General features: G+C 44.2%; 1 protein-coding gene and 1 pseudogene across 2 annotated transcripts; both read left to right on the forward strand.

Annotated features, from left to right (window-relative positions):
* Positions 1-5879: 5879 nt before the first annotated feature.
* Positions 5880-13316, forward strand: LOC123137518 (inositol phosphorylceramide glucuronosyltransferase 1-like; annotated as a pseudogene). Its single transcript, XR_006468331.1, has 10 exons — positions 5880-6333; positions 8623-8743; positions 8904-9089; positions 9530-9678; positions 10986-11093; positions 11205-11342; positions 11434-11574; positions 12059-12338; positions 12584-12707; positions 13054-13316. The product of XR_006468331.1 is annotated as an inositol phosphorylceramide glucuronosyltransferase 1-like (transcript).
* A 3203-nt stretch (positions 13317-16519) lies between these two features.
* On the forward strand, positions 16520-18316 carry LOC606396 (probable inorganic phosphate transporter 1-8). Its single transcript, XM_044553525.1, has one exon. The coding sequence runs from the start codon at positions 16542-16544 to the stop codon at positions 18141-18143; it is 1602 nt and encodes a 533-aa protein (XP_044409460.1). The 5' UTR covers positions 16520-16541; the 3' UTR covers positions 18144-18316.
* Positions 18317-72089: the final 53773 nt, after the last annotated feature.

Here is a 72089-nt window from a genome sequence, read left to right on the forward strand (position 1 = left end):
CTTGCATCGTTCTCTTGCTTGTGAGCGTCGAGCTTATTGTCGAAGTAGTCCCTTGTACGTTGCTCGGAGAGTCACAAGTCGGTGGCGAGGTTGTCGATGCGGTCGGTCATCGCTTGTTGCTCTTGATGCAACGCTCGTTGTGCACCGAAGAGGTGTCTCTTGGTGATGAATGATGACATGTCGTCGTCTTGCTCGATGAAGAGTGGGTTGGTAGAAGAACTTGGCCTATCCATCATTCCAAGCAAAATGTGAGTGGGAGAAGGAGAAGAACTTATACCAAATGTACCTTGACCGATGTTGGATATGGATCAAGATCACTCAAATGCAGACAATTGAATAGCACAACTGGTACCAATTCTTGTCGGTTCTCACACCTACACAAGTAAAAGCTTATGGTGGAGCTTGGTTAGGATGGTGGCACAAAATTTGATGCAATTGTAAGTGAGCGTCAATAATGTTGGAAAAGATTCACAAATTTGCAAATGCAACAAGTAGACCAAGCAAGTAGAGGTACACGGAAACACACACGCAAATAGATAAGTGGGATTGTGCAAACCAAAAATGAGCCAAAATGTGGAGTCCACGAAAATGCTCTTGTTGCACAATACTAGAGAGACGCTAGCACGATTGCACAATAGGCGGATACGTGCTTGTGCACAACCTACTAGGAAAAATGCAACGACCTCTATCCCACGTATTCTATATGTATGGTATTTCGGTGATATGATCCAAGATGATCGGATATGACAATCTTAATGTAGTATGATGCTATGGTTCTTGCTTATAAGCTCTTTGCTTATCTTTCCCTCTTTGCTTAAAAGCTTGTTTGGCTCTTTCACTTTTGAGCTCTTTTCTCATGCAAAACTTCACGAGCCAAGATAGCTATTGTGTATGCGATGACAACTTTGTGACACAAAAGATGATGCCAAGATATGCACCACTATGGTATGGTATGTATGCTATGGAGTATGATCACTAATGTGCACAAGTCACGTTGCCAGCAATACTCAAAGGCTAGTCTCGATGGGTAAGCAACGCAAAAGTAAGGCTATGTGGTTATCAATGCAATGGCATGGGATGACAAAGATGTCATTGAAGTTACCATCCTTGGCGATGATGAGTCCTTTGCGAAGATGAGCGGTGGTGATGTTGATCTTGAACCGTACCTATATAGCCGAAACACAATAGGACAAGGGAACCACAACCCAAAATCTCAAAGACCAAAACGTGTCAAAATCGTCATAGGTGGAAACGGTAAGCGATGGTGGTGCTTGCGGAAAGTGGTGGTGGTATGCGGAAGTATGCGTGGGCACCGGGGCAGAATTGGGTGAAAAGTAGGCGGAAAACGGGGCGGTGGATGGAGTTGCTGCAGTCAGGGGCCGGATGTCCGGGCCAGGGGCTGGATGTCCGGGACACCGGATGTCTGGGGGACACAGCCGGATGTCCGGGCGCCTGGATCGTGGCCGAACGAGATGAACTCCACGGGAAAAGGGCAACTCCGGGGCAAAATTCGAATGATTTAGTGGATGAAAATTGCGGAGAAGATGGGGGAAAGCTAGATCCACACGTGGGAAAGCAGATTCGTGGATCAAATCCAAGAAAACTTCATCACAAAAAAATTGGGGCTATTTTTGGTTGGGATTTTCGGATATAGGACAAAAACAACAAAATCAAGCTAGAAAACACGTGGTAGGGGCTCCAAAAACGTGATCAACGTGACTCTTGATACCAAGATGATGTAGGGTATAACCCTAGAGGCCGATCTTTCACGTTTGGAGAGGATCCCTACGAGGAACACGAAGAACACGAGGAGGGGAACGAGAGAAAAACACGAGAAATCACTCAACCAACAAGAACAAACTCATACATGTGCTAGATCATCGAAACACAAGAGAGGTACAAGATCCAAATCCAACAAGAGACGATACAAAGGGTAACCGGTTCTTCTCCGTGAGGAGGTCTTGATGAGGGTCTTCTCCGGATGGAGGTCTTGAATCCAGGTGGATCTTCTCCGAAGAGGTGTCGGTCCCTCATGAGGAGTAGATCCGGATGGATGAGCAAGGCTCTATCTCACAAATAAGCTAAATCAACGCTAACCCTAAAATGTAGGTGGAGATGGAGTATATATAGTCTAAGGGGCGAAGGGGTACATGGACCTCGGCCCGGATGCGCTGCACGCAGGCAGGGGGGCCGGATGTCCGGGCCTTCCCGAGACGCCGGATGTCCGAGCTAGGGGGCCGGATGTCCGGCATGGGTGAGTCGGCCTCGGTGCTCTCTGGATAGGAGGGGCCGGATGTCCGGGTGAAGGGGCCGGATGTCTGGGGCTTCAGGAGGAGCCGGATATCCGGGGTGATGGCCGGATGTCCGGGATATCGAGGCAGCCTTCTGTGCTCCCTGGATGGTTTGTCCGGATGTCTGGGCTAGGAGCCGGATTTCCGGGGCGACGGGCCGGATGTCCGGGCTGGACGCCGGATGTCTGGGCCATGTAGCTTCGGCTGCAGATCCTTGGCTGCGGGGTAGATCTCCAGGGGCCAGATGTCCGGGGCCATGACCGGATGTCCGGGGCCTGGAAGCTGTTCTCGCCTTCTTCCGTTGGTTCTCTTCTTCCGTGGACTTGGGGGCTTGAACATCTTCATGTGCATCTTCGGGAGGGTCCTCTTGGTACCTAATCATGCACAACATTCCGGACTTAGGCAGTAGCCATGTCTCGAGAGGATCGAATGAGATATCACTAAGGAAAGAAGTCACCTCGGTCTCAAGGGCTCTAGCTCGTGCTCTTGTCATGGGTCCTCTTGGTGCTTGGTGAGACGATGGTAGGTCCATGGGGATGACCGTAGGATGCTCCACCTCACCAAGTGTGCATGGGAGCGAAGAGAGGAGAAGGAAAAAGAGCCAGCTAGTACAGCAGCCGGACATCCGACCATGTTCCGGACATCCGACCACCTCCGGACATCTGGCCCCTTCACTAGACATCCGGCTACATCTACTCAGAGAGCTCCGGAAGTGACCCCGACAGCCCGGACATCAGGCCCCATGCCCCGGACATCCGGCCTCTTCGCCTGGACATCATGCCCCGCCTATCCAAATAGCACAGGAAACGAACTAGTCTAGCCCAGACATCCGGCTCCTTGCGAGCCGCCGGACATCCGACCCCCAGCCCGGACATCTAGCGCCTGTCTGCGCATAGTGAACGGGCCAAGGGCCCATGTACCCCTCCAACTCGTCCCACTTTGCACTACGACTATATATAGACTCCTACCCCCTCCTAGCTAGGGTTAGCATTGGTTTAGCTCATTTTAGAGATAGATTTTTGCTCATCCTTGTGCTTCTCCTCCATCGAGAGACCGCGGCCTCTACGGAGAAGATCCACGCTTGGATTCAAGACCCCTCACTGAAAGATCGCTCGCGGACTCAAGACCTCCTCACGGAGAAGAACTAGTTACCGTCTGTATCGTCCTTTGTTGACTTTGGATCGTGTATCTCTTTGTGCTCATGGATCTAGCACATGTGTGATCGTTTCTCGTTGATTTGAGTGATTCCTCTCGTTTCCCCTCATGTTTTCCCACGTGTTCTTCATGTTCTTCGCGGGATCCCCTCCATTTCGTGAAAGATCAGCCACTAGGGTTCCACCCTACATCACAACTTCATAGTGTTTTGTAGACAACTTAGAGAATCCAATGATAAGCAACTTCACAATATTTGTAGCAACTAATTTGCAAAGTTATGCAATTGAGCAGTAATAATAGCCAACTAATTACCAATAATAGGGAATTGCATCAATGGTAGTCAATTTCATAGTTTCTATAGGCTTACAATTGTAGGCAACCGACCATCAACAATAAGCAATAGGCAACTAAGCCTCAATTGTAGGCAACTGGCCATCAACAATAAGCAACTAAGCATTCATGATAGGCAAGTCATTATAATGTTACCAAAATTCACAGGTATACATAGTGTAGTGAAGTTGCTTTTGTATGTAGCTATAAAGGTGCCTCATGTTTTGTGTGATTTTTCTTGTTTTTACACAAACTAACCTAATAGGAGTCCTATTAGGCCAGAAAGAAGAAGTTGCTTCTCCATAGCACTAAAATTGCCTCCATTGCACCCAAAGTTGCCCACAAAAGATGTTCAACGAAACCTATCAATATGAGATCTATTTTTGAAAGACTCCTCGTGAGAAACCAAACATTGAAAACGAAACTGGATTTCAACGCTTGAATTAAAAGTTATGTCTTTTTAAACTTTCTGAACGCCCAAACAAATGCAACGTGGGGACAAGATCTAGACTGATTTCTTGCTTAATGTTTCTGGATCACGTGGGTACGCAAGGAGGTGGTGGCAAGGGACTAAGATGCTTCCTTTTTTGAAAGCATGTGCGGAGGACCAATTGTACTTTTCATATTAGGAGGCATCTGCTCAATTTAACCAGGGAGCACATGTGCGCTAGCAAGCCACGTCCGAAAAAATGGAGAAAAAAGGGAAAATCCCAGGGAAGGAAACCGAGCGAAAGAAACCAAGGGAATTCGGTCGAAACCCAACGAACAAAAAAAATCGGACTAGGGTTTTCTTTCCTCCGGCTCTGGCTGAACTTATTCTGTGTTGGTCCACAGAAGCAGGGCATGTATAAGAGCATCTCTAGCAGACCCCTCAAAACACGTGGATCCGCAAAATTTCGGCGACTATACTGGCTCGGCCCATTTTTTGGCCAGAACAGAACCCGTATACTCGCTCGGCCCGTAAAATATTTTACGGTGGCCCGCAAACCGCCCCCCGACGTAGTATATCTACGGGTTCACGACGTCAATACGGGTCGAAACCCTATCTCATGCCCGCCGTGATTCCCCCAATCCTCCCCAATCCCCCTTTTATTTCTTGCTGCCGGTGAGTCCAATCCCGCCACCGAACGACATCATGTGGGGCGGAATGTGGAGCTGCAGCCGCAGCTCTGGCGGGAGGGACGACCCCGAGTGCCAGCGGTGTGTCCGAGCGGACAGTGCGAGGAAGCGCGCGGCGAAGAAGTACACCAAGCACAACCTCCAGCTGTCGGAGTCGCTCCTCCGCCGCGAGGCGGAGGAGTACGACCGCCGGCACGGGCCCCGCACGCCGCTCCTCACACCGGTGAAAAGGGAGCCGGTGGATCTCCCATCCCTCCGCGTGGTGAAGCGGGAGCTCGAGGCAGAGCCGATGCCGCCAGGCGGTGGCGTCATCGGGCCGAAGGATTTCCTCCCCCCGACCGAGGCGGACATCTTCAAGCGGGCAATCATGGCGCGCAACGTGCGGGAGAAGGAGGATGAGGAGCAGCACCGACGATCTCTTGCGAACCACGACGACGTCCTCCTCGAGCAGGGGCTCGCCAAGGAGAAGGAGTTCGCCGACAACCAAGACGCATGGCGCCCTGAGAAGAAGGCGCAGAACGACATCTACATCGACCTCGTCTCCGACAACGGCGACTAAGGAAGTAAGGATGTCCGCCGCCGCTGCGTCGCCGCCGCACCCGGATGGCTCCGGTGAGCCATTTTTTGGCTGTAGGGTTACGGTGGCCGCCTATCCCCTTAGCTATTAGTGTAATTTAGTGTATGTATGAACTATGTATGATGATCAAGAACTATGTATGACTCATTCTATTTCTCCTCCAAAGTCTTGAATTCAAAATCTACAGTTCGATTTGAGGTTTCTATTTTTTCGCGGAGGTTTTCAGCACGTATCCGAGACAACGAGCGAACCGTAAACTGTGTTAACTGATCCGCATTCCGAGAGATCTGTTAGAGATGCTCTAACCTCGTAACAAAAAAGCAGAACATGTGCCTTGAAGGTGCGCAGCCGTCCGACCTTTCCAGGTCGGCTCCATGTTCCTTCTCTCAAGCCAACGCGATCCACCTGTAGGCGCAGAGTTGTAGCCATCGCCGTTCGTCTTGGACTTGAACGGCCAACGAAAATTCCAAACTCCACACTCTCTTTGACGGAAAGGAAAACGGGCGCTGCGGGAAACCGTCGTTGCTCCTTCCGCCGCTTCCTCGGCTCTTCGCCGCGCTTTCCCCCCTCCACCGCCTCTCTCTCTCTCTCCTCCCCGCGGCAACCGATCCGGCCCGGCCCGGCTCGCGATGCGGTGGAGGCCGCGCAAGCTGGGGCTCTGGGCCGCCCTCCTCGCCGCGGTGGCCCTGCTGGCCGTCGGCGGCGGGGGCGGAGGAGGCCTACGTGACGCTGCTCTACGGGGACGAGTTCGTCCTGGGCGTGCGCGTCCTCGGGAAGTCCATCCGCGATATGGGCACCCGCCGGGACCTTGTCGTGCTCGTCTCCGACGGCGTCTCTGACTACTCTCGGAAGCTCCTCGAGGTATGCGCGCACATCTGTGCTTTCTTGAGTCATCTATTTTGGAACGGAGGGAGTATGTATTAGTTTAATGTTGGACCGCCCACCGGGGAATTTGGCATTAAAATGAATCATCTACAAGCTGGTAGATGGAGCTCGCAGCTTATGTTTCTAGTTTGAACTTAGGCTCGTCTCTCTCTCTCGTACTTCAGTAATTCAGTTGTGCAGTTGTGCTTCATCATGATGTAGTTTCAAATAACTGTGCGTGCACTGTGCAGTAATGTCTCATTGGTGCAAAAAGCTCACGGATAGAAATACAACCCATCTCAATTCTCAATTTTACTTGCATTTTTGAAGTGCATGCTTTGGCACTTAACTGCCGAATGCATCTATCTTTTCCTCCAATATGTGTAGTGTGGTGTGAAGATGAAGTGTTAGGGCTGGGAACAAACCCTGTGAATTGTGACTGCGCAATATTGGTGTAGTGAGTATGCTGATGAAGCAAACTCGTGTTACAGGAACACAAGTAAATATCTGACACATTTAGTAGGTCTAAGGAACTCTGTTAAAAGGAGATATGGTTCTATTTGTGTCAATCCCAGGATGAGTGTAGCAGTCATTAGTACCACTATTTAGAGGGAAGACTATGATGGTGCAAATCCATCCGCTCTGGTAGACTTTATGGGATTTTAGGTTCATTACTTCATTTGGTAGATTGCGGCTGTGAGGGCATTTTTATTTCTTTGTAATCCAATCTTTGACTACAGTAAGATTAAGGAGTACCTACGTGTTATCATAATAAATACTTCAGCAGATCCCCGTCTGATTGGCTTTAAATCATATTCCCCACCCACACAGTTTCTACACTTTGTGATCAGGGTCTTAAGTTCACCTGTGTCTATGGAATGCCCTTTTAAGTTATAATGAGGAAGCTTAGGTTATCTCCAAGGGGAAGTCACTTAATATGGGTCACCAAATATCCATGGACAGCCCAACCATCCAACTGTATTCATCAATTCCGGATGAGTAAATTGCAAGAAACCACCACAATTGGGTCCAAGTTATCAATGCTTCAGGAAAAAAACCACCAGAAAACATGCATTTTGGTGGGTGTTTGATGACTTCTGCACAATTGTGGTGTTTTTTTTTTTTTGCAATTTACTCAATCCGGACTGTAGGCTATGACTGACAGTGGGCCAGGCGGACCGAGAGGGAAAAGAGATGACTAGGACACATGGGCTGTAGGAATATGTGGTCCAACTGACAGTGAGCCAGGCGGACATCTGGACTCCCGCAAACCTCCCCTCGATTTGGTGCCAGTTTGTAGGATTTCGGACTTCCGGACCGGTCCAGACCAATCTGGTGACCCGGGTTGGATGGCTAAAAGTGTCTGGACTGTACGGTCTGGACAATTTGGTGACTCGCGTTGGAGTTGCCCTGAGAGCTTGAGAGGTTGTAGGGATAAGACACCGGAGGAGGGGTTGTACTGTACACTTTGGTGAGTGATCAGGTGGTGTGAATGGTGGCAGGGAATAGACAGAGAAACTAGGGGTATGGTAATGCTCTAGAAAGTGACTAGTCGTTCTTGTTCTTGTTTAAGACCTGGATTGTGCAACACTTGATACTTTATTGGTACTCTCCTTTGGTAATTTGAGAAAAATTCTAGAATCTACATCCCTCCTGTGTCTTCTTTGCTATACATATATACATGGGCTTCATGGGCGTAGCTCTAACACACAAAATTGATCTCTTATACCTCTTATCACACCAAAGCTTCAATAGTCCTCCCCTTGGTAGCCTTAACTCTGATAGCAGACCGCACGATCATATCATCTTACTCAAGCATAACATAGCTCATTACTCCCTTAAGCTGTTTACAGGGACACTGATGATTGTTTCTTGCTCCTCTAGGATACTAGATTTCCACCAACAAAACACAAAAAATATGTTTAATAACACGCATGCACGCACACACAATATCTTAGCTCTGAGGTTATATTATGTCAGTGGTTAGCGATTCAGAGTATGTATAAAAAATAAAAAAAATATCGAAAGGTTATACCTTAAATACTGTATCATTAGAGCTTTATGTGCCTAAAACCTCCACGGCCATCCACTAACTGGAAGCGGGTCCTAAGTGAGATACGACGTGGACCCTGTTATAGTTCTTTACTTTGGAATTTGACATGATTTTTGGAGGCAACTTCACTCAGCAGACCAAAGAGGCCCAGCATTCTCTTTATTTTTTGTGACATCAATTTTTTTCAAATTCTGTTGCAGATTAGTACCCACTTCATTTTTGATATATGACAGGCTGACGGTTTTATAGTGAAGCATATAACGTTGCTGGCTAATCCTAATCAAGTGAGGCCAACAAGGTTTTGGGGTGTGTATACCAAATTGAAAATATTCAACATGACTACCTACAGAAAAGGTATGCTTGGATAACATTTTTTCTACCCTTTCATGATTTTTTTTTCATTTTTTTTCATATCTTTTTGGTTTAATTAGATATATGCTATTCTGATTCAGTTTTACTTTGTTATTTTTATTATTGTGACACAACATTTTTCTCATAGTTTACTGTTTTCCAGTTGTTTATCTCGACGCAGACACCGTTGTGGTGAAAAGTATCGAGGATCTTTTCAACTGTGGAAAGTTCTGTGCAAACTTGAAACATTCTGAGAGAATGAATTCTGGAGTAATGGTTGTTGAGCCATCTGAAACTCTTTTCAAGGATATGATGAACAAAGTTGACAGCTTACCTTCTTACACGGGAGGTAAGTGCATTACCGTACTTATCGTGCATGTTTTTCTTGCTATTTTGTTTCCCTTTTTCTTTTTGAACTAGGCTTGAGTAACTCAGTGCTCTATATTCCTCCAACTGAAAATTACCCTGCACCTTCTGTCCTTTGGGACATGGTATGTCAAGGAAAACAGTAGTCCTTGTTTGAGTAATCGAGATGAACAATATGAAGAAAGTGCTTTTGCTACTCAATATTTGTATTACTTGCTTAGAGATTTCTGCATACTCTGGGAACATCTTTTCCCTCAATCACGTGATGGTTGGAGCTTTCAGTTAATTTAGAGGAGCTGTTGGTGCTGCATATGTACATATGTGAAATGTGTTTGTTGTTGTCCTTTCTGTTCTACCCCTATCATTTTTTTTCATGTTTTATATCTTATAACACTGAATTAGTATATTGACTTGATCATGCAGGAGATCAAGGTTTTCTCAATTCGTATTATGCTGAGTTCGCCAATTCCCGTGTTTATGATCCCAATAAACCTTTAACACCTGAACCTGAGACGCAACGCCTCTCCACATTATACAATGCTGATGTCGGCCTTTACTTGCTTGCGAATAAGGTTATACTCTATGCACTCACATATTGATCATATATTTGTTTTGCATTCTATGATACTGATGGTGTTGTTACTACCCTTCCCCGGACCCTGCGCAAGTGGGAGCTACATGCACCGGGCTGCCCCCTTACTATTACATTTTTTTAGGCAGCATGACATTAGGTGCCCTGTATACTCAATCCATCATTCAAGTTTTTTCTCTTCTTGTGTTAACAAAGAAAAAAAAATCTCCTAGAATTCTAGTAATACATATTAGATTATCTTTTATCCTGGAGTATATTCGAATATGTTAACAATACATTGAAAAGGTTTTTATTCGCTAAGCATTTGATGTTTTGTTTGAAGCCTTCTATCGTATCTTATTTGAACCTTCTATTATACTCCCTCTGTAAACTAATATAAGATCTTTCAGATCACTAAAGTAGTGATCTAAAAGATCTTATATTACTCCCTCCGTCCCATAATATAAGACATTTTTGCAAGCTATGTTAGCTTGCAAAAACATCTTATACTGTGGGACGGAGGGAGTAGTTTACAGAGGGAGTACTTGACTAGAGGTATTGGAATTATTATTTTCACTAAACATTAGAATTAGATAATGTTCCACTCCTTGAATGGAATCTTGTGTTAAAACTGAAAGAAGAGAGTTTGTATCAAGCTCTCGTGATGTAGCACACCAACACAGCTGGTGCTGAGTTTTGTTTGATTCCTTGAAAACTAGCTCTTTTTACTATATCTTCTACCGGTTCTCCCTTTCAAATTCAACTTGACCTGGGTTCGAATCCTCAGTTCCTCCTCTATGTATATGCCAAGGGGTTTCTTCCCCTTCAGCCTTCATTTTACGTGTCTTTGGAAAATTCAACTTAACCTAAAACTGATCGAACCTAATTTCTGACTTGGTTCAAAGGAAAACACGTATTATTTTGGGAAAAACATATGGAACCAAGTTTTGGTTTTCTGTTTTTATGTATAACAGTATGATTGGAAGCATCTCACCTGTTGATTTTCCAAATCCCGGCCCTTTCCTGTGGATCTGCCTACTAGCAGTAACTGGCTTCCTAGCAGCGGTTCTTCCATCCCTGTTTTTGAGATAGCCTTGTCTTATGTTTCTGTAGAGCTTGATTAATTTACCAATGTGGCATTAGTGCTCAAAGCACAAATATTTCAGTTTTGGACACAAACTTTTCAATATCGCACTAACACGATCACGAGATTTAGGACACAAAATCCTTTTGTGAATTTGTTGTCACATACCATCGACGCCCACCTGTTGATTATTTGTGAAACTTACCTTCTTACATTTGCTTCAGTGGATGGTCGATGAGAAAGAACTTAGGGTTATTCACTACACACTTGGACCTCTTAAGCCGTGGGACTGGTGGACAGCTTGGCTTGTTAAACCTGTAGCTGTATGGCAGGTAATAAGCTACTTCTTTTTGTCGGGCTAATAAGCTACTTCTCGTGTGGTTCAAAATGAAACGTTAAGTAGCAGCATGATACCAATGAACTTGTGTTATTTATGGTTGCAGGATGTTAGGCAAAATCTTGAAGAATCTCTTCCTGGAACTGGTGGAGGGAAAAACCCGCGTGACCAGTTGGTGGTCAAAATTCTCTTCATTCTTCCCTTTTGCATGCTGTTATGTGGTTATTATGGATCATGCTTTCAGGTTAAAGTCCTTTTCTTGCTGAAAGTATTTCCTTTAATTTCATAGATATTTGCACTCAAAAGCTGATGCTTGTTTTATGTTTTTTTGACAGACTAATAAGGAGCTGTTGAGTATGAGAACTCTATGTGCTTTTGCTAGACAAGCTCGTTACAAATACAAATCTGAAGAGGAACTTCCGTCTTATTCAACAGTTGGAGTGGCTTCATCTTCCTTTGGTATATCAAATCAAAAGGTTGGTTCCTTTTCAACTGTAAATGGTGGATTGTAATTCTTGCTACTAAATAAGAACACAATGGTGTCTTGCTATAGCTAATTGAGTAAAGTTAAAGAATATAAGATGGCCATTATTGTCCTATAAGAAAACATTTTTTTATCAATTTTCGCTAGCCACTTTTAAGTAGTAGCCCTTTATGCGCTGTTAGTAAATGGTAGCATGCTAAACAGCTGTGGCATCAATATACCATTCAAACTTCTTGTTTATGATAATAATTTCGTCTATTGAAAACCTGTAGATTCATATGAATGGCAAGGTTTCGTTTTCTTAAACAAACTATTCAAGTGTTCACATGGTCACAGACAGAGGAGCTATCTTTATACCACTTTCACTATTTCAATTTAGTCCTGACTGTGCTCGCACGTATTATATTTCATTCCATCTTTCTAGTAAATAAGGTTACATTCATGACCATATCTTGATGACTTCTTAACTCTCGCAGTTATCTACTGGAGCACATCTGAAGTTGCCTTCTTATTTTGGTGCAATCGCTGTGGTAGTCTGTTTCATTTGTGCATTGATATCTCTTGCATTTGCCTTCCTTGTTATTCCACGGCAAGTGATGCCATGGATGGGTTTGCTGCTGATGTTCGAGTGGACCTTTGTGACATTCTTTTTGTTGTTCGGGCGCTACCTTCGTTTTGTATACAAATGGGGAAGTTTTAGTGCAAATCAAGCTGGGTATGGCAGTTTGGATTTATCGGAGAATCATACTGGCACAGGTACGTTAGCTTCTACTCCCTCCGTTCCTAAATATTTGTCTTTCTAGACATCTCAAATGAACTACCACATACAGATGTATGTAGACATATTTTGAAGTGTAGATTCACTCATTTTGCTCCGTATGTAGTCATTTGTTGAAATGTCTAGAAAGACAAATATTTAGGAACGGAGGGAGTAGAAATTTCGTGTCAACTTATAGTTTCTTGTTCAAGCTGAGCTAACGGACGCTCTGGTCTGTTTGCAGGCCATCAGCGGAATACGTCTGATTGTGACACAGCTTCAGCTTTCTATTGGATGGGGATGGCTACCATCTCTACGATAGCACCATTATCACCAACCGTCCTTGGCATAACTGCCATTTTTGCAAAGTAAGATACTACTCCCTCCGTTCCAAAATAGATGACCCAACTTTTGTACTAACTTTAGTACAAAGTTTTTTTTTCTTCTTCTTGTCTATGTCTATGCTTCTTGATTTCAGGGTACGACAAAATAATTTGACTTTTAACTTGGAAATTCTTTTATTCCGCTTCGAACCCGTCCAAACTGTACTCAGTTGTGATTAAATTCAAAATGTGGAAGTTGCTCCTGAGCATGAGATATCTTAATTTGACACTTCGCCATAGGACTTTTTACATGGGCAATTGCAAGCTTGCAACCATGATGTTTTTGTCATGTGTTTGTACCGTCTTAACAAAATTCCGTTTCCTTTGGCAGACTTGGGTTGATGGTAGCGGGTGGTGTGGTGCTGGCGTCATTTATGACATACGCTTCGGAGCATCTGGCTATGTCCGCCTTTGTCAAGGGTCAAAGAGGTAGATCGAAAATCCCCGAGAGGTAGAAGCAATTTTTTTGTATTATGTGTTCCATGTGCCCATGTTGTATCATAAGTCTGTAAACACAATGTTCTATGATTCATTTATTAGTAGAAAAATGCCCAGGAAATTGGATAGTTGCACTTATGTGCAACTTTAGTTTTACAAGCTGTATTTCTTCTTTTAACTCTAGCTCTCGCAGCGAGTAAAGATAATGGCAAAGCGACGCAGAACACACGCTCGACAGGAAACAAACCAGAAGAAAGCCAAACAAAGGTAAAGCAAACCTAGTGAAAATCAAAACGAACGAACAAAATCGTCAACCCCCTCAAGGATTTCGTTTTTTCTCCGGCGGCGGTAACCTGGCTGAGAGTGGTTTCTCAGCTGATCTCGTCCGCAGTTTGCTTGGTCTCTCTTGGCAGATTGGAAAGGGTGACAGATTCGAGACGACATATGGCAGACGATGTAGAAGCTAGTGGCTATTGCCAAAGTACACACAAAGTAACTACTTTCTCTGTAAACTAATATAAAAGCGTTTAGATCACTAAAATAGTAATCTAAATGCTCTTATATTAGTTTACGGAGGGAGTAGGGTTTAGCCAGGAACGGGCATTGTTCAACGACATGTGATCTGCATGGAATCTGGCAAGGGACGCCACCCGGAAGAAAGTGGACGGCAGTTTGTTTACATTCCAATTCAATTGCTTGGCAGATTGGGGTAAGGTGTTGTACAGGGTCGTTGCTGTATATGACGGGCTCTCAAACCCTGGTTGATATAGCTCGATAAAACCACGGTCTGGACCCAAATTTTCAAGTTCCTTGACAACTTTTTGAAGGAGGCAGTAATTAGAGGTATGGCTAAAGGTATTGATGAGGTTAAGCCGTTAAGGATGTCCAGATCAAGCCGAGCTTTGTAGGGCAATTCGTGTTGAGTTAAGGTGAAGTTGGATTTTAACAGGAAGTTGAGTCGTTTTGTGTCAATAACGAAGGATCAACAGTAGGAATTTTTCAAGTACGAGAAGCTGTCGATTTTGTGGTAAATGTGGACCGATCGGACATTTGTATCAAGAGCGCGGACCGGGTGAGCATGATCCAAGAAAGCTTGAATGGGGAGATTTCATTATGGCTAGTGGAGATAGAGGCCATGGTCGAAGCAATGGCTATGGGCAAGGTGGCCGAGAACAAGGAGGGAGATGGAGTGATCAAACTGGATGGGGTTATGGCTGGCAGAGGGGATATTCAAACCCTACATATGATGAGGAGGACCCAAAAGTGGATACAAATGGGATTGAGATGGAACTTGATGCGTATGATCATTAGCGTGGAAGGGGGGAGGTTTGGGAATATATATGATATGAACCCAATTATATGCAAGAGGCTTGCGATTGTTTCTTTAGCTAAGGAGCTACCAAATAAACAGAACTAAGATTCAGAGAAGAACAAGAAGGTGTCTGCTATGGTGGGACTTTTTGAAGATGTCGACAACGTTGATAAAGAAGTTGATGGTGATGGTACACCCTAGAAGTCATTTCACAATAAGAAGTGAAAGATTGGTGGTGGGGACGATGATATAAGTCAAAACAATGAGATATCAGGCAGCAATAAAAAAAACTAAAATTGAAACTGTCAAAACAATGAGATATAAGGGTGCAACAAAAAAACTAAAATTAGAACTGTCATGAGTTGAGCTCAGCCCGAGCAGTTCGTGCGCTCCTAGAGGTACATAAGCAAATAAAGTCGGATGTAACTTTCCTGCCCGAGACACATATGTCGAATGCTAAGGCAGGAAAAATTCTGAGTCATACATGGTTCCATCACATGCTTATTGATGAGAGTGATGTGAAAAGTGGCGGTCCTTTGATGTTGTGGTAGAATCATGTGAAAATAACCGAGTTAAGTATGCCAAATCAACATATAGATGTTATCGTGGAAGAAAGAGAGAAATGGAGGCTCAGAATGTACACGCTGAGGCCCAATTGGGAATTCAAGGGAAGAACATAGAGAAATCATGTGGACCTACATGCGTTGTTAAACATCCCATGGATGGTCCTAGAGACTTCAACGAAATTTGATTAAATAGTGAAAAGGAAGGGGGGGGGGGGCAATTCAAGACATCCCAAGTTCATGGAAGCTCTTCAAGATTGCTTGGACTGGTGTGGCCTAATGGATATGGACTATATTGGTGATAGGCTTACTTAGATAAGGGGGAAGATAAGAGAGAGCCTTGATGTGGAATGTGTCGATGAATAATGCTCCATTGATCCTATGATCTAAAAGTAGTCATGGAATCTCGTAGATAGGAGGGTGGAATCCAAAGGGATCTCGTCGACGATGATGATGACACGGTGGTTTTATGCAAGTTTAGGCCCATTTATGTTGCTTTGCGATTCATGCTCATGGGTTGAGTACGTTGTTGACTGATGTTTCGTTCGTTTTCAATCGATTTTCTGACCGGGCTTTTTCTGTAGTTGGGCCATGGCCGAGTGCTAGCTAAACAACAACATTTACCTAATAAGAAAGACCACTTGATAAGAGTGGTAAGCTATATCAAAAACATTGAACAATCCTGCTTCAAAAAAAAAACCTAATAAGAAAGAAGTTTATCAAAAAATAAATAAAATAAAAAAGAAGCTAGCATATTTGCGGGATCGCGCGGGATTCCCATCAATCACGCTCCCGAGCGCTGTGAGCCAACCCATTTGGTCGGTTATATAATTCTAAAAAAAAGGTCGGTTATATTAATCGGGATACAAAGGGCTGGGTTGACCGAGTCTGTTTTTTTAGACCAGAGCTAAAAAAATGTTCTAGAATTTCAAAATAGTACGGAAGAATTTCCATGCAAAAAAAAAGTACGGAAGAACACCTGGCTAGAAAATCGACTGAAAACACATGCAACACCAGCCAACCAGGTGCTCTACCCATGAGCACGAATCACATAGTAATAAATGGACGGTAACAGATTTGACTGAAAGCTTAAAAAAATCAGTTGCCTGACAAATCAAACCGGTTAGTCACCCCTGCATTCAACAAGACACTATCATCCCCGTGCTGTATACCATTGCGCATTGCACCGGCCCTACGATGAACCCTTCGCCGCACACCGGCGCCTTGGAGTTTCCACCCACTTTGTTCCTTCTCCCAGCATTCAGCAAGTTCGTTGTCTTGTACATGCATATGCTACAAGATAGCCACATGCAGCTATACCACCCTCGTATCTTGCTATTGTTCCCATTTGGCACATCTAGACAAAGCAAAGCAATAAGCCGGCTTTTATACCCCCTTGCTCGCCTACGGTTATTTGGCTCACATTCCCTGTACACACACGATCGAGGGCCGTCTTGAATCTTGCTTTGCACCGGCCAAGAAGTGTGGACGGGGAGACGGCGGGCCATGGCACGGCAGCAGCTACAGGTGCTTCACGCGCTGGACGTGGCGAGGACGCAGAGGTACCACGCGTGGGCGGTGGTGATCGCCGGCATGGGCTTCTTCGCCGACGCCTACGACATCTTCTGCATCACCCTGGTCACCAAGCTCCTCGGACGCATCTATTACCACGTCCCGGGCCAGCAAGTGCCCGGGATGCTCCCCCGGCGGATCGAGGCGGCCATCAACGGCGTCACCTTCTGCGGCATGATCGTGGGCCAGCTCTTGTTTGGCTGGCTCGGCGACAAGGTCGGCCGGAAGATGTTCTACGGCAAGACCATCATGCTCATGATCATGGGCTCCTTCCTCTCCGGCTTGTCGTTCGGGAACACGGCCGACGGCGTCATGGCCACGCTATGCTTCTTCAGGTTCTGGCTCGGCGTCGGCATCGGCGGAGACTATCCGCTCTCCGCGACCATCATTTCCGAGTACTCCAACAAGAGGACGCGCGGGAGCCTCATCGCGGCCGTGTTTGCCATGGAAGGGTTTGGCATCCTTGCAGGTTGCATTGTCACCTTGGTCGTGTCGGCCACGTTCCAGGCGCGCTTCAACCCGCCGGCGTATGACGAAGACCACATGGCCTCGGTCCCGCCGCAGGCTGACTACGTGTGGCGCATCATCCTCATGGTGGGTGCCATCCCAGCCGTCTTCACCTATCGCTGGAGGGTGATGATGCCGGAGACGGCGCGCTATACGGCGCTGGTCGCGCGCGACGCCGAGAAGGCCGCGCGCGACATGTCCAAGGTGCTCAAGGTGGAACTCAGCGGCGAGCAGGACAAGATCGAGGGCTTCACCAAGGACAGGGACTACGGCGTCTTCTCCCGCCGTTTCGCCCGCCGCCACGGCTGGCATCTCGTCGGCGCCGTTGCATCCTGGTTCGTGCTCGACATCGTCTTCTACTCCCAGATCATTCTCCAGGAGGAGATCTTCAGGGACATCAAGTGGATCCCCGAGGCAAACAGCATGAGCGCGCTCGAGGAAGCGTACCGCGTTGCCCGTGCACAGGCGATTATCGCGCTATGCGGCACACTACCTGGCTACTGGTTCACCATCGCCTTTGTGGACGTCGTCGGGCGGAAGGCCATCCAGTTCCTCGGGTTCACCATGATGAAGGGACTCATGCTCGTCGTGGCCGGCTTGTACCACCAACTGACGCAGCCTGGCCGGCGAATCTGGCTGGTGGTCATGTACGCCTTCACCTTCTTCTTTGCCAACTTTGGGCCCAACAGCACCACCTTCATCATACCGGCCGAGGTTTTTCCGGCGCACGTCCGGACGACCTGCCACGGGATATCATCAGCGGCAGGCAAGGTCGGCGCCATTGTCGGGACGTTTGGCTTCCTGTACGCCTCGCAGAGGGCGGACGGCAGCAATGAGAGGGAGACCGGGTACCCGTCGGGCATCGGCGTGCGTGCCTCACTGTTCGTGCTGGCCGCGTGCAATGTGTTGGGAATAATTTTCACCTGTCTCCTGCCTGAGCCGAACGGGAGGTCGCTGGAGGAGGTGTCCGGCGAGCCCATCAACGGGGAGGACGCAGATCTGGGTGATTCCAAGGTTCTTCCCTTGTAGAACCTGCCTGAACGTAGGCTGTGCGCACCACTCGATGAAAAAGAAGCTATTTGAATGTGTGTTGTGCTGGGAACCCGGGATTAGATGCACTCCAAGGACCCTACGTACACGGCGTTCGGCAATTATCGCGGAGGGGAAATGTGAATTAAGAGGAAGGAATTGTCGAGATTAGACTTAGGATTTCTCATCTTACTAGTATGCGTGTGCGTGCAACCCACGTTTTGATGGATACACATATTTTTTTTAGGGTACATGGTCCAGAACCAATCCAATTGGATATAACACAAGTATGCAACCCAACACTACTAGGAAAGACCTTATATATGGATGATTATCAGTAGCGCTGGTTAAAAAGAGACGCTACTGATACTTAGCAGTAGCGCATGGTTATCACGAGCGCTACTGCTACATACGCGCTACTACTATTTTGGCCACACCATTGCCGAGATGCTAGGAATAGTAGTAGCGTCGTTTTAGGACACACGCTACAACTATTAGCAATAGCGCTGCTTAGTACAGTCCGTTACTGCTACCCATATATAGCAGTAGCGCTGATCAACACGCGCTACTGCTAATAGTTAGCTATACCGTCGTAGCAGTAGCGCCGCCCCCAGCTTTACTGATAGTCCTTTGACCCGCACTACTGCTAGGCTTTTTCCTAGTAGTGCAAATGTGCGCACGTTAATACTATTCTCGTGTCCCTTCTTTCTCCTTATGCTTGATATTGTTTCTCCCCTTTTATATTGACCGCACCATACCTGCCTCCACAACTCTCATCATCATATGCAACCACTTGTGCTCCCATCGAGGTCGGGATGACAATGGATAGGGTATGGGCGGGTACAACCTTCTTCTGCCCAAACCCATACCCATAAAAACTTTCTATACCCACCCACTTCAATACCCATGAGCATAAATTAACACCCGTGCCCATACCCACGGGGTATCCTATACCCAATGGGTAAAATGTATAACATTAAATTTTTAAAAGGTAGAGAAATGAGTTTAAAAATCAAGTAGATGGGCAAGCGGTATAGCACAGACACAACCTCCTCATATGGGAGGCTTCTTGGAGGCATCAATGGAGTATGAACAGCGGTTCGTGGGGATCGCTTGATCATTGGACAGTCCAATAGAGAAGAGTCGATGTTTCATATTTTTGAGGAGTCACATAGGCCGTGGGAGGAGTGGCGAGTAGGTGATTACGGGCCTATGAGCTATGGGTGGTTTAAGGAGTACGAGATTTATGGTTGAGCCATAGGAGTCGTATGTTGACCCACATGTCATAGGAACTATTTTCATTTTTTATCATTTTCTGGGTATCCATTGGGTTACCAATGGGCACAAGTTCATACCCATGCCCTACCCATAGATTTTGCGGGTAGGGATACTGTAACATCCCAATTTTTAATTTGGATGTTATTCATAGATCGTTCATATGCATCCATGATTTATGCATTTTTTTGTTGCTTTGTTTTAGTTGCATCTTGATTCCAAGAGGCCTTAAGCAACTCAAGGACCAATTTGAGAGAGTTGGTGGTTTCACAAAAATCCAATTTTGATTTATCAAAATTTGGTAAATTGGATCAAATTGTTTTTCAAAATTCTTTTCCAAGTATTTTTAAATAATGAGAGAAGATAATATGACTTCTTCAAAATCAGTAGAAAAATATTGGAAATTGAATTTTGAATTTTTGGAGAGTTTATTTGATTTATTTTGCTAGTTTATTTATTAGCTAGCAGAGTAATTAGTACTGTAATGTTTGTTTTTAGTTTAGGAATTTAGGTCCAGAAAAATGTTCACTAGTGTAAGGGCATCTTCTACCTTAAGGTTTTGGTGATGATGACAACACTCGTGTGGACTAATCACGCGTCCTAGTTTTCTCAGGTACACGTTGTGCGGCGCAAGACGGTTAGGCCTTCCCTCTATGCGGAAAAGATTGAAGACGGAGTTTCCGACGTTTTGTTCCTTAGGTCATAGGATATTCGTACTTTTAAGAGGGAATCCGCATCGGATGGTATTGGGTGAATCTTTTCACGTACATGTTCTCTGCACCCACCTACACCCTCCGTTCGAGAAGAGAGGGGCTCCCCAAAGTTCTTTGTTCTGTGCAGTTTTGCCCATGGCGGTAGTACCGCTCCTTTGGGCGGTTGTATCGGTGGCCGGTAGTTCCGGTCTTACCACCGCCCCAAGTACCGCTCAGGGGTGACTCCCTTCTGTACCAGGTACGGTGGTAGACCGGTAGTGGAACGGAAGTTCCGGGTTTTCTTGAAAAACCAGTACTACCGGTGTTCAGGGCGGTAGTACCGCCTCGGACTCCACTACTCAGGAACTGCTGGCCCAGCGGTAGCTCCGGCCCAACCACCGCTCTAACTACCGGCCTGGGGTGATTTCCTTCTGTGGTGAGGCGGTAGTCGGACGGTGGTGGGATGGTAATTCCAGTATGTTTTGATATATCGGTACTACCGGCTCTCCCATCGGAAGTACCGCCATGGTGCCCTAGCAGGGGTTTCCCGCATTCACCGGTTGTACCGGTGACACTTGCGGAAGTACCGCTCCTATGTATTTCTGCGCATAACGGTTGGATCTGAGGGGACCCTATTTAAGGAGGTGCTTCTCCTTCCTCCCACCTACCTCTTGCCCCTCTCTCTCCTCCATTAATGCCCTCAAAGCTTTCTTGCCCGATCTCTCTCTCTAGCCACTCAAACCTGTTGATGTGCTAGGGATTGAAGGAGGAGACCTAGATCTACACTCTCACCAAAGGAAAATTGATTCCCCCATACCTTCTTGTGTGGATTTTGTTAGTCTAGGTGCATGGGCACCCTTGTTGGAAGAGGTCACTTCGGAGCGACATTCCATTGTGGTGAAGCTCCGGGGTTTCGTTGGGAGCCTCCAATTAAGTTGTGTAGAGAGCCCCAACCTTGTTTGTAAAGGTCCGGTTGCCTCCTTCAAGGTCTCCAATAGTGGAATCACGGCTCTCGCATTGTGTGAGGGCGTGAGGAGAATACGGTGGCCCTAGTGGCTTCTTGGGGAGCATTGTGCCTCCACACCACTCCAACGGAGACGTACTTCCCGTCAAAGGGAAGGAACTTCGGTAACACATCCTCGTCTCCATCGGTTCCACTCTTGGTTATCTCTTACCTTTACTTGTGCAAGTTTTATTGTGTTATGTCATTCACTTGCTTAAGTGCTTATTGTTGTTGCATCATATAGGTTGCTCACCTAGTTGCATATCTAGACAACCTACTTTGATGCAAAGTTTAATTTGGTAAAGAAAATCTAAAAATTGTTAGTTGCCTATTCACCCCCCCTAGTCAACTATATCTATCCTTTCAATTGGTATCAGAGCCTCGTCTCTTTATTAAGGACTTTGCCGTCCGAAGAGTATGATTGCACCATAGATGGTGAGAAGGAGCACCCTAGTGTGATTCCGTCCTCGTCTATGGCTGATGGGGCATCCTCGGTCTCACGTGAGGAATTCAATGTGGCTTTGGACACATAGTAAACCTCCATGACGACCGAGGTCAAAGGCATGTTCAAAGAGTTCCTTGATGGTCTTAAATTATCCACCGCACCCTTGGAAGTGGTTGCTCCCACTAACAAGGTGGCGGATGCCAACTCCGATAAGGGGGAAGCTTCTAGTGAAAAGGTTCCTTTGCCTAGTGGTAAAAGTGGTAATGGCATCTATTCTCATGTTGAACCTCCTCTCACTTATGGAGGACCGATTCCCTCCACGCATTTAAATCATGCGGGTTCTCTTCCCAAGATTGTGAAGAATGAGGATTTTGATTCTTGGGTTTATCACTTTAAACGTCATTTAAATCATGTTAATACTAACCTTTGGAGAATCATTGAGGAAGGTTTCTATCCGCATGATCGAAGCAACGTCACCCAGAGAGAAACCGCGGATAATCAATTCAATGAGAATGCTCTCTTCATCATTCAAGATGCAATTCCACCCGAAGACATTGCTCACCTCCGACCCTTTACCGTGGCCAAGGAAGCATGGCACCATGTTGTTTCCCTCTACAAGGGAAGCACAAGCATTCAATGCTCCAACTATGAAGTGGTGCAAGATGAAGCCGATGAGTTTGCAATTAATGAAGACGAAGAACCTCGCGAGCTCTACCGGAGATTAACCACTCTCGCGGTCTCACTCCGAGATCATGGGAGCAACAATACGAATGACAATTGGATCAAGCGCAAGTTCCTCAAGGCCATGATGCCCTACCACAAGGCCATGTCCTCTGTCATCCGTCAAAGGCCGGACTTCCACACCTTGTCCTCGAGTGAAGTGTTGGATGAGTTTGTGGCAATGAGGATCTTGGACAAGACTGCCGACAATGCGGTGTTGCGTTGTCAAAGAGCAAAGAAGCCCAACTTTGCCTTGAAGGCCAAGGTTAGCGTGGAAGAAGAGGATGAAGAGGAGAGCAACCCCGAAGATACTAAGTATGACTACCATGAGCACATGGCTCTTGCGTCAAGGCAATTTTGAAGCAAGAAGAACACAAGGCCCAACTTCAACAAGAACAACTCAAGTGGCTTCAAGGGCAAGCAACGTGTGAGAACATGCTACAATTATGGCAATGTGAGCCATTTTGTTGTAGAGTGCCCTTACGAGAAGAGGGAAGACAATGGTGGCAAGCTCATCCGAAAAGACAAAGCCAAGTCCTTCCCCAACAAGAACAACTTCACCAAGAAGACTCAAACTAAAGGGTTGGTGGCTCAAGAAGAATACCATGAGGAGGATGATGATGATGAAGACAGTGAAGCCATGGCCATGGCCTCCGTTGCCATTGCCACAACTCCACGGGTGTCTCTCTCTGACTCACCCAACGAGAACATCACTGCAAGTGCCCCATGGCTAAAGCCACCAACAAGGTAACCCCCAACATTAAAACCACCATCATTACTAATCCCTCCTTGATGGATTGCATTGATGAAAGTGAGGGGTTGAATGAGGAAGCAAATGAATTTGAGTCTTTTATGAGTAAGCTCAAGGGCAAATTCAAGAAGCACTTCGTTGCTCTCTTGGAACAACTTGGTGAAGCCAATGACATGATTGAGGCTCATGAAGAAACCATCTCTAAGATGGAAGGTCATAGTCGTGACTATGCCGATGAGATATTGGATCTATCTAATGCTCTTGAGGAAGAGCATGTTCATCGTTTGGCTCTTGAGTAGTCACACAACGATGACCATGCTAAATTAAAGAAAGATCTTGATCATGCTCTTGTTTTATCTCGTGTGCTAAATTCCGAGAAGGCTAAACTTGGGGTTGACCATGCTAGACTCAAGGAGGAGTTTGATATACTTGACAAGGCTCACAAGGTCTTGAAGGGTGCTCATGCTAGCCTCAAGGCGTCTCATGATCAACTCCAAGTGAAGCAAACCAAGGAGAAAGCCACCTTTCCTCATATGGTATTAATTGATCATGCAAATGCTACTAACCCGTGTTGTGAGCATGTGCATCTTGTGGAGGAGAATGCCAGTGGAAGGAGCAACTTGAGAAAGGCCTTGTGACATGCATACAAGGTGAGAAGAACCTCAATGACCTTTTGAGCAATCAAAAGGAAGTTGTGGCCAAAGAGGGAGTTGGGTTTGCACCCAAGTCCAAGAACAAGAAGAAGAACGACAAGACCAAACGACCTCCCCCTCTCAAGAAAACCTTTGTGAAGAAGGGAGAGGGTGCTCCAAAGGAGAAGAAGAACAATGTGAAGGGTGGTGATGTCAAAAGGGGCAATGCCACCCCTTCCAACAAAGCCAGCGACTTTAACCCTTCTTACGTGTTGTGCCATGCTAGTGATGGGCATGTTTATGCTAAATTTGTTGGTTCTCCTTATGAGTACATTGAATGGTCTATTTGGGTTCCTAAGACCCTTGTTACTAACATCAAAGGACCCATTACAAAATGGGTACCTAAAACCAAGCATTGATCTCTTGTAGGTGTTTACTTCCGGTGGGGGATCATGGTTGCTCGATAGTGGAGCCACAAATCATATAACCGGAAGCAAGGACTTGGTGGTGGATGTGCACAAGATCCCATCTATGCCCACCAATGTCGAGTGGGGTGAAGCATCACATTCTAAGGTATTGGGTCTTGGCAAGGTTGTCATTTCTCATGATCTCACGTTCGAGAAGGTCATGCATGTTGAGTCCCTTGCATACAATCTACTTTCCGTTCGTCAACTTGCACTTATGGGCTTTGCCACATTCTTTGATATTGATACCGTGGCCCTTTTGTGGAGCAAGACTCTTAAAGTAGCCTTTGTTGGGCATGTCGAGAACGGTCTTTATGTGATTAAATTTTCGGAGCGACCCACTAAGACCGCGACATGCCTAATGGCTAAAGTTGATGTGGGGTGGCTTTGGCATCGCCGCTTAGCCCACATCAATATGAGATCTTTGCAAAGTCTTCTCAAGGGGGACCATGTCCGAGGACTAACAAATGTTAGTTTTGCCAAAGATCGTGCTTGCAGTGCTTGTATCGAAGGAAAGCTACATGAGAAGGCTCACCCTCCCACGACTATCATCTACTCGAAGAGACCCTTGGAGCTCCTTCACATGAATCTCTTTGGGCCTCCATCCTTTGATAGTCTTGGGGGTAGAAAGTATTGCTTGGTGATTGTGGATGATTTTTCAAGATATATTTGGGTATATTTCTTCAAGAGGAAGAGTGAGACTCAACAAACCGTCATCGACTTTGCTAATGAAGCTCAATGTCAACACGATGCAAAGATATTGACTATAAGAAGTGACAAGGGCACCGAGTTCAAGAACTACACCTTGGATGAGTTTCTTAGTGATGAGGGGATCAAGCATCAATATTCTGCACCATACACCCCTCAAAAAAATGGTGTCGCGGAGAGGAAGAATCGGACGTTGATGGATGCGGCAAGGACCATGATGGCGGAGTTCAAGTCTCCTTACAACTTTTGGACCGAAGCCATCAACACCGCATGTCATGCATCCAATCGGCTCTATCTCCGCAAACGTTTGAACAAGCTCCTTATGAAATACTCACCGGTAACAAGCCCAACCTCAAGTACTTTCGGGTGTTCGGGTGTAAGTGTTTCATTCTCAAGAAAGGTGTTCGTTTGTCTAAATTTGAGGCTAGATCTCACGAGGGCATATTTGTTGGTTATGCTACAAACTCTCATGCTTACCGTGTCCTCAACAAGTCCACGGGACTGATGTCTACTACACAACCTTCTTCTTGTAGACGTTGTTGGGGCTCCAAGTGCAGAGGTTTGTAGGACAGTAGCAAATTTCCCTCAAGTGGATGACCTAAGGTTTATCAATCCGTGGGAGGCGTAGGATGAAGATGGTCTCTCTCAAACAACCCTACAACCAAATAACAAAGATCTCTTGTGTCCCCAACACACCCAATACAATGGTAAATTGTATAGGTGCACTAGTTCGGCGAAGAGATGGTGATATAAGTGCAATATAGATAGTAGATATATGTATTTGTAATCTGAAATAATAAAAACAACAAGGTAACTAATGATAAAAGTGAGCGTAAACGGTATTGCAATGATAGGAAACAAGGCCTAGGGTTCATACTTTCACTAGTGCAAGTTCTCTCAACAATAATAACATAGATAGATCATATAACAATCCCTCAACATGCAACAAAGAGTCACTCCAAAGCCACTAATAGCGGAGAACAAACGAAGAGATTATGGTAGGGTACGAAACCACCTCAAAGTTATTCTTTTGGATCAATCTATTCAAGAGTTCGTACTAGAATAACACCTTAAGACACAAATCCACCAAAACCCTAATGTCACCTAGATACTCCATTGTCACCTAAAGTATCCGTGGGCATGATTATATGATATGCATCACACAATCTCAGATTCATCCATTCAACCAACACAAAGTACTTCAAAGAGTGCCCCAAAGTTTCTACCGGAGAGTCAAGACGAAAACGTGTGCCAATCCCTATGCATAGGTTCATGGGCAGAACCCGCAAGTTGGTCACCAAAACAGACATCAAGTGGCACGTGAAATCCCATTGTCACCACAGATAAGAACGACAAGACATACATCAAATGTTCTCAAATCATTAAAGACTCAATCCCATAAGATAACTTCAAGAGGAAAACTCAATTCATCACAAGAGAGTAGAGGGGGAGAAACATCATAAGATCCAACTATAATAGCAAAGCTCGCGATACATCAAGATCATGCCATAGAGAGAACACAAGAGAGAGAGAGAGAGAGATCAAACACATAGCTACTGGTACATACCCTCAGCCCCGAGGGTGAACTACTCCCTCCTCGTCATGGAGAGCGCCGGGATGATGAAGATGGCCACCGGTGATGGGTTCCCCCTCCAGCAGGGTTCCGGAACGGGCTCCCGAGAGGTTTTTGGTGGCTACAGAGGCTTGCGGCGGTGGAACTCTCGATCTATCTTGATATTCGATGTTTTTAGGGTACGTAGGCTTATATAGGCGAAAGAAGTTGGTCGGGGGAGCCTCGAGGGGCCCACGAGAGGGTAGGGCGCGTCCAGGGGGTGGGCGCCCCCCTGTCTCGTGGCCTCCTCGATGATCTTCTGACGTGTACTCCAAGTCTCCCGGATCATATTCTTCCTAAAAATCACGCTCCCGAAGGTTTCATTCCGTTTGGACTCCATTTGATATTCCTTTTCTTCGAAATACTGAAACATGCAATAAAACAACAATATGGGCTGGACCTCCGGTTAATAGGTTAGTCCCAAAGATGATATAAATGTGTAAAATAAAGCCCATAGTCATTCAAAATAGATAATAAAATAGCATGAATGCTTCATAAATTATAGATACGTTGGAGACGTATCAGCATCCCCAAGCTTAATTCCTACTCATCCTCGAGTAGGTAAATGATAAAAGAAAGAATTTATGAAGTGTGAATGCTAGAAGGTGCACAAGTTTGATCAATGATAATTTCAATCACCTTTTCTAGCATGATAATATGTCATAACAGTAGTTCATCTCATAAAACTTCTCAGGATCAAGTAACAAGCAATTCACATGTTAAAGCATAGACCATAAACTTTCTTGAAAACTAGCAAACTTCATTCTCAGTCATCAAACAATTGCAATTCATCTTATTTTCAAGAATATCAAACTCCACATACTCAACTATCATATAGTCTTCTACAAGTGCTAACACTCACGCAATATTAATGGTTATGGAGTTTCAATCGGACATTGAGAAAGATAGGGGCTTATAGTGTTGCCTCCCAACGTATTCACCTTTGGGTGATGTCAACAATAATAGTTCATGCTAACTTACATCCAATTGGATATATATATCAGGATCTTCCCAACACGAGGTGCTTGCCAAAGGATAAAATGAAAAAGGGAAAGGTGAAGATCACCTTGACTCTTGCATAAAATGAAAAAAACATAAAGTAAAAGATAGGCCCTTCGCAGAGGGAAGCAGAGGTTGTCATGCGCTTTTAGGATTGGATGCACAAAATCTTAATGCGAATGAACGTCACTTTATATTGCCACTTATTTGGAAGCACAAGTAGTATCTCTACTTGGTGCAAGGAATTTGGCTATCATGAGGGGGAAAGGCAAGCTCAACATGTTTGAATGATCCATGACAATATACTTTAACTGAGATGTGCGAAAACATAACCCATTACGTTGTCTTCCTTGTCCAACATCAAATCTTTAGCATGTCATACTTAATGAGTGCTCCCAATTATAAAAGATGTCTAGGATAGTATATTTATATGTGAAGTCTCTCTTCCTTCAATATTCTTTCATGAATTGTTCAAATGACCAATACAATGCTTGCTAACCTTCAATAAATTTACAACCTACTTCTTAGATGTGAAGGCATTACTCCCCATGGGATAAGCAAATTAAACATATATAATTTCAGATTTATGACAATCAACTCATTCAACAATTTACTCATAGGATATAAGTGAAGCACGCGAGTAAATGAAAAACTACTCCAAAAAGATATAAGTGAAGATCAATGAGTAGCTAAATAATTAAGTAGCTATATGAAGGCTCCCTCTCATTAAAGAATTTCATATCTTGGTACTCTAATCAAACAGCAAGCAAACAAAATAAAATGACATTGCAAGGATAGCACAACTCATGTGAAGAAGCAAAAACTTAGGCTCAACCGATACTAACCGATAGTTGTTGAAGAAGAAAGGTGGGATGCCTAACGGGGCATCCTCAAGATTAGATGCTTGAGACTTCTTGAAATATTATCTTGGGGTGCCTTGGGCATCCCCAAGCTTGAAATTTTGTGTCCCCTTAATTCCTCTCATATCATGGTTTCTCTTTTTATCAAAAGCTTCATCCACACCAAACTCAACAAAACTTGTGAGATAGGTTAGTATAAACCAATGCAAAACCTTATCATTCTCTACTGTAGCAAATCACTAAAATTATTATTCAACATTGCATACTAAATGCCTCTGCATATTTAATACTCTTATCCTCAAATAGAATCATTAAACAAGCAAACATATGCAAACAATGCAAACATAATAGCAATCTGCCAAAACAGTACAGTCTGTAAAGAATGCAAGAGTATCAATACTTCCCTAGCTCCAAAAATTATGAGAGAAAATTCCCACTGTAGTAAATTTGTCAGAGCTCATTATGCAAAGGGTTTCATCATATTATCATTCTTTGAATTTTCTAGGGAATTTTTGCAACATCGGTAAACTTTCTGTTTTCAAACAGCAACATGTATACTAGCAAAATAAGCATGGTAAAGGCCATCCTTGACATTTTTATTGAAACTAAAGATTCAAAACATTATTCTAAATAACAGCAAGCTAATACTAACAAAATAAAATGACGCTCCAAGCAAAACACATCTCATGTGGTGAATAAAAATATAGCTCCAAGTAAAGTTACCGATGGACGAGGACGAAAGAGGGGATGCCATCCGGGGCATCCCCAAGCTTAGGATCTTGGTTGTCCTTGAATATTACCTTGGAGTGCCTTGGGAATCCCCAAGCTTAGGATCTTGCCACTCCTTATTCCATAGTCCATCGAATCCTTACCCAAACCTTGAAAACTTCACAACACAAAACTCAACAGAAAACTTGTAAGCTCCGTTAGTATAAGAAAATAAAACCACCACTTAGGTACTGTAATTAACTCATTCTAAATTCATATTGGTGTAATATATATTGTACTCCAACTTATCTATGGTTCATACCCTCCGATACTATTCATAGATTCATCAAAATAAGAAAACAACACATAGAAAACAGAATCTGTCAAAAACAAAACAGTCCGTAGTAATCTGTATCAAACGTATACTTATGGAACTCCAAAAATCCTACCAAATTAGGAAGACCTAAGGAATTTGTTTAGAAATCCAGATCAAAAAGAATCAGATCAGAAGCACGTTTCTGTGAATTAACAAAACTAATTTACTGGGGGCAAAAGTTTCTGATTCTCAGCAGGATCAGCACAACTATCACCGTAAGCTATCCTAAAGGTCTTACTTGGCACTTTATTGAAACAAAAGCTATAAGAAATGATTACTACAGTAGCATAATCATGTGGACACACAAAAACAGTAAGGGTAAATGTTGGGTAGTCTCCCAACAAGCACTTTTTTAACGCCTTTCTAGCTAGGCATGATGATGACAATGATGCTCACATAAAAGATAAGAATTGAAATATAACGGGAGCATCATGAAGCATATCACTAGCACATTTAAGTCTAACCCACTTCCTATGCATAGGGATTTTTTGAGCAAACAACTTATGAGAACAATAATCAACTAGCATAGGAAGGTAAAACAAGCATAGCTTCAAGATTTTCAACACATAGAGAGGAAACTTGACATTATTGCAATTCCTACAAGCATATATTCCTCCCTCATAATAATTTTCAGTAGCATCATGAATGAATTCAACAATATAACAAGCACCTAAAGCATTCTTTTGATGATCTACAAGCATAGAAAATTTACTACTCTCCACATAAGCAAAATTCTTCTCATTCGGAATAGTGGGAGTATCGTAAGAGACTTGAACACTAAAAATTGTTTCCACATTAAAAGAGTAATGTTCAGAAAAAGGGTAATCATAATCATGACAAGTTTTATAAATATAATCATCACTACTTTTTATAGCATAAGTTTCATCACAATATGTTGGGGAACGTAGTAATTTCAAAAAAATTCCTACGCACACGCAAGACCATGGTGATGCATAGCAACAAGAGGGGAGAGTGTTGTCCACGTACCCTCGTAGACCGTAAGAGGAAGCATTATGAAAGCGCGGTTGATGTAGTCGTACGTCTTCATGATCCGACCGATCCAAGCACCGAACGTACGGCACCTCCGAGTTCAGCACACGTTCAACTCGATGACGATCCCCGGACTCCGATCCAGCAGGGTGTCGGGGATGAGTTCCGTCAGCACGACGGCGTGGTGACGATGATGATGTTCTACCAACGTAGGGCTTCGCCTAAGCACCGCAATGATATGACCGAGGTGGAATATGGTGGAGGGGGGCACCGCACACGGCTAAGGAACGATCACGATGATCAACTTGTGTGTCATGGGGTGCCCCCTACCCCCGTATATAAAGGAGCAAGGGGAGGAGGGCCGGCCAAGGAGGAGGAGGCGCGCCCAAGGGGGAGAATCCTACTCTAAGTAGGATTCCCCCCTCTTTCCTAGTCCAAGTAGGAGAGGGGGAGGAAGGGAAGGAGAAGGAGAAGGAAGGAGAGGGAGGAAAAGGAGGAAAGGGGGGCCGGCCCCTTAGTCCAATTCGGTTTGGGCTAGGGGGGCCGCGCGCCCTGCCTCCTCTCTTCCACCACTTGGCCCATGAGGCCCATTGCTTCTTCCTCGTATTCCCGTAACTCCCCGGTACCCCCGAAAATATCCGAATCACTCAGAACCCTTCCGATGTCCGAATATAGTCGTCCAATATATCGATCTTTACGTCTCGACCATTTCGAGACTCCTCGTCATGTCCCCGATCTCATCCGGGACTACGAACTCCTTCGGTACATCAAAACTCATAAACTCATAATATAACTGTCATCGAAACCTTAAGCGTGTAGACCCTACGGGTTCGAGAACAATGTAGACATGACCGAGACACGTCTCCGGTCAATAACCAATAGCGGAACCTGGATGCTCATATTGGCTCCTACATATTCTACGAAGATCTTTATCGGTCAAACCGCATAACAACATTCGTTGTTCCCTTTGTCATCGGTATGTTACTTGCCCGAGATTCGATCGTCGGTATCTCAATACCTAGTTCAATCTCATTACCGGCAAGTCCCTTTACTCGTTACGTAATGCATCATTCCGTAACTAACTCATTAGCTACATTGCTTGCAAGGCTTATAGTGATGTGCATTACCGAGAGGGCCCAGAGATACCTCTCCGACAATCGGAGTGACAAATCCTAATCTCGAAATACGCCAACTCAACATGTACCTTCGGAGACACCTGTAGAGCTCCTTTATAATCACCCAGTTACATTGTGACGTTTGGTAGCACACAAAGTGTTCCTCCGGTAAACGGGAGTTGCATAATCTCATAGTTGTAGGAACATGTATAAGTCATGAAGAAAGCAATAGCAACATACTAAACGATCAAGTGCTAAGCTAACAGAATGGGTCAAGTCAATCACATCATTCTCCTAATGATGTGATCCCGTTAATCAAATGACAACTCATGTCTATGGTTAGGAAACTTAACCATCTTTGATTAACGAGCTAGTCAAGTAGAGGCATACTAGTGACACTATGTTTGTCTATGTATTCACATATGTATTATGTTTCCGGTTAATACAATTCTAGCATGAATAATAAACATTTATCATGAAATAAGGAAATAAATAATAACTTTATTATTTCCTCTAGGGCATATTTCCTTCACAATAATCATCATAAGTAGCAACTTCGTTCTCATCATAATCGATTGAAACCTCTCCCAAGATAGTGGAATCACTAAATAAAGTTGACACTCTTTCAAATCCACTTTCGTATTCATCACAATAAAATTCAACATCCTCCAAAATAGTGGGATCACTACTTCCTAAAGTTGACACTCTTCCAAACCCACTTTCATCAATATAATCATCATAGGTAAGAGGCATGCTATCATCATAACAACTTTGCATATCAAAACTTGGGATGCTAAAAATATCATCTTCATTAAACATAGCATCCCCAAGCTTGGGACAAACATTAATTTCAGCAGTATATTCTCAAATATTTCATCCTCATCAAACATAGCTTCCCCAAGCTTGGGCCTTTTCATATCATAAGCATAATCACTCTCATCATTAATAGTATGGATAGCACCAATAGTATAGCAATTATCATCATCACAATGAGTAGTAGGAGCAACATCATTTGGAAGGGATACCTTTTTACCTTTGTTGCTCCTTCTTTTCTTTTTCTTCTTCACATTATGTGTGGGTTCAACCTTCCTCTTTGAGCTCCTTATTGACGAGATTGGTTGAATAGAAAGCTCCTCCTCGTTACCTAATTCATCATAAGAAATAATAGGAGGATATTGGGAAGTCTCTTCCCTTTCATTAGTATTCTCATCATCTTCTATTTGCTTTCTTTCTTTAGGTAATTGGCAATATAAGGATTTTCAATGCAATTCACCGCACAAAACATATAAATCGTCACTAGATCAATATCAAGGAATTTCTTATGGGCAAATTCCGGGAGGTCCTTAATTAAACATTTCAATTCTTCATAACCTAAAATTAAACTAAGTTCATTGTAATGTGCAAGGGAAATCAAACCATCACAATTTTTGGACACGACTCAATCATGAAATAATTTGCATAGGAGATGTACATGACCACGTTCATTGCATAGTTCACAAGTACGGCAAAGGAAGTGTAAATTTTCAGCACTCCCATTTAAATTTTCTTGCAACAATTTAGTTTCTAAATGCTTATGCCTCTTGCAATATATATCTTCTCTATTTGGTGTGTTCATGCAAACATGCACTCCACAAAAGTTGACATGCTTATAAGAGATATTTTCATCATGACTAGAGCAATCATCATTAGTACTATGGATATTCAAGGAGTTCATACTAACAACATTGCAATCATTCTCATCATTCAAAGATTCAGTACCAAGCATTTTAACGCACTTTTCTTTAGCATTTGAGCACAATTTTCCTTTCCATCAAACTCATGAAAGATATTAAAAAGACGAAGCGTATGAGACAAACTCCAATCCATTTTTTTTGTAGTTTTCTTTTATGGACTAAACAAGTGATAAAACAAGAAACAAAAAGATTCGATTGCAAGATCTAAAGATATACCTTCAAGCACTCACCTCCCCGGCAACAGCGCCAGAAAAGAGCTTGATGTCTACTACACAACCTTCTTCTTGTAGACGTTGTTGGGCATCCAAGTGCAGATGTTTGTATGACAGTAGCAAATTTCCCTCAAGTGGATGACCTAAGGTTTATCAATCCGTGGGAGGCGTAGGATGAAGATGGTCTCTCTCAAACAACCCTGCAACCAAATAACAAAGAGTCTCTTGTGTCCCCAACACACCCAATACAATGGTAAATTGTATAGGTGCACTAGTTCGGTGAAGAGATGGTGATACAAGTGCAATATAGATAGTAGATATATGATTTTGTAATCTGAAAATATAAAAACAGCAAGGTAACTAATGATAAAAGTGAGCGTAAACGGTATTGCAATGATAGGAAACAAGGCCTAGGGTTCATACTTTCACTAGTGCAAGTTCTCTCAACAATAATAACATAGATAGATCATATAACCACCCCTCAACATGCAACAAAGAGTCACTCCAAAGCCACTAATAGCGGAGAACAAACGAAGAGATTATGGTAGGGTATGAAACCACCTCAAAGTTATTCTTTCAGATCAATCTATTTAAGAGTTCATATTAGAATAACACCTTAAGACACAAATCAACCAAAACCCTAATGTCACCTAGATACTCCATTGTCACCTTAAATATCCGTGGGCAGGATTATACGATATGCATCACACAATCTCAGATTCATCTACTCAACCAACACAAAGTACTTCAAAGAGTGCCACAAAGTTTCTACCGGAGAGTCAAGACGAAAACGTGTGCCAACCCCTATGCATAGGTTCATGGGCGGAACCTGCAAGTTGGTCACCAAAACATACATCAAGTAGCACGTGAAATCCCATTGTTACCACAGATAAGCACGGCAAGACATACATCAAGTGTTCTCAAATCATTAAAGACTCAATCCGATAAGATAACTTCAAGTGGAAAACTCAATTCATCACAAGAGAGTAGAGGGGGAGAAACATCATAAGATCCAACTATAATAGCAAAGCTCGCGATACATCAAGATCGTGCCATAGAGAGAACATGAGAGAGAGAGATCAAACACATAGCTACTGGTACATACCCTCAGCCCCGAGGGTGAACTACTCCCTCCTCATCATGGAGAGCGCCGAGATGATGAAGATGGCCACCGGTGATGGGTTCCCCCTCCGGCAGGGTGCCGGAACAGGCTCCCGAGAGGTTTTTGGTGGCTATAGAGGCTTGCGGCGGCGGAACTCCCGATCTATCTTGATATTCGATGTTTTTAGGGTACTTAGGCTTATATAGGTGAAAGAAGTCGGTCGGGGGAGCCTCGAGGGGCCCACGAGAGGGTAGGACATGCGCCCAGGGGGGTGGGCGCCCCCCTGTCTCGTGGCCTCCTCGATAGTCTTCTGACGTGAACTCCAAGTCTCCCGGATCATATTCTTCCTAAAAATCACGCTCCCGAAGGTTTCATTCCGTTTGGACTCCGTTTGATATTCCTTTTCTTCGAAATACTGAAACAGGTAATAAAACAACAATATGGGCTGGGCCTTCGGTTAATAGGTTAGTCCCAAAAATGATATAAATGTGTAAAATAAATCCCATAGTTATTCAAAACAGATAATAAAATAGCATGAATGCTTCATAAATTATAGATACGTTGGAGACGTATCAGGGACTCATTGAGGAGACGTGTAACGTGGAGTTTGACGAGAATAACGGCTCCCAAGTGGAGCAAAGCGGTACTTGTGATGTAGGTGATGAAATTCCACCCCAAGCCATAAGAAGATTGGGTGTTGGTCATATCCTACCCATTGAGAAACCCCTTGTGGCTGAAGCAGAAGGATAATGCTCCACTCAAGTGGAGCCATCACCGACCCAAGACCCACACGCTTCCGAAGAATAAAGTGAAGGTCCTCGACCACATGAACAATATCAAGGGCAAGATCAACCTCAAGATGGTGGTGAGCCACCAAGTGATGCCCAAGGTCAAGTTCCCCCTTTCGAGCAAGTTCAAGATCAAGAGCAAGCTCAAGATCAAGAACAAGCTCAAGACGTTGCTCAAGATGATCAAGTTTCCCCTCCTCTTTTCACTCCCGGGGAGGAATTAGAGCGTCGTGCCATGAAGATCGCTTCCAAGCTCACAATCAAAGGTCATCTCATGGAGAATGTGGTTGGAAGCCTAAGAAAGGGGGCAAGCACTCGTAGACAATTAGCAAACTATTGTGAACATCACGTGTTTGTTTCGTGTGTCGAACCCCAAAAGGTTTATGAGGCGCTCGAGGATCCGAATTGGCTCAATGCCATGCATGAAGAAGTCAACAACTTCGAGCACCACCAAGTGTGGAAATTAGTGCCAAGGCCAATCGGGAATCATAATGTCATTGGAACCAAGTGGATATTCAAGAACAAGCAAGATGCTCATGGAATCATTGTTCGCAATAAGGCTTGCTTGGTGGCACAAGGCTACTCCCAAGTCGAGGGTATCGACTATGATGAAACCTTTGCTCCTGTTGCTCGCCTTGAATCTATTCGTTTGTTGATTGCTTATGCTTCTCATCATAATTTCAAGTTGCAACAAATGGATGTGAAGAGTGCTTTTCTTAATGGTCCCATTAATGAGTTGGTATATGTCAAACAACCCCCGGGGTTCGAGGATCCCTATTTCCCCGATCATGTGTACCAACTCAACAAGGCACTCTATGGCCTTAAACAAGCCCCACGTGCGTGGTATGAGCATCTTACCGAGTTGTTACAAGATCGTGGGTTCGAAATTGGGAAAATCGACCCCACTCTTTTTACTAAGAAGGTCAAAGGGGAGTTGTTTGTGTGCCAACTATATGTTGGTGATATTATCTTTGGTTCCCCTAACAAAGCTTTCAATGAGGAATGTGCCGCTCTCATGACCTCAAAGTTCAAGATGTCCATGATGGGAGAGTTGAAGTTCTTTCTCGGGTTCGAAATCAAGCAAAGAAGAGAAGGAACATTCATCAACCAAGCCAAATACACTCAAGACATGCTCAAGAGATTCAAGCTAAGTGATGTCAAGTCGGCCTCCACTCCAATGCCCGTCAAATGCCAACTTGACATTGATCCTAATGGTAAAGCGGTAGATCAAAAGTTATATCGCTCCATGATTGGATCCTTGCTTTACCTTTGTGCATCTACACCGGATATCATGTTGAGTGTGGGAATTTGTGCATGGTTTCAAGCCGCACCTAAGGAAAGCCACTTTGTGGCGGTCAAGCGAATCTTTCAATATTTGGCTCATACCCCAAACTTTGGCTTGTGGTACCCAAGAGGAGCCAACTTTGATCTTTTGGGCTATATAGACTCAAATTGGGCGGGAGACAAAGTGGATAGGAAGTCCACCTCTGGAGGGTGCCAAATGCTTGGTTACTCTTTAGTGAGTTGGTCTTCTAAGAAGCAAAGTTGTGTATCTCTCTCGTCCACCGAAGCGGAGTATGTGGCTGCCGGTAGTTGTTGTGCTCAACTTCTATGGACGAGGCAAACTTTGAAGGATTATGGTGTCACTTGTGACGAAGTGCCTCTTTGGTGTGACAATGAAAGTGCCATCAAGATCTCTCTCAACCCGGTGCAACACTTCAAGACGAAGCATATTGAGACTCGGTATCACTTCATCTGGGATCACATTAGGCGAGGGGAGATCAAGCTCAAGTATGTCAACACTCATGATAACCTTGCAGATATTTTCACGAAGCCCTTGGATGAAGCAAGATTTCACGAGTTAAGGCATGAGCTAAATATCATTGATTCGAGCAATGTGGCTTGAACTCTTGCACACCCCACCACACTCTTCATGATGTCTTGGTTAGGTGTAGGCATGGACATAGGGGGAGTGTTGTTCTCTCAATGAACCCTCCCTCCCCCCATTATGCATAAATTGATCGAGTCTTTCACATTAGCCATTTTTGATGGTACTTGTGCTTCAAAGATGAGTTTTGGTCATGGGCCCAAGGATAATTCTTCGCGCCGCCATACCATTTGCTCAAACATAGGTGGCTCCGGCCACCGCCCTTGTGCAAAGGTAGTCTCTTTTGTGTGTTCCCTTTTGCCTTGCCTTTGTGTTCCCCTAGATGTTTGAATTCTCTAAAGAGTGGCTTTTGTTTGTTCGCTTCTTGCACTCTTAAGAGTCTTCATCATCATAATACAATGTCGTTCTTCCATCCTAAGCCTTCTCATCCCAAGCCATATTTCCAATGTACACAAGTTTGAACTCTTTGTGCACGGGCTGGTACACCTTGGCGGTACATCCGGTGGTCAGAGCGGTTCTACCATTCTACCACTAGGTTGGGTAGTCCTAGCGGTACTTCCGGTCTGGTACAAGCGGTTCTACCGCTCCTACCTGCACCTGTACTAATGGCCGGTACTACTGGTATTTGGCAGCGGTACTACCGCAACTTTAGGAGCGGAAGTACTGCTCTCAAACACCGGCTAGCTACAGGAGCGGTACTACTGCTTTTAGAACCGGTACTACCGGCTGACATCTGGGCGCCTATATAAGGGGCGGGTGCTGAAGGGGTTTCTTTTTCCCTTCGCGCTCGTCCCTCATCCGAACCCTAGCCGCTAGTTGTTTCGCCCGTTGCCCCGGAGCGCCCTCAGGCCCTCCGGGTCGGTCGGTCCTTCATCGGATCTGCTCCATTGAGGCTGCCTCTTCTTCGATCTCCTCCCATGGATACCGGTAATGCCCTGCTCTTCTCTTTTTTAGGGTTCCTCTTGTTGAATCCTCTCTCTATGGCATTGTTTGTACTCCCGCATTTTTGGCCAAATGTTTGGCGGGAGAGATCCGTATAAGCTCCTCCTGTTTCATGTGCATAGCTAGCAGTAGGAATAATGCATCTAGATTCGAGATAGGGTTGTTCCTATTCTTCCTCTAGGCAGATCCACTCTCAGCGGTACTACCGCTCCTTGCGATCGGTACTACCGCTGGAGCGGTACTACCGGTCGAACAATCGCCCTCTCTGAACCCATATGCACTGTTCCTCTTCTATTTACGTACATGAGAAGTATTCCTCTGATCTTGTGTACATTCTTCTCATCTTTGCCGGGGTTTCTGTGTGCTCTCTGTGTGCGTTTGCAGGTGGCTCTAGCTCTCGTGCTGCTCAGAAGCCTCGGAACACCAAGAAGAGGGCCCGTAGGGGCAAACCGTCGGATGACAATGAGGATGCTCATGAGGTGGTCCTCCCTACCAAAGCCACCCGTCGGGAGAAGTCTGCTGCTGCCAAGCAGCGTGTTGCGATGCCAATGCACAAGTGGAAGATGCCGGGCTGGCAAAAGGCTCGTTTTCAGGATCCCTACTCTGTTGCACCTACTCCTCGTTGGAACAACTCTCAGTTCCGGAATGAGTTTCAGATGAGGATTGTGTCAGAAATCTTCGAGCATCACAAGAACAAGTTCACCCAGATGTGGTCCATTGACATTGATCATTGGAGGAACAACCTTGACTACTTTGGAGAAGTTCTAGAGATCTGTGAGGATTTTGACTTGATCAAGCTCATGACCGTGAATTGTGACTTTGATGTGCAGCTCATCATCAGTTCTATGCTATAGTCCACTTCGGCTCTGATGCTGAGCGTCACCTTTCCTTCATGTGCCGTGATGAATTCTTTCATGTCCCATGGCGAGCTTTCTGCAATGCTCTTGGCTATGAGGATACCGGGGAGGAGGGTCAAGGAGGTCTCCGTCCTCACGACAGACCTCAACCCATGGATAAGGTGGATCTTGCCCCTCTGTACATTCCTGGACATGGCATTGTGGGTAAGTCCAGTGACCTTCTGCCAATCTATGACATTATGCATCGTGTGTTTCGGTGTGTGCTGCTTCCCAAGATCGGGAACCAAGATAATATTTATGGTTATCTGGTGGATTTACTTGTGGCCATGAAGACCAAGAGGGGATCTGGCACCACGTTTGATGTTTCCAAGTGGATGTGGGAGGAGATGTACAATATGGTGTGCTACCGCAAGGTACCGATCTATGCTCCCTTTATGATGCAGTTTCTGAACACCGTTTGGGCTGTCCATAGGCCAGGAGAGCCTCTCTCCACTCCTGCAAACCTCGTGGAGCATGAGGTTAAGGTTCTGAGGAAGAAGAAGCATAAGACTCCTCATTTTTCTACGGGCAACCAGGAGGATGTGTATGCTACCTCGGACGACGATGACTTTGAGTTGGAGGTCGGGCCCCAGCCCTCTTGGGTTGACAAGCTGACGTCCAAGATCAAGAAGACCTTCTGTTTACAGACTCACATTCAGAAGAAGCTCTACAAGGCCCATTTTGTTGAGGAGATGGCGCATCGCAGGCAGATTCAGTTGATGAAGCACCTCAATGTGCCAGATGTGAAGAGTGGCTCTGATAAAACTATCACTCCTGAGGATTCGTGGTGCTTGGAGAACTGTCGGTGGTCTGATGAAGTGCCTGCCACCTCTTCTGTTCGTGGTCCTGAGGCGACTATGGTGGGGTCTGAGGAGACTGAGGAGCCTGACAACACTGATGATGGTGATGATGATGACTCTGACAGCTCTGCGGCGGCTGGCGAGGAGGTCTACTGAGCCCCGGGGCGCTAGCTTCTATCTTTTCCTTTTTGGTGTCTTGATGCCAAAGGGGGAGAGAGCTCCATTAGGTCACGGGAGTTGCATGGGGGGTTCATTGGCAGTTGCTCTCTTGCGTTCTTTTGCAGTTGCTTTTTAGTGTCTTGTGGACTCATCCCTGGTGTGTCATTGTGCATGGTGTTAGACATGCGTCCCTTATCTATTTATCTATGCACTCATTTGTCAATTAAGCTTGCTTGCTCTGTTCTACTATCTTATGCTTTATGCTCGATATTGTTTTTGTTGTCACTGAGTGGTCTATAAAATCTAGGGGGAGCAATGACCTTAGTGTGAGCATTGGCTATCTCAAAGCAAACTCTAAATAATGCTCACACTCAGGGGGAGCCCCGTCTATATTTTCTATACCTCCCGTGCCTTTCGAGTGGTTGTCATCATCCACCGAGAAGGGGGAGACTGTAAGGGCATCTTCTACCTTAAGGTTTTGGTGATGATGACAACACTCGTGTGGACTAATCATGCGTCCTAGTTCTCTCAGGTACACATTGTGCGACGCAAGACGGTTAGGCCTTCCCTCTATGCGGAAAGGATCGAAGACGGAGTTTCCGACGTTTTGTTCCTTAGGTCGTAGGATATCCATACTTTTAAGAGGGAATCCGCATTAGATGGTATTGGGTGAATCTTTTCACGTACACGTTCTCTACACCCACCGACACCCTTCGTTCGAGAAGAGAGGGGCTCCCCAAAGTTCTCTATTCTATGCCGTTTTGCCCATGGCGGTAGTACCGCTCCTTTGGGCGGTTGTATCGGTGGCCGGTAGTTCTGGTCTTACCACCGCCCCAAGTACCGCTCAGGGGTGACTCCCTTCTGTACCAGGTACGGTGGTAGACTGGTAGTGGAACGGAAGTTCCGGTTTTTCTTGAAAACCCGGTACTACCGGTGTTCAAGGCGGTAGTACCACCTCAGACTCCACTACTCAGGAACTGCTGGCCCAGCGGTAGCTCCGGCCCAACCACCGCTCTAACTACCGGCCTGGGGTGATTTCCATCTGTGGTGAGGCAGTAGTGGGACGGTTGTTTCGGTATGTTTTGATATACCGGTACTACCGGCTCTCCCGCCAGAAGTACTACCCTGGGGCCCTAGCATGGGTTTCCCACATTCACCGGTTGTACCGGTGACACTTGCGGAAGTACCGCTCCTATGTATTTCTGCGCATAACGGTTGGATCTGAGGGGACCCTATTTAAGGAGGTGCTTCTGCTTCCTCCCACCTACCTCTTGCCCCTCTCTCTCTCTCTTCCATTAATGCCCTCAAATCTTTCTTGCCCGATCTCTCTCTCTAGCCACTCAAACCTGTGGATGTGCTGGGGATTGAAGGAGGAGACCTAGATCTACACTCTCACCAAAGGAAAATTGATTCCCCCATACCTTCTTGTGTGGATTTTGTTAGTCTAGGTGCATGGGCACCCTTGTTGGAAGAGGTCACTTCAGAGCCACATTCCATTGTGGTGAAGCTCCAGGGTTTCGTTGGGAGCCTCCAATTAAGTTGTGGAGAGAGCCCCAACCTTGTTTGTAAAGGTCCGGTTGCCTCCTTCAAGGGCTCCAATAGTGGAATCACGGCTCTCGCATTGTGTGAGGGCGTGAGGAGAATACGGTGGCCCTAGTGGCTTCTTAGGGAGCATTGTGCCTCCACACCGCTCCAACGGAGACGTACTTCCCATCAAAGGGAAGGAACTTCGGTAACACATCCTCGTCTCCATCGGTTCCACTCTTGGTTATCTCTTCCATTTACTTGTGCAAGTTTTATTGTGTTATATCCTTCACTTACTTAAGTGCTTATTGTTGTTGCATCATATAGGTTGCTCACCTAGTTGCATATCTAGACAACCTACTTTGATGCAAAGTTTAATTTGGTAAAGAAAAGCTAAAAATTGTTAGTTGCCTATTCACCCCCCCTCTAGTCAACTATACCGATCCTTTCAACTAGGTCACTAATAAGGCCATATAGCTATGTGAATTTCTCTGGAATTTTTAGGATTTTATTTATATTTATTTTGCATGTTTTAGTCTCTGGGAAAATTGTTTTTTTGTAAAAAAATAAGAGAACATTCGGGCCGACCGAACTGGGCCGAACCCAGCCCAGCCGACCCAGCTGCGCCGCCGCCGCCGCCAGGAGAGTCCGACCCGGACTCCCAAGTTCACTGCCGCCCGCTGCCCCTTCCCCAAGCTGAGTTGGCCGTCCCCTCCATCTATATATACTCCCGCCCCGACCCCCTCCTCTCACCTCAGTCACCGCCGCCCTTAGCCGCAGCCACCGCCGCCGAGCGCAGCCGCAAGCCGCCCGCGCCGCCGATGCCTGTAGCCGCCGCAGCCGCCGCCGCACCCCGCTGCTCTCGCCGGAGCCCACCGCCTGCGCTGCCTCACCGAAGCCGCCGCCGCCGTCGAGTCCGCGCCGCCGCCGCCGCCGGCCGGACCGGTATAAGCCGATCCAAACCGTCGGTTTTTTCGGTTTTTTTGTTTTAGTTTCGGTTTATTACTTTTAGATCGGTTATTTAGCGGACGTTCGTCAGATTAGTTTCTGTAACGAACAAATTTGTTAGATTAGGTTCTGTAGCGAACCTTTGTTCGATAGGATTTTTTCTTTTTATTTTAGTTTTCGGCCAGGGACCTATCAGCGAATATTTTCTTCACAGATTAGCCCTTGATCTTTAAACCCTCGTAACTTTTAGCTCATTTGTCCAAATTCAACGAAACCAACGCCTAAGTCTTCAGAGCGATCTCATCTATCCAGTAAACCAACTTGAACATGATTTTGACAATTAAAATTCATGTTTAGTTCAAATTAGTGTTTGATCTTGTTTTATTCGTATCTTGAGTTTCGTAGCTCTGTTTGAGTTGATTCTTTTTGGAGATCGTAGCTAACCACTTGCCTACTGTTAAGATATAATCCACATAAATATAATGCTGTTAGAATTTGGCTTCTGTTTAGATTAGTTATTTGCTTGTTTTTGAGTTCTTTGGATCTTTTCTTCGTTTTCTCTTTGCATCGTTTGCTTGATTGCTTATGCATGCTATTGTTTGTCTACGCTAGATTTCCTGGGGTGCGAAGCTTGTTACTATGAATCTCTAGAGTTTTCCGATCGTCAGCAAGGCAAGTTACACTTTGATCATACTTTTCAATACCCAGTTTTTACTATGCATTAGTTTTGCCCCTCAAAGATTTGCATGAGTAGGATCGGGAACATGTGGTTTGGTTGTAGTACTTGAGGTATGAAACTATTACCTTTGATCACCCCGGGAATATACGTTATGCTCATATATTGCTTAGCCATACTCGTAGACAGGGATTGGTTTGTGATATTCATGGAAGTTGTGAGAGATAATAATTTTGGATAACATTAAGGTGGCAACTTTAATACACATCTGGGTGGATTGGTTGGGGCACTTGGAGAAACCAGTGCTTGCCCATGGGAATCCCGGAGTACTCATGAGATTTTCCCTTAGTTCGCCACCCAGGCTCAAAGGGATCATATGATATTTCATGCCTAGAAACTTCCGTGTGCAGCCACAAGCCATTACGGGCTCTGGCATAGTTGAGTAAGTTGTCTGAGCTCTTAAAGAGGTGGACTAGCAGATGTAGGGGAAAGTAGGTGTACCGGTCTACCTAGAGTAGAGAGTTAATGCTTCAGAAAGACTTTTTCTCAATCTTCCGATCATGGATGTGGTCGAGTTTTGTGAGGAAAAGTGTGCAACCTCTGCAGAGTGTATAAACTAATCATGGTTAGTTGTGTCCCCGGTTATGGACAATTTGAGTATCTGGAAGTGGATATTTATGTTGATCTCATCACTCTTTAATTAATGAATTGGGTTTAATGATGATACTTGGTTATTGTTGGGATTTGAGTTGGAGGAACCTTCTCAAATATTGGTATAAACTTTGTAGTAAATAAAATTTATTCCTTTGTTGTAGGAAAAAATTTGCTTTATGCAAAACATTAAACTTAGAGCCTCCTCTAGCCAAATATGCATGTAGATATAGTTCTTGCATTCATTTGCTCTACAGTGTAACTCTGCCAACGTATTCCATGTGCTGACGTACACGGCTGCAACATCTCATGTTGCAGACTTTACCGACCAAGAATAAGGTGCGATAGGTCGTTGTCATGCACTCAGCTATGCCGTTGGAGTTGATGGACTCATTTATCTTCGAAGCTTCCACGGTTATTTTGCTTAGATGGCCTTCATCCATATTATTTGTGTAATAAATACTCTTTATGAGGACTTGATGTAATAAGTGTGTGATTGAACTCAGTTATAATTCCTCGAGTACTGTGTGTGTCAGCATACCGATCCAGGGATGACACCTAAGCACAGAGACTTCAGTCCATTGGGATCGTGGTCGCTACAGATACCCATTACCCATGGGTACCAAATCTCTCCAAGTCTTGCCCATGCCCGTTGTTTTCGGGTAGGATACCACGGGTACCCATACCCATGGGCAAAACTGCCATCCCTAGGCCCATCTTTATTCCCTTGTTGTTATGTCTCCCACCTCATTAGCCACAATGGAATCCTAACTGTTGGTATAAATTTGGATGATGAAAGAAAAGATGTAGAAAAAGAGAAGATACATAATTGCAGCATATTAGGCAGCCTTTGGACTTTTGTAGAATATTCCTTTTGCAACTCATTACATGCAAAGAAAATGGTACTATTCAAATTCGCAATGCATTACTTGCAAAAACATAGGAAACAACAAAAGCTTATCAATTGATCACTGAAATGAAAGTACTAAAAGATTCTTTACAAATAGCATCATATAAATTCATTCGTCGTACTTCAAGTAATCAAAATCACCTTATTCCACATATGTAGTCAACAAAAGTCAAGACTAGTCAACCCAAGTATAAAAGATAAATAATAGTCCAAGCAAGCTCCCATGGGTCCAGGCAAGCCACTCCAGTCAACAATAGTCCAAGCTATGTTTTAAGGTCAACAAGTCAAAGGAACAAGACCGCGTAAAAAACAAGTCAAAGGAGAAGGCAAGAGTAAAGAAATTCAAGCCCAAGCAAGCACCCCGCCCCCCACATGATGTAGGGATTCTCCCCTCAATGGGCTACAACCCACCTCCTAGCCCAACAAAGAGCACACACATGATGTAGGGATTCTCCCCTCTGGCAATCCCCCTGCTCCTGATGGTCCTCTGGCTGGCCAGCTAGGCCTGCCATATCGTGCAGATACAGATGCGACTGCCAGCACTATAGCTCAAAGGCCTCAGAAGCGTCCTCGTGTTCTCAACAACCGAGAGCTTCTTGTATCACTTCATCAGAAGCAGGATAGGCATCACGATTGAATGAAGCACCAAATGTAGAGTCTTCTTACTAATATCAATCATATTCGCAATCTGGCCACCAAGAATTCATTCGTTGCACATGAAGCCTGTCGATGGTCCTGGAAGAGCCTCACTCTGCTCTGTTTTCTGAAGATGATCTTCACGAAGATGGCTTCACTGAACATTTCAACTTTTATTCCAGGCCTCCACAATTAGCAAGCTGGCGTCCAACTCCTTCCATTGAAGATTCAGAGTATTCATCTTCAGCTACAACTGTTGTTGCAAGAGTCATAGATGAAGAGGACGACGCCACTTCTCCAGTGATGGCTTCACTGCATCACGATTCTACACCAGGCCCCTCTGCACCACCCAACTCCAGCGTCGACCCTGCTGCACCAACATCTTCTCCACCTGGGAACAAGTAGATGCTCTATGTCTTCAAACCTTCTTGGTCCTTACTGACAAAAGGGGGAGAAGCATATGAGTTGATATTCTTTCAACGGGTCCATATGGGTCGGTGGCTTATTTTTGCTAAGTCTTACAACTCTACTTCGTGAAACTTTTGGCTTTTGAGTTGTAACGCTTAAACTTGCTGGTCGTGTGCTACTTTTTGCTGCTACCTTGTGATGCGATGATAAATTCCGCATGAAGTCATTCTGCAGACATGCATTTCTCATTATGCATATCATTATCTTCATTACTTTCAATTGTCTGCATGGTACAAGAAGATCTCCACAAAGCAAAACATGCCATGTGCATTTGCATTCAAAGGCAAACTACTTATATGCACATCTTCAGGGGAGAGCCTCTTTTAACCTATGAAGACAATGCCTATGTACTTAAACTTTCACATACTTTTATCACCGTTGAAAACTTCAACCAGTTTGTCATCAATCACCAAAAAAGGGAGATTGTAAGTGCATCTAGTGCCACCCCTTGTAGGTTTTGGAGTATTGACGACAAACATGGTTGAGGGACTAATGTGTATGTGAGAATTGCAGAATAACACAGGTAGTAGTCCCTCATTGATTCGGTTTACCTATGAGAGATGACCCCTAAAAATGTATGAAGACAATGGTGGTTCGTGAAGACATTCACATCGAAGATAATGACGATGAAGACATTCACTTGAAGACTATGAAGTGCGAAGACATAGTTTCTTTCGTAGGTTCCTTTTCTTCTTTCTTGAGTCATAGGAACCACCATACTGTTAAGTGTGGTCCAAGTTAACAAAATCAGATGAGTGATGCTCAACAAAAATCCTACGTCTTTGAGCGAAGACAGTGAGAGCAAATAAATCAGCTTTGCTTGTATCCCAAGCCAAGCTGTCGCGTGTGTTTAAAATCCGACCGTTGGACACGTGTCGGTTCCTTAGTGACCCAGGGTCAGTTCGGACATATCAGGTCGAGTTGCCTCCTGGCTATAAATAGCCCACCCCCTACACCATAATTTGGTGGCTGCTCAGAGTTAGTGCACGGCTTTTGTCGTTTGAGAGAAACCCACCTCCGAAGCCTTTGAGAGAGAGATCCTTGTGAGGACAAAGCCCAAAACACCTAGAGCCAAAGAGTGTTAGGCATCACTGAAGTCTTTCTATCTGCGTGGCCTGAAAACTTGTTACACTTGAGGACTGTGCATCCTCCAGCCGATTAGGCGTTACGTTCTGAGGATCCAAGCACTACAAAAAAATACACTTCCGTGATGATACGTGTTTGTCACAGTAGGTCGCGTTTTTTGTCATGCATGTACATCCATGACGATTTTATGACAGAATCAAGATAGTCATACCTGTGCTGTCATAGAAATGTTCCATGACATTACCAAAATTATCATCATGGAAGTGTCCAATTCCATGACGATAAATCGCGCGTCACAGAAGTGCTTTCGTCAAGGGTGACCGACACGTGGCATCCACCGTAACGGAACGCCCTTAAGCTACCGGGTCCGGTTTTGGATCCGATAACCCATTTACAGCCCCGACCAATGGGGATTTTCCATGTGTAAAATCATCATTGGCTGGAGGAAACACGTGTCGGCTCATCGTTGGGACAGATGTCATCCACTCATTGGATAGAAGGCACCTATGATATGTCGACATGTGGCACGGCCCAACAGAGGCCCATTCCTGAGAAAAGGCCGGCCCGTTTGACTTGGTCAAAAGGTGGCGGGTCGGCCCATGGAAAGCCTGTTAATGGCCTGTTCGTGTATAGCCTATTTACAGCCCGCTAACCCAAGGCCCGTTACGCCCTATCCGAATTAGGCCCAGTAGCGTCATCTGGGCCACCCAATATGATTCCAGCCCATTTTCACTTCTGGCCCATGACGTATTTCGACCCATATGAGGCCCTTTGTAACTCTTGGCCCATTAACGGCCCATGGTGAAACTGGCCCGTAATGAACAGTGTATCACTTTATACCCATTAACGGCCCATGGTGAAACTGGCCCATAATGAACAGTGTATCACTTTATACCCATTAACGGCCCGTTATTCCGTTGGGCCGTTTCCAACCCATGTTATCTTTCGCCCTTCTCAGAGCCCATTTATTCTTGGGCTCATTTCCAGCATTCGTTTACTTACGGCCCGTTACTGTCATTTTCTGCTTGTGGGCTAAATTCAGCGCGAGGTTACAGTCGGCTCATTTGTGGCCCGTTAATACGTTGGGCCATTTTCATAGCATCATCAAATACGGCCGATTAACAATGGCCCGTTATGGTCGGTCCATGAACAGACGATTCCAACTCTAGCCCGTTTATGGCCATAATGCGGTCTATTATTGGCCGATGTTTGCCCAACCGATCATACGGCCCGTAGAAGGCCCATTGATGATACGGCCCGTAGAAGGCCCATTGTGTCTACGACCCGTATAAGGCCCATTGTTTCTACGACCCGTAGAAGGCCCATTGTTTCTATGGCCCGTAGGAGGGAAATGGTAACTATAGTAAATATGTAGCCCATGGTTATTGTGGCCTAGTTTTAAAAAATAGGTTATTGTGGCCACTAGCAAACCGTGGAAAAAGAACTGCACTGACTACAAGCAAAGAAATAAACAAGACAATAAGGAAATAAATAAGAAAGCAACTTACGCTAGGCTATCACGGCTATTACACATATTACATCCACTGGGCATCAAAGTTCGCCACCTGTGCAAATATAGGGAACACAGCAGCATATAAACGCCATAGCAAAACAAGTCCAGAACTGAAACCACTTCAGAAGAGCTCAAGAAACAATATCCTGGGTACCCATAATGCTGGCAAGATGCTTAGCAAGCTTATTAACTTTCTCTTGTTTGGCGTTTAAGTCCTCCAACACTTGATGTTGCATCAGAAAGTATGCATCTAAATTCTGCAGGGACTTCCTCAGTCCTTCGGCTTCCTGTCGCATAACATCTGATCAATGTCTTTCAACTTGAAGTTGAGACTCAAGAAGCCGAACTGATTCAGGCAACGAGTTCGAAGAGCTAGTGCCAGTAGTAGCCAGTAACTCGAACACTACATCAAGACGGGACTTTGGGGTTGTCTCAGTGCCTTCAATATAGTTTTTATCAGCTTTCTTGGAGACCAATAGGGATGTCTCATATCTTGAACCTTATCTGCATTACTTCCTTTACCATTGCATAACGGGGTACTCTTCTCCAATATTTTATCCGCGTTCTAAAAGAGAAACAAACAAACACATCACATGTTTACAATGTAGTATATGAAACTCATTTTGGTAAACTAGTTCAGTAGTAAGGTGGACATGATAACAACTTGAAACAAACATATATCTATGTAGTATGGTCACTGTATGGTCTATATCATTCTAGTTTATGTTGCCAAATCAAGATAGATACAGTTTGAATCATATCTATTTAAGACAAAGCAACATAGACAGAATATAAGTGTGGGAAACTACATAGCAATAACAACACTTGTAATGTGCATGGCATGAGAACATAACTGTTTATTCAATTGAAACTGAAATCAACATAGAGCAAGTTACAACAGCAAACACGTTAAAGAAACAGGTTGAAAACATACATGTTGCGCCATTGGAGTTTCAGTTGCATCCTTCAAATTTGAAATTAGTTGGTATGAGTAAATAAGTGATGCAAGAGCAAAGTAGTATGAACCATAGCTACGGAACCTGACCTGAGAACAATTCTTCTTCTACTTTAAGCGTTGACTTGGGGTTCGGAGTGGTGGTCCTCGTGCTTTGGGCACTGCAGTTGCCTTACTAACTGCTCGTGTTTGGGTGCTCTGTGGTGGAGACGGTGCTGTGTCAACGGGAACTGGGTTACTATCTGCTGGGGTTGGGGTTAGAAGGGGTGTAGCCAGTTCTCTGTCCAACTGGGTAGGGGTGCAATCTGCATGAGTCTGGGTTATCTGTGGTGGGTCTGGTTCTTGGGCAAGTACAACTGTGGTTCTATCTGGATCGACGTTTAGCATGATCTTTTCTGAAGACCGTGTTTTTACTCCCACAGATACTGCCATCACCCCCTCCAATTCAAATGGCTGATAAACAAGAAAAGTGATTGAATGTACAGACATTGTAAGATAGACAGGTGCAATGGATAGTAGGGAAGAAAACAGGGCATGAAATAATTCACATTTATGTTGTCTAACCAAACAGAATAGCAGGACATAATTTCACATATATGATGGCTAATTAAACAAGATAGCATGACACAATTTCACATGTATGATGGCTAACTAAACAGGATAGAATGACATCAAAATATGATGACTATGTAAACAAGATGACATGATATAACTATGCGATGTGTCTATTAAAGTGGTTGGCATGCCATAAATCACAAACATGCCGTCGATGGAAACATGATGGCATGATATAATTCATGGATAGAATGACATAATTTAAAATATGATGACTATGTAAACAGGATGAGATGATATAACTATATTATGTCTTTAGAAAATGGATTGGCATGCCATAATTCAGATACATGCTGTCTATGTAAACATCATGGCATGACATAATTCAAATATATGATTTATATACTAAGGAAGTGAGCAGAGGGAAATCGCATATATGATGTGTCAACTAAGGAGATGGCATTCAATATTGTGTATATGATGTAAAAACTAAGCATTGCAATACAACATATGCATGATATGAGTAATATAACCCTGCCAAGTTTGAGCATACACCTCAGGGGGATAATAGGACTAGTCATCTGCCTCTGAATCCTCCTCTGAAGAGCTATCTGTAACCAGCAAGATATCTGCTTCAGCAGGTAGCATTGTTTGCTCTGAAGACCTTGTTTCCACTCCAGATTTCTCCATCACCAATTCAAATGGCTGATGCACAAGAAGAGCAGTTGAATATACAAACATTGTCGACAAAAGCAACGAGAAATACAAAAAAAGGACGGCATGATATAATTCACATATATGACGCTTGCTTAAACAACATGACATTGCATAATTCACATATATAATGCCTTGCAACAAGATAACATTGCATAATTCACATATATAATGTCTTGCAACAAGATGGCATTGCATAATTCACATATATGGTAATTATACACTAAACAAGTGGCATTCACACAAAGCATGTCTAAACTAAGCAAATGACATAGCAATGCAAGATACCATACGCATGATATGAGCAACATAACCCTGCCAAGTTAGAGCATGCACCTCGAGGGGGGAGATATGACTGGTTATCTGTCTCTGAATCCTCCTCTGAGGAGCTATCGATAACCAGCAAGACATGCGCTTCGTCAGATAGCATTGTCTGCTCTGAAGAACTAGTTTCCACTCCAGATTTTTCCGACCGTGCCGAATGGCTGATGCACAGGAAGAGTAATTGAATGTACTAAATTTTTTGACAAATTTAACACGTAATTAAAAAATGATGGCATGATATAATTCACATATAAGATGACTGGCTAACCAGGGTGGCATTGCAAAATTCACATATATTATGCCTGGCTAAACAAGATGGCATTGCATGATTCACATATACGATAAAGAAACTAAATAGATGGCATTGACACAAAGCATGTCTAAACTAAGCAGATGACATCTTTAATGTATACAGTAAGCAACGTAAGGCACCATATGCATGATATTACCAACATCAGCATGCCAAGTTAGAGTGAAGACCTCATGGGGTAAATAGGAGTGGTATTCTCCTTCTGAATCCCCCTCAGAACAGTTATCTTCCTCTTGATTACGATCCAAAATGGGTGGAGGGGGGCTGCCTTTGCACCCACCATGGAGCGACGTCTACATGAAATTTTATTGCCATGCAAGGCTTGTCTCTTTTGCTCTACATGACCAGTTCCATTGTGTACAATAACTGGCATGCATAGGTATAAAACATAGTGAGATTATGTAAGGAGTGCATGCACAAATCCAGAGTGATGGTAGAAAACTGTGGATAGACCCAAAACCAATGATAGCAGGCAAATAATTGGTTTAGTTAAAAAATACAGACAATGGCTCCTTTAATGTTTGTTTGCACCCAACATGAAACTCATAGTAGACACCCGAGATTAACCAGATAGTAGACAGATAGTACTGATTGCTGCCCCAATATGTACCCCACAACCATTTAAAAACTCAAGTTTTAGCATTAGTTTGGACCTGACTCGGAGTCTAATAGGTGAACACGACGATAATGTAGCATGTCATCATATTAAGCAATGCATAACGTAAGCAGACACGGAAGAGTGTGACCTCTCTTGCGGACTCGTGTAGTCCTTAGGTTATCTGCTCAGTTGATGATGGTAATGCAGTTGTCGTGGCTGCCAGCGGCGGGGAAGAAGATCTGAGGCAGCGAAAGACAGTCTGGAGAGCGGATCCCTACTGTGGTGAACCCTTTCGTCATTGGAGCAGCTGAGCTGGGGTGGAACACAGTGCCACAGGAGCAGGACAAAACACACAAGGTTTTCTTTGACACATATCTGTAACAGAAGAATTGAGTAAGGGATTGTTTGAATTTGAGGATTCTAACAATGCAGGGATAGGAAATAGACAGGAATAGGATAGGAATGCACGTGCAAAATAGAGAATTTAAAAACACAGGATTTCTGCCAATCTGGGTGTTTGATTCACAAGAATTGGAAGATCACACGATGCAAAAAAGCATGGTGAGATTAAGTCAAACCACAAGAAAATGTACGGTTATAATGCTATTATGCTACTATCTCTTAGTCTTGTGCTTGATGAATAGGAATATGAAAAGGAGGAAAAGTGAAAAATAGAATTCCTACGGTTTTTCTTTCAAGGAGACACTAAAGGAACAAATCCTACAGTATTCCTTTGCACCAAATTCATGAAAAGTAGTACCATAGGAAACTTTCCAATTCCTATGTTTTTCATTCACTTTTCCTTTCAAGCACTAGCGATTCTAGTAGGCAGGCTTGAGCAAGGAAAATCCCACACTAAAAAAATGTTTTTGTGCTACTTCTATTACTTTGGACCCAAGCCACTGCCATACTAGCTCAACTCCGAGGCCCATCAACAAATGCACAGCTCAAACACGCAGAGAGAAATAATGATGGCGTTCAAGAGAGTCCATCATGGATAGCTAAGTTGCCCGGTACCTCACTGCTTGTCATATAGTAGGATAAAATAATCATATTTCACGTTACTACGTGTGCTCAATGGACAATATATATAACATGTAGAGTAAAAAAGAGATGCAACAAGTGTACAACCTCTTTGGCGAAGCCATGTCGATCTCAGCATGATTGGATTGGCCGGTGAGGATGCTCCGGCTGACTTGGCTGTTGGAGGAGGGGAAGAAGATCTTAGGCGTCTGGAGATGGAGCCAGAGGTACTGCTCCGCTATGATGGAGGGTTTCATCGTTGGAGCAGCTCCGGTGAGTTGTACAACGCCGAGGCTAAAGCAGGACAAGAGAGACAACGTTAACCTGAGTGGAATTCTAATAGCATCTCCAATACATGACGTAAAATACATAACCACAAACTGCTAGATGTAAAATACATCAGCCGCTCATCTCTGAACTTAACTGTTGAAACTGAATTTAACTGTCAAAACTAAACTTAACTATCGAAACTGAATTTTGCTGCCGAAACTGAATTTTACTGTTGAAACTGAACACACTAGCAAGGTGAGGCTACACGTCAGTCGACTGACTTTTTCATCTCTGGTCAGTCGATTTTGCAGCTGTTGGATACGAAATCAAGGGCCTGTAGTTCATCTTCAACCTCCACCCTCCTGAGCCGCCAGGCACCACCGGCCAAACAGTAGCCCCCGCCACCCACTACCGCCCCGCCCGCCCCGAAAACACTCCCCACCGCCGGTCTGCCGCCGCTCCGACCATCCCTCTAGCCCCCCCCCCTTGTCGAGCTTTTTCTCCGGCGATCCCCACGCCACCGCCCCACCACCGCCCCCATTCTGAACCCTAAGATAGATAGTGGGGTACCTCTCCAGCAAGCCCCCCTCCCCGCTGTGGCTGGTTCTTCCTTCACTCCAGCGAGCCCCCCCACCCCCTGAAAATCGACTGACCCAGAAGTCGATTCAGTCGAGTGAAGTGTACCTAAATCAGAGAAGCATCGCAAGCAAGAGCAAGAGCGAGAGCAGCAGCGCGAGCAAGAGCAGAGCAGCAGCGCGAGCGAGAGCTAAAGCAGCAACAGCTCCTACTGATGTGGACATCGCCGCCGAGGGAGCGATGCCGTGGAGGAAGTGGTGACGCCATCGTGGATGGAGCCGCACCGTGTCGGCTCGAGACCGAGCGCCGGCAGCACCGTGAGATCGAATCAATAAGAAAACACGACATTAGTGTGAAACCTCGTTGGTGGCTCGATTAGGCCGCAGCTTCATCCGAGGAAATGGTGATGATGATGCTCTTCCGGTGGTGCAGGTGAAGATGGCGGTGTGGGAATGGAGGTGGCACGAAAGATGAGGGGAACATCGGGGTAGCTCCTTGCAGGTGGAGGACGGGGTGGCTGAACCGGCGGGACAACGAGATCGACGACGGATCCTCATCCCGTATGGTGGATGAGGGACGTCGAGGTGTTGCTGTGGACGATGTCGTCAGGGAAGAGGCTCCGGCTGGGTGGCGAACGGAGGAGGGTGTGGGGCTTCGTCGCGGGTTTTCGCAGCCTCGGTGTACGAATGGGTGGGCGGATGGGATGGGAGTAGGGAACAATGGCTTAGGGACGCGCTTGTCCGAAATCTGGGGTAAGTTACAAAAGTACCCCCACCAATTTGAGGCGGTTCTTTCAGTTCAGGGGTACCACGGGCATTTCACGTGTCGGGATTTCACAGGAGGTGGGAGTTTTTGCGCGCGTTGTAATTTTGGAATAGCAAGGCGCGGGTTGAGATGGAGGGAGTTGTCGGAGCACAACGAGACAAAGATATATCTTAAATATTTTGGGGTAACAAGGTGCGGGTTGAAGAGGCGGAAGTTTCGCAGCATGATAGACAGAGACGCTTGATGACCCGCAAGTATACGGGGTAGTTGTAGCATCTTTCGATAAGTAAGAGTGTCGAACCCAACGAGGAGCTAAAGGTAGAACAAATATTCTCTCAAGTCCTATCTGCCACTGATACGACTCTACGCACGCTTAGTGTTCGCTTTACCTAGAACAAGTATGAAACTAGAAGGAATTTGCAAGTGTTGTTGGATAGGTTTGCAAGATAATAAAGAACACGTAAATATAAACTAGGGGCTGTTTAGATAAAGATGCAATAAAGTAAATATAGCGAGTGTGGAAAAGTGGTGGTAGGAGTTGTGAAATTGTCCCTAAGCAAAGACTACATTACTAGACCGGTAATCACTATTGCAATTCTATTTGAGGGAGAGGCATAAGCTAACATACTTTCTCTTCTTGGATCATATGCACTTATGATTGGAACTCTAGCAAGCATCCGCAACTACTAAAGATCATTAAGGTAAAACCCAACCATAGCATTAAAGTATCAAGTCCCCTTTATCCCATACGCAAACAACCTACTTACTCGGGTTTGTGCTTCTGTCACTCACGCCACCCACCATAAGCAAATCATGAACATATTGCAAACCCTACAACGGGAATCCCTCACGCTTGCACGACATGGAGAGCACCATAGGATATCACCAATAATAAAACATGCAACTCAAACCAATCATAGCAATTCATCAATCACCGATAGGACAACGAAAATCTACTCAGACATCATAGGATGGCAACACATCATTGGATAATAATATGAAGCATAAAGCACCATGTTCAAGTAGAGGGTACAGCGGGTTGCGGGAGAGTGGACCGCTGAATATAGATGGGGGAAGGTGATGGAGATGTTGGTGAAGATAATGGAGGTGTTGGTGTAGATCGCGGTGATGATGATGGCCCCCGGCGGCGCTCCGGCGCCACCGGAAGCAAGGGAGAGAGAGCCCCCCTTATTAGCCCCCCTTCTTCTTCTTCTTCCTTGACCTCCTCCCTAGATGGGAGAAGTGTTTCCCCTCTGGTCCTTGGCTCCCATGGCGTGGGAGGGGCGAGAGCCCCTCCGAGATTGGATCTATCTCTCTGTCTCTCTCTGTTTCTACGTTCTCAGATTCTGCCCCTTCACCTTTTCTTTTATATCTGGAGATCCGTAACTCCAATTGGGGTGAATTTTTCGCAAGATCTTTCTCATAAAATTAGCTTTCTTGCGGTAAAAGAAGAGCATCAACCGCCTTACGGGGGGCCATGAGAGTCCAGGGCGTGCCTGCCTCCCTGGGGCACGCCCCCCTATCTCCTGGCCCCCTCGGGCACCGTCTCGCGTTGAGTTTACTTCCCAAAAAATCACAAATATTCCAAAATAATTCTCCGTCTGTTTTTATCCCGTTTGGACTCCGTTTGATATGGGTTTTTTGTGAAACATAAAACATGCAACAGACAGGAACTGGCACTGGGCACTGGATCAATATGTTAGTCCCAAAAATAATATAAAAAGTTGCCAAAAGTATATGAAAATTGAATAATATTGGCATGAAACAATCAAAAATTATAGATACGACGGAGACGTATCAACGCTAGCTTGAAATTTCGGCATAACAAGGCGCGGCTTGAAATTTCAGGAGAACAAGCTTAATGTGTACCCAAAAAAAAGACAATTTGCACCTCAACACGCACAACACACACAAACACCATTTAGATTAGAGTAAGGTGCACGTGCATTGCATGCATGAGATTTGGCAACCGAATTATGAATAAATACCACATTATAGCATGTAAGCTTTGAGTCATATATGCATGATGTAGATGTTCGTTTAATTCTTATAGTTCATTTCATTCAAATTCATCTAGTTTTTATAAGAAAGCTAATCTATTTTTTCATGGAATTGTGCGTTGTAAGACATAAAGTAAAAATAAATAATGCCAAATCATGTAGAAAAACATTTGGGCAATTTTGATACGGAAGATTCTAGAGCAAAGAAGAAGTGCTTGTGTTTTGATGTTTGCGCATTATGCTTAAGTTCAACCATGGAGTCTTCTAGATTATACATGTGGCGAAATCTAGATGATATCGAACGGCCAGTAGTTCTCAAATTTACCATCTCTGGACCATTGGATTCGCCTCATCCAACGACCATCTTTCAAAGTTAAAGTTACCCGCACACAATATAAAAAAATATAACATATAATATATATAGGGGTATAGATATAGATACGTGATGCGAAAGCCACCCATCATCTCCAATTAGAATAGTGTGTCCATGCACGGATGCGACGTGGCCAAACAATGTCTGCCATCGGTATCTCAAATTCAAATAAGTCTGACCTTGTTCAATGTGTATACATTACAACATGCTCGTTTCCAAACCACGCAGCGCAGATCTCTGTTGTATTCATGCATGCATGGGTTTCAAACATGTAGCGACCCGACCCAAATGGATCAAGTCTCTGTGCTTAAGTGTCATCCCTGGAACGGTATGCTGACACACACAGTACTCGAGGATTTATAACAGAGGTAAATCACATGTATAAAGTAGCATAAATACTATTACCTCAATCCATAAAGCGGAAGAAATAGCATGGTCGTGGATTCCCATCAACACCAACGTCAAAGTTGAGTGTAGAAATCGTAACCCTAACGTATCACTTACTCGTCGTAGGAACCTGCAACATGAGATGTTGCAGCCATATAGGTCAGTACATTGAATGTACTGGCAAATTCACACCATCGGGTAATAATGAATAATAGCTATCACTACATGCATATTTGGCTGGTGGAAAAACTCGATGGTTATAATGTTTTTTGCGAAAAGCCAATTTTTCCCTACTGCAAAGGAATATATTTTATTTAACTACAAAGTTTGTTGAAAACATTGAGAATGGTAAACCCCATCTCAATCCCAATTAAAATTAATCATTAACAACCCAACAAATTAATTAAGTAAAGTGATGAGATCAACATGATAATCCAAGAACCAGATACTCAAGATGTCCATAACCGGGGACACGGCTAATCATGATTAGTTTGTACACTCTGCAGAGGTTTGCGCACTTTTTCCCACAAGACTCGATCTCCTCCGTTGGATTCCTCCCACTACATGGTGTTTGAGAAACGAATGACCGAGACACAGTCTTTCAGAAGCGTTAGCACCTTACGATGGGTAGACAGTACCACCTACATCCCCTACATCTGCTAGTCTACCACTGTAAGAGTTCACACGACTTAATCAACTATGCTAGAGCCCATAATAGCTTGTGGCTGCACACGAAAGTTTCTAGCATGAAAAATCTTATGATCCCTTTGAGCCTGGGTGGCGGTCCATAGGATAATCACACGGAACCCCGGGATTTCCAAAAAAACAGGCAACACTGGATTCCCCAGGTGCCTCAATCCACCTAGATATGTATTTAAGTAGCCACCTTAAGTTGAACCATTAATTATCAACTCACACCTGTCATGGATACACTCAAAACCCAAACCACACCTACGAGCATAGCATAGCAATATAAACATAACATTGAAGTAACTCCCAAGGGTTTGGTAATAAACAGGACAATAGGTTCAACCTCATCAACTACTTCCCCAAACCCACATGTTAACAAATCCTAACCATGCAATGTTTGAGGATTGTTCTAATGCAATAAAACTGGGTAGTAAAGAGGTATGATCAAAGTGTGAACTTGCTCGTACTGTTGATGAAGATGATTCACACTCAATACTCCTGATATTTCTACTCGTCACACTCCAGTCAATCTATCGTAAGCAAGCAATAGTAACCACACATATGCAATCACTCAAAAGATCGGAAAGAACGAAGAAAACAAATCGAAAAACTTCAAAACCAAGCAAATAACTCTTGCAACAGTAAACAATTTCTAACAGTACCAAAATTGCGAATTTGGACTTATCACAAAGTTTAGGTCAAGTGCTTCGATTTGCAAAAAGAATCGACTAAATCGGAGTTATAAAACTCATGTTATGATCAAACGAAGTTCAAATATTAAACTGTTTGAAATTCAAATTTTAAACTTTCAAAGACATGTTTAATTTCTTTATCTGGATAGAGGGGATCATAACGAAAAAGTGGGCGTTGGTTTTTTTGAATTTGGAATAACGAGCAAGAATTGTGATCGATTGAAGTACAGGGACTAAACTGTAAATAAAACATTCACAGATGGGTCCCTAGCCGAAAATAAAAAGAAAAAGAAATTTTTTACCGAACGAATGTTCACTGTAGAGGCTTATAAGATGAAAACCGTTCGCTGCAAGGACTAAATCAACGAACGTTCGCTACTTAAAGAAAAACAGTTGAAAAAAACCTAACAAATCTAATCCTAGCCCTAGGTCTACGATCGGACGGGCGAGGGCGGCTGGTGGCTTACCGCGGCGGCGGCAGTTGTCGGCGGCGAAGAAGACGTTGGCGGCGGCATCGGCTGCGGGCGGGGAGGCGACTCCGGGCGTCGGCGGAGACAACGGAGTAGATGGGAAAGGGCGGCGCGACGCGGCGATGACGTCGGTGGTGTCGACGAGGGTTGACGACGGCGGTGGGGCGCGGCGCAACGGCGGCGGATCTCGTCGGAGCTCGGACTCCGGCGAGGTTTGTGTGAGGCTGCGGCGGTGGTGCACTGGGGTGAGCGGGCGAGGAGAGAGAGGAGAGGTGGTGCCAGGGAGGCGACTTAAATAGGCGGGGTGGCTTGCGGGAGAGGCAACCGTAGGCGGCGGTGGAGTCGTGGGCGAGGCGGACTCCGGCGACGTACAGGCGCGGGGCTCCACCCGGGATCGGTGGCGACGGTGCGGCTGGGCTTGGTCATATCATATATTATATATCAACATTTTCAGAAAAAGACTTCCTACAACCTGAACATTTTTCTAACGGCAAATATAATACACAAAAATTCAAATAAATCAAACAGTGCTACTGCTCTAATAAAATCCAATAAAAATCATTTTAAAAATACCAAAATGATTTCAAATTCATTTCTCTCCAATTTTCTGTTGTAGGGAATCATTTTACCCTATTTCTGTATATTTTATTTTTGGAGAAAAATAATTTGAATAAAACCCAAATAACTCCAAATTGAAAATAATTTCAAAGGGACTTTGAATTTAATTATTTTAAAACTTCCAACTCATATTTCATATGTTTTGAAGAAGTCATTTTATCTTCTCTCATAAAAATCATTGAGTTGCTTAAAGTTTCTGAATTTGAAATATTTCCAAATGAAATTCTAATATTTTCAAAAACCCTTTTCATTTAAATAAATGGAAGAAGTCATGTCATCTTCTCTCTAGGGTTTTGTATTTGAAAAGAATTTGAATTCATGGAGATCATAAATGCAAAATGAAAGTTTGGGAAAGTCCTTTTATTCCCTCTCATTTAACTTTCAAAAGTTTCAAATTTCACTCAATTTCACACAATCAATCAAACTATCTATTTAATATAACATTTCAAAATTTAGAATTTTGGGATGTTACAAACCTACCACCCTTAAAATGAATCTTGTCCTCGAGATTCGGAGAGGCTAGCAAGAAATAGGTTAGGGTTTGGTGGGTCTTCTCAAAATCCATCGATCGTCTCCGGAGGTCTGGGGTGCTACCACCATTGGAAGCATGGTTACGGTTCCATCAAAACTCATATACTCCATCCTTATTCTTGGCAGTGTCAATCTTCTCAGATCACCAGGAAAATTCCTACTATGGGCTCTTCCGGTAGTGGCATAACCTTTACCGCAATTCTTCTGTCCTTTCATCTTGATAAGGTTCCTCTGTGACTGGTTCTTCTTGGCTGACGGGTCTGGCACCAATACTAAACAACTATCGATATCTCATGGTGGTCATCAATTTATGGTTTCTCCTGCAAGAAAATGGGTATGGGTTGATCCTCACCGTATATGCTACAATTGGCAAAAGCTGCCCTGTATAAGGAAAAAAATTGTAGTACCATTCTAAGGTTTAAACAAGGTGTTGATCGTCGTCTCTTTACTATAGGCAAGTCACTCAGATTTACCATCCCACATAGTAAGGCGAATAATAAGAGTAAGTCGGTATGGTGATCAATCCATCCCGCACCCAAATCATTACCTTGTATATGGTTTAGCGAATCTCGCATTCTAACACTCGGTCATCCTCACAAGCATTGCAGAATTTCTCTTGTCGACGAACCAAGTTCGGATAAATCCATTGATACTGCAAGCCCAACAAACATCTATCGTTCCTTCACAACTCTCAGGTTTTGCATAAACTCCTATAAGATTGTAAGGCGTATTCTCTTCCAGGGTTTTTCCTTCAGCAAGAGTGTGCTTGCTTCTTGGCAGGTCTTGGGGCCTGTGGGTTATGTCCCATTTCATCACTTGTAATCCTTGAACTCATTATCGGGGCAACTGATCATTACTCCAACATCCAACTTCCTAGCATTTCTTAAATCCATCCAATTATACCGTCTCCCTTCCTTCTATTTGTACCAAACAAAGGCGTGACTACTCAGACTCATCAAGGAGTTACAATTGCTCCATATTACCAACATTATACCTCCTTCATATCCAATAGTACTACATCTCTCCATACTCTTGGGGTATCCCACATATCGAGATAAAACTCGTACTTATTTCGTCCGTAGTCCACTGCGTGGAATATCATTTTATTTTCCAGGGGTCAAGGGTTCTCACAATTACTACCACCCTTGAAATGCACAAACTTATCCATAGACCATATTTCTCATATCCTCGAAATTGGTCAAAATCCTTCTTCATAGAGTAACAACTCATAAGATTCAAATAAGTACCAACGATGCTAACTTTATTGATTATCAAATTATTACAATCTCCTGCATTTCCATTACATGCCTCAACTCAACACCTCAATGTAAAAGAATTGTTCCCACTACTACCACTATATTTCTTTTGTTGCTAACTCAACTATTTAGCACAAGTCTCCTTCTCCTTGGGACAATTTCTTGCAAAGTGCACTGCTTCATTACAGAAGAAACATATTACTTATGACAAGTCTGGAGGTTTCCTCATGATTACATAGCCTCCTTGGGTCCTCGGCTTCCTTTTTGGGCAACTGCTGAAGTAGTGCCCTGACTCCTTGCACCTGAAACAGGTGATATGACTCAGGTCCTTCCTGGAATCCAATCTACTTCTCTTCCTGGACTTTTCTGTTCCAATCAGGGCTTGTATTTCCTGTGGGACATACTTTACTTCCTCTGTCGAGAATTCTACTAGATCTCCATTCAGACAATTCTGGGAGATGTGTCCTTCTTCTCCACATGAATAACAAGACTTGGTGCAGGGTTTAACTGGGTCTCCTTCGGGTGTGTCCTCCACCTCTTGCTTCATCACAGGTTCTTCTAAAATTTCCATAAGGGCTCCTTTAATTGCTTCTTTCTTCTGTTGGATGGTTCTTTATACCATGGGGTAAATGTGACACTGAGCAGGGTAGTGGGTAGTTCCTTCACACAAGAAACAAGTAATCTGCCTAGTTGGGCATTCTTCAGCTGGGTGACTTCCTTCACAATTAGGGCATTCATCCTTGTGGTCCTTATGGTTGTGTCCCGTTTCTCCACAAAGTTTGCATGCACAGAGTTTCTTCGTATGACCTCATAAGGCTTCAATTTCTGGGACACAAACCGAGACTTTGGCAAAGTCAACTTAAATTCCTTCCAAGTGGTTACTCCTTGCCATCCATTGATGGTTTCGTACATCCTCCACCAAGTAGCAGCACCTCTTTCAAAGCACTGAAGAGCATGCTGGGCCATATCTTTTCCGGCTATAGGGTTATTCTTCATGTGATCCTCCATCTTCTGAATCCATTGCTCCGTCTCCAATTGACTCATCAGTCCAGATAATATGAGCTCATCTCCGTTCATCCTCTATTGTGTCCAGGGGTTTTCGGGTGAGATAAGAGAGATAGATAGGGATACACACAATACAAATAGTAGTTTTGAAAAGGCATTTTGTTTGTGGCTATCATAAAACATCAAACAAATGACAGCTCACATCGTCGCATCTAACGTAAGTATATAACAGGGGTTTGGTCTTCTAAAGGTTAATAAATCTTCAAAGTCGCCAAACTCTTCTTGTTCATGTCTCCGATGACTTCTTCCGATCATGCTTGTCCTTCTCAAGTTCTTTAGCCATATCATGTCTGTTATCGCGAAGTCTCTCATGACGTCCTTTAATATTCTGGAGTTGCATTCCAAACTCCTGGGTTTCAACATCCTTGGCATGAATCATGGTCCTACTGTCCTTCAGTTCCTGACAAATCTCCAGTATCTCGAGGTCTTGCTCCTCCAGCTTGGCTACTTTTCAGCTTCTGGGTCCCGAGTTCTTCATGAATTGCCTCCTTGTCAGAAAAATGACTTCCTAAAGGTCCCTCTAAAATTCTTCATGTAATACTCTAGATCCTGGCGATGCACCAGCTAAGTTTAAAACTGCATCCTTTGCTGGCAGATGCTCCATCAGCCTTCTACCATCCAATCCTTCCATGCATATGCATGCTTAACTCAGCTCGGTGACAATAGCATAAGCGGGCGATAACATCATGGATAGCCGTGTTTCTTCCCTTGTCATTTCCATGAGCTATCATTATGTAGTTCATATCTCCTGCCTTATGGTTTTCTTGACAAAAACTTTGAGTTCTAATGCTGCATGTTCCGGTCTTTCTCCGACATCTTGATCTTGGGTATTGACAGCTCTAATAGTCTCGCAAGTTCCATAAGGGTAGTTTTCCTAGGTCATACCAATCTAGGAATTCTTCAGAGCCTTCAAATTCTCCTAGTCTTTGGGGTCTTCAACCGTTGCAGTTTCCATTAGTATAATGCACGGTAAAATCCTCTTCATTCCAAAGTGGTCTTAGTTGTCCGATATCTTGTACTCCTTGAAGTGGTCTCATCAGCCGAATCTTCATGTGGTCAAAAGGGAAAGGGGTATGGACTAACTAAAAGGGAATATATGAATAAGCTCAGAAAAGAAGAGAGGTAAAAGATCTTTTTCAAAAGAAAGGTGTAGAGAATAAATATTCCTATGGGCTTGCCAGTTTCTAGGGGTCACGTCCTACAGTTAACATGTGCTCTGATACCATCTTGTAGCGACCCGACCCAAATGGATCAAGTCTCTGTGCTTAAGTGTCATCCCTGGATCGGTATGCTGATACACACAGTACTCGAGGATTTATAACAGAGGCAAATCACATGTGTAAAGTAGCGTAAGTACTATTACCTCAATCCATAAAGCGGAAGAAATAGCAAGGTTGTGGATTCCCATCAACACCAACGACAAAGTTGAGTGTAGAAATCGTAACCCTAACGTATCACTTACTCGTCGTAGGAATCCTGCAACATGAGACGTTGCAGCCATGTAGGTCAGTACATTGAATGTACTGGCAAATTCACACCATAGGGTAATAATGAATAATAGCTATCACTACATGCATATTTGGTTGGTGGAAAAACTCGATGGTTATAATGTTTTTTGCGAAAAGCCAATTTTTCCCTACTTCAAAGGAATATATTTTATTTAACTACAAAGTTTGTTGAAAACATTGAGAATGGTAAACCCCATCTCAATCCCAATTAAAAGTAATCATTAACAACCCAACAAATTAATTAAGTAAAGTGATGAGATCAACATGATAATCCAAGAACCAGATATTCAAGATGTCCATAACCGTGGACACGGCTAATCATGATTAGTTTGTACACTCTGCAGAGGTTTGCGCACTTTTTCCCACAAGACTCGATCTCCTCCGTTGGATTCCTCCCACTACATGGTGTTTGAGAAACGGATGACCGAGACACAGTCTTTCAGAAGCGTTAGCACCTTACGATGGGTAGATAGTACCACCTACATCCCCTACATCTGCTAGTCTACCACTATAAGAATTCACACGACTTAATCAACTATGCTAGAGCCCATAATAGCTTGTGGCTGCACACGGAAGTTTCTAGCATGAAAAATCTTATGATCCCTTTGAGCCTGGGTGGCGGTCCATAGGGTAATCACACGGAACCCCGGGATTTCCAAAAAAACAGGCAACACTGGATTCCCGAGGTGCCTCAATCCACCCAGATGTGTATTTAAGTAGCCACCATAAGTTGAACCATTAATTATCAACTCACACCTGTCATGGATACACTCAAAACCCAAACCACGTCTACGAGCATAGCATAGCAATATAAACATAACATTGAAGTAACTCCCAAGGGTTTGGTAATAAATAGGGCAATAGGTTCTACCTCATCAACTACTTCCCAAAACCCACATGTTAACAGATCCTAACCATGCAATGTTTGAGGATTGTTCTAATGCAATAAAACTGGGTAGTAAAGAGGTATGATCAAAGTGTGAACTTGCCTGTACTATTGATGAAGATGATTCATACTCAATACTCCTGATATTTCTACTCGTCACACTCCGTCAATCTATCGTAAGCAAGCAATAGTAACCACACATAAGCAATCTCTCAAAAGATCGGAAAGAACGAAGAAAACAAATCAGAAAAAAGCAAATAACTCTTGCAACAGTAAACCATTTCTAACAGTACCAAAATTGTGAATTTGGCCTTATCAAAAAGTTTAGGTCAAGAGCTTCAATTTGCAAAACAAATCGACTAAATTGGAGTTATAAAACTCAAGTTATGATCAAACGAAGTTCAAATATTAAACTGTTTGAAATTCAAATTTTTAAACTTTCAAAGACATGTTTAAGTTGTTTATCTGGATAGAGGGGATCATAACAAAAAAGTGGGCGTTGGTTTTGTTGAATTTGGAATAACGAGCAAGAAGTAGTGATCGATTGAAGTACAGGGACTAAACTGTAAATAAAACATTCACAGATGGGTCCCTGGCCGAAAATAAAAAGAAAAAGAAATTTTTCCCCGAACGAACGTTCGCTATAGAGGCTTATAAGATGAAAACCGTTCGCTGCAAGGACTAAAACAATGAACGTTCACTACTTAAAGAAAAACGATTGAAAAAAACTAACAGTTCTAATCCTAGCCCTAGGTCTACGATCGGACGGGCGAGGGCGGCCGGTGGCTTACCGCGGCGGCGGTGATTGTCAGCGGCGAGGAAGACGGTGGCGGCGGCATCAGTTGTGGGCAGGGAGGCGGCTCCGGGCGTCGGCGGAGACGGCGGAGTAGATGGGAAGGGGCGGCGCGACGCGGCGATGACCTCGGTGGTGTCGACAAGGGTCGACGACGGCGGTGGGGCACGGTGCAACAGCGGCGGATCTCGTCATTGCTCGGACTCCGGCGAGGTTTGTGTGAGGCTGCGGCGGTGGCGCGCTAGGGCGAGCGGGCGATGAGAGAGAGGAGAGGGGGTGCCAGGGAAGGCGGCTTAAATAGGCGGGGTGGCTTGCGGGAGAGGCAACCGGAGGCGGCGGCGGAGTCGTGGGCGAGGCGGACTCCGGCGACATACGTGCGGGGGGCTTCGCCCGGGGTCGGTATGGTGCGGCTGGGCTGGGCCTGGCTGGCTAGCTGGGCCGACTCAGTCGAAAGAAGGTTTTTTTTGGTATATACAAAACATTTTTTATAGACAACCAAATATAGAATAAACCATACAAAATAAAAATACAATATAGCCATGTTATATATCAAAATTTTCAGAAAAAGATTTCCTAGAACCTGAACATTTTTCTAACGTCAAATAGAATACACAAAAATTCAAATAAATCAAACAGTGCTACTGCTCTAATAAAATCCAATAAAAATCATTTTAAAAATACCAAAATGATTTCAAATTCATTTCTCTCCAATTTTTTGTTGCAGGGAATCATTTTAGCCTAATTTTTGTATATTTTATTTTTGGAGAAAAATAATTTGAATAAAACCCAAATAACTCCAAATTGAAAATAATTTCAAAGGGACTTTGAATTTAATTCTTTTAAAACTTCCAACTCATATTTCATATCTTTTGAAGAAGTCATTTTATCTTCTCTCATGAAAATCATTGAGTTGCTTAAAGTTTCTGAATTTGAAATATTTCCAAATGAAATTCAAATATTTTCAAAAACCCTTTTCATTTAAATAAATGGAAGAAGTCATGTCATCTTCTCTCTAGGGTTTGTTATTTGAAAAGAATTTGAATTCATGGAGATCATAAATGCAAAATGAAAGTTTGGGAAAGTCCTTTTGTTCCCTCTCATTTAACTTTCAAAAGTTTCGAATTTCACTCAATTTCACACAATCAATCAAACTATCTATTTAATATTACATTCCAAAATTTAGAATTTTGGGATGTTACAAAACATCAGGATCTCTTATTCAAATATTTGAATTCAACTTTACATTGATTATGACCTCACCTAGTCTTTTACACCCACACAGTCGTCTTCTCTTTATAATTGTACCACTAACTTTCTTTCGTGCATGCATGTACACACACTACCAGTCGGCATTATCCATTGCACACATGCAATCTTTTTCTTCAGGTCGGTCTGCCATGAAGGCACACACCCACACACATCCCCCTCTCCATCATATCAGGCATTCTTTATCTCTCACGCGTGCATGCGCAATGATCGACGTTCCTCTATGTCTGTGTGTATATAGCTAGGTCTTTCATAGTTCTCCACACAAACCGATCAATCAATATATCCAGTGAGTTCTCACCCTCTTTCCCACGTCCACATCGATCAATCTATACCTCTCTATATAGGATTAACATATGTAGCTAATACACCCACATTAATTATATATCCAACGTCCCCCTCTCATCATCCATGCCTTCCAATTCATCTCTCAGACGCGCGCACAATGGCAAAGACAGGGGACAGCAAGGGCCCTGCCCCACCCCCCCTAACATCACTATGTATCGAGGCTAATATGAATGTGATCATTAGACAATTGCTGCTAAAAATGGTTTAAGTTCATGAATTGACCCTCCTCGTAAAGGACTAGCAATGCTTGACCCCCTAGCTCATTTATTTTTCATGGCTCCACCACTGCGTGCAACAGCGCACGTTCTCGCCCCTTCTCTCTAAATATCGATCTCGCACTTGTGCACTCCTTCATAGTCTCCCTCCACTCAGCCCCTCGCACCATCTTCTAGCCCCCCACCGGATTTTGCCACATGTACAATCTAGCATACTCCATGGTTGAACTTAAGCATAATGCACAAACCTCAAAACAACAGTGGTTCTCCTTTGTTCTAGAATCTTTCGTATCGTAACTGCCCAAACTTTTTTTCTAGTTGAATTGCCATTATTTATTTTTACTTTATGCTTTACAACGCACAATTCCTTGAATAATAAAATAGATTAAGGGCTTCTTTGATTCAAAGAATTCTCAAAGGAATTTTGGAGGATTCTAATCCTTAGGAATTTTTCCTATCCTGGTTGTTTGATTCCTAGGATTGTAAACCATAGGAATTTTTCCATATGATTCATTTGCACTAGATTTCATAAGAAACATCCCGTCCACTCAAACCTCTTTGAAAGAATTCTGCGTTTTTTCTATGCACAATCAAACACTCGTACAATCCTGTAGGATTCAAGACGACATTCAACTATAATCCCATGTTTTTCCTATTCCCGCCTTTGGAAAACCTACAAATCCAAGAGGCCCTAGCTTTTTTACAGAAACTAATTGATTTTGAATGAGATGAACTATAAGAATTAAACGAAGGTCTACATCAGGCATATATGACTCAGAGCTTACATGCTATAGTGTGGTATTTATTCATAATTTGGTTGCAAAATCTGATGCGTGCAATGCACGTGTACCTTACTAGTACTTCGAGTATGTGCAAAACACGTAAATTAGAATTCCAATGGCACACTACATAGTGTCTCTCTTACAGTTCATGAAGCCACGTGGCACATGTGGAGGCGTTGTCGCGACCTCCTTGTGTGGATTGATCACAGTGACATGCTGCTGGTTCCAGAAGAATGTACTCGTCCCCCCTGAGCCATATTGTCGGTACATGCACGAAGAGAAGATGTGCACACACGCCATGCACGCACTCATTCCCTCGCACGCACACGCGGGTACACGGGCGGACACAATTTTGTACCAAGATCCACCCCATGTGATAATTTGACGTGTGTAAAGTCGTTCACTTCATTGATGGTCAATTAATACAGCGCATGAAAATTGAGTGGACGTGTGGGCGGAAGAAATACATTACTACTCCACTGCGCGCATGCGAGTAGTTAAATCATGGGTTGCTAGTAGTACTTCCATTGGTCTCCTTCGTATTTTGTGCCAATTTTTGATAGTAACATAATATTTATGCATTTGAGCAGTGTAGTCTACTTGAAATTTATGTTCCAATATACTCATCGAGAGCCGTTTCGGGCCTCGAAACCAAAACCATCAATTAATCTTTACCTTGTTCCCATCCCATTCGAAAGCCTGCTCACACCTACTAGTACGTACCAAACTTGAACATGTTCCCACTATGCAGGTATTAGTAATAGTGCTAGTACTTAGGTTATAAAAGGGGAGCTACCTAACCGAAAATTACTTTACCTTTCCTCCTCATAAGTGCTTCTTCTTCGTCCATCCTTGCCATGGTCAGTGAGCAGAGCTCTAGGTCGAGAACTACTCGTAACAAGGGAGCGGCAACCAAGGCTGCGAAAAAAAAGAGGGCTCGCCGCCACGCAGAGACCTCGAAAGATCTCTCATGAGCACGCGATGGCTCCCAGGAGGGCCCTAGCCGCGGAGGCGAACATGCCGAGCCGGCGGTGCTGGAGTCGTTATCCCTCGACGGCATGCCCGATCAGCTCAATAAGCACCTCAATAAGCAGAAGGAGTTCATCCAAGGCTTGGTGGAGCTGCTGACGGAGAGCCTCAACAACATGCCCGCTGAGCTCAATAAGCAGGGGGAGTTGACCGCCAGCTTGGTGATGCTGCTAAAGAAGAGGATTGCCTCGGAGAAGAAGGTGACCGGTGAAATCCTGCAACTTCAGGAGGACAAGGCGAAGCTCTGCCACGAGCTCGACCTGTTGAAGGAGAAGAACGCCGGTTGGAAGAAGCTGCATGAGAATAGTAGTTCCTCGATGAAGATGTTGCAGGCCCTCGTCATGGAATAGAAGGAGGAGTTGGCAAAGCTCCGCATCGAGCACCCGACAACTGTCAAGGTACGTAATGCGGCCATGAAACAGATGATGAAGGCTCGCGTCGAGAAATCCCGCGTCATGGACATAATGAAGAAGATGGCAGAGGAGACGTGCAAGGAGATGGAGGTCGTGGAGGCGATGAAGAAGTAGTTACGACTCCGCGGCAAATTAGATCATTTGGGGTGATAATCTTCCTTCTTGTTTTGCTCCTGTGTTTCATCTTTTGCTTCGGGTGTTTCGCCGCACGTGTCATGTTCTCTGCGAGGCATGAATAGAACAATGCCAACAATGAGATGACTAGCAAATTAGATCATTTTTTATCGCCATATGGCACTGGGCTGCCGTGTTTCGTGCTCCTCCGTCGTAGTACTACTCCAGTGGAAAACTTGAGTATAGCGCATGGTTCTTTTCTCCTCCTCAGGCCATCGGCACATTTATACGAGCAGTCAAATCACAAGGCCCCGCCTTCCAGCAGTAATGAGCCGTCAAATCACAAATGCCCTCGCCTCTCGTGAAACCGACCAAGCTAGACTGCCCAGCCCTCTAGCCTTTTAAAAAATGTATACTTTTGTACAGTAGTAGTATCGATGGATTGGGCCATGGAGCAAAACTTGAAATTAAAAAAAGAGTGGTACATATAGAGAGCGCTCGTCACCAAATTATGCATATAGTACTATTAAAAAAGCTAGTACGTGCTTAAATGGGGTGCTAAATTCTATTAAAGAAATACTAGTATGTACGTACTGAAGAGTTAAAGTAACGAGAAGAAACATAATATAGTTCTGCTGGGGGCTCAGCACAAAACACCCCTCAAATTAAACTAAGCACACATGAAATTAAACTATGCAACTAATCCAGTAGACACTGCATTAGAACCACCATGAGCAATGACACTGCCACCTTACTCGGAGTCCTCGTCCACGTTCTGGACTTCGTCCTTGTCCCTCTTCCTCTTGGCCGGTACTTCTTTGCTTGAACCGCACACTTGGCTCTTGCTCTCCATCCAACCCTTGTAGATATTGAAACAAAGGTAGCCATCCATTGCAGTATAGTGGATGTGGTCTATATCTAGTACATTCCGCTGCCATGCATGACAATGAAACGTGTACGGAGGTTTCTCCAGTTTACCATACGAAGGATGAACCATGGCTCCTGCCAGGGTCAGCATTGAAGGCTGACCACTGGAGGGTAGCAGCCGATTCTTCTAGAGGTCGAAGGGGTTGACTACAACGAGGCCTATCCGACCCAGGACTCTTTCGTCATTCGTGAAGTCTATAGTAACGAATTTGACTAGGTCGCTCTTGAGGAAATTCTTAAAATCCTGGCATTCAACGTCGGCATGGCATATATGGTAGACCAAGCATAAGTCATGCACGCAAACCTGCATCACGGCGGCCTTCTTCCTCTCTTCCTCCTTTAGATCCTTCTCTCGTCCCAGGACTGTGGTGTACTCAACATCTAGCCCAGCGACCCACTCAACATTTGAGTTTTCGAACATACTTGGGTACTCAACATCTAGCCCATCATGCCATCACTTAGTCACTCATACTACAACAAGGTTAGCTATAAGGTTGGCTATAAGTGTATTTTTTTACTTCTCTCTATCCCTTTCTTCATACTCCCTCCGTCCCATAATATAATAACGTTTTTGACACTAGTGTAGTGCCAAAAACGTTCTTATATTATCGGACATAGGGAGTAGTATTTATTGCATTTGCCAAGGAGTGACCTCTTCCAATGAAATGGTGTGCTTATTAGTTTTTTGTTGCTAAGTTTGCTTCATTTAATTAGCTATAGACTCAAAGTTGTCTTTTCACCTAGGTACACGTGCTTAGCACCCTTTCTTCCTTGGGTCACCAAACTAGTCTCTCTCTTCTTGATTAACTTGCCACATCAGACTTTATGCCTATGTGGCACGCTTAGCACTTGTAGGAGCAAGTAAGTACAATAGTGCGCTTTTACATGGCATTTTTGCATATGTGGAGGAAAGAGAGGCAAGGAAAAAGTGGAGAAGTAGGCTCTCATGCAAGAGCCAGCCTCTACTACATGGTGGAGCATTGGGAGAGGCACCTGTATGGAGGTGGTCTGGAATCAGGAGACTCACGACGGTCGTAGCGCCATAGTTAAAATGATAATGGCAAGTCAAATCACGGGGCCCCACCTGTCCAGCAGTAACTCGTTGTCAAATCACACAGCCCTACATTTGCAACAGCCTACTCCCTCATCTTCTCGCGTCTCTGTCGAACCGACTAGGCGGAACTGCCCCTCCTACCGCACAGGAAAAGCCC

This window comes from Triticum aestivum, chromosome 6B (genome assembly GCF_018294505.1).
Source record: "Triticum aestivum cultivar Chinese Spring chromosome 6B, IWGSC CS RefSeq v2.1, whole genome shotgun sequence".
NCBI lineage: Eukaryota > Viridiplantae > Streptophyta > Magnoliopsida > Poales > Poaceae > Triticum > Triticum aestivum.

Bases quoted from the DNA above. Each gene is read 5' to 3' on its own strand.
- LOC606396 (XM_044553525.1), top strand. From the start codon at position 16,542: ATGGCACGGCAGCAGCTACAGGTGCTTCACGCGCTGGACGTGGCGAGG.